The sequence below is a fragment of the Mizuhopecten yessoensis genome, unplaced genomic scaffold, assembly GCF_002113885.1.
Source record: "Mizuhopecten yessoensis strain PY_sf001 unplaced genomic scaffold, ASM211388v2 scaffold11065_2, whole genome shotgun sequence".
NCBI classification, from domain to species: domain Eukaryota; kingdom Metazoa; phylum Mollusca; class Bivalvia; order Pectinida; family Pectinidae; genus Mizuhopecten; species Mizuhopecten yessoensis.
Genome location: NW_018408862.1, coordinates 16,193 through 88,281, shown reverse-complemented (window position 1 = coordinate 88,281; position 72,089 = coordinate 16,193). Strand labels below are relative to the sequence as shown.

The 72,089-nt window shown below is 35.3% G+C and overlaps 4 protein-coding genes across 8 annotated transcripts in view; 2 read left to right on the top strand and 2 right to left on the bottom strand.

The window, feature by feature from the left end:
• Positions 1-7,778, bottom strand: part of LOC110465236 (multidrug resistance-associated protein 4-like) — a 131,730-nt gene extending 123,952 nt beyond the window's left edge. For all 5 annotated transcript variants that reach the window (XM_021520936.1, XM_021520935.1, XM_021520932.1 and 2 more), the window contains exons 1-2: positions 7,628-7,778; positions 5,926-6,036 (exon numbers count right to left, since the gene is read on the bottom strand). In XM_021520936.1, the coding sequence (XP_021376611.1) occupies positions 5,926-6,036; positions 7,628-7,701 (185 nt within the window). In that variant the 5' untranslated portion in view covers positions 7,702-7,778. The remainder of the gene's footprint in view (positions 1-5,925; positions 6,037-7,627) is intronic.
• Positions 7,779-11,798: 4,020 nt separating this feature from the next.
• On the top strand, positions 11,799-18,349 carry LOC110465235 (mitochondrial fission 1 protein-like). Its single transcript, XM_021520931.1, has 5 exons — positions 11,799-11,891; positions 14,110-14,242; positions 16,718-16,797; positions 17,290-17,395; positions 17,832-18,349. Exons 1-5 carry the CDS (start codon positions 11,844-11,846, stop codon positions 17,918-17,920), a joined length of 456 nt encoding a protein of 151 aa, XP_021376606.1. The 5' UTR covers positions 11,799-11,843; the 3' UTR covers positions 17,921-18,349.
• Positions 18,350-23,803: 5,454 nt separating this feature from the next.
• LOC110465233 (dnaJ homolog subfamily C member 3-like) lies at positions 23,804-42,476 on the top strand. Its single transcript, XM_021520927.1, has 11 exons — positions 23,804-23,970; positions 27,491-27,598; positions 29,144-29,268; positions 29,643-29,717; positions 31,647-31,790; positions 32,530-32,711; positions 33,873-34,098; positions 34,558-34,678; positions 35,499-35,631; positions 36,080-36,225; positions 37,608-42,476. The coding sequence occupies exons 1-11, from the start codon at positions 23,886-23,888 to the stop codon at positions 37,754-37,756; spliced, it is 1,494 nt and encodes a 497-aa protein (XP_021376602.1). The 5' UTR covers positions 23,804-23,885; the 3' UTR covers positions 37,757-42,476.
• Positions 42,477-46,154: 3,678 nt separating this feature from the next.
• LOC110465234 (piRNA biogenesis protein EXD1-like) lies at positions 46,155-55,707 on the bottom strand. The gene is made up of 3 exons (XM_021520928.1): positions 55,513-55,707; positions 50,834-53,922; positions 46,155-47,627 (listed from the first exon to the last, which is right to left on the bottom strand). The coding sequence occupies exon 2, from the start codon at positions 53,913-53,915 to the stop codon at positions 52,845-52,847; it is 1,071 nt and encodes a 356-aa protein (XP_021376603.1). The 5' UTR covers positions 53,916-53,922; positions 55,513-55,707; the 3' UTR covers positions 46,155-47,627; positions 50,834-52,844.
• Positions 55,708-72,089: the final 16,382 nt, after the last annotated feature.

The window sequence follows — 72,089 nt, the reverse complement described above, 5'->3', positions numbered from 1 at the left end:
ATACATATGCTTGTATATATATAATGTTCTCATAAAAAGCTGGTTGTCGACAAATTAGCCTGCCATTCATCAACTTTGAACTGGCCATTTTTTCAGAATACATATAGGTCAACTGCAGCCAACTTCCACTAATGTACATTGTAGCAGACTCATTACAGTTTTTGTTGAAGTATTTTGAACATTTTAACTTCCTGACATGAAAAAGTCTACTTACTTGATTTGAGATGGAGATGGATGATATTTCAAAACAGATTACACTGTGTCATTATATATAAGTGGCAAATTTACCGCAGATAAAAGAGGATTACACAAGTAGATGAAATGTGTTAATAGCTATTACACAGGCAATGCTATTATAAAACCTTGTCAGCTTAACAAAAACTTTATGCAAAACTTTTATCTATTGATACTGAATAGTCTGAAATATTGAATACCATCATTTAAACTGAATGTAGATCGGAAATGGTTCTATGAGACAAAAGAGAAACTCATGAACTTAGAATCATTTTCACAACTTAATGATAAAAACTAGCACTCCAAACTTTTGTCTGCATGAGTTGAAAAGCTAATTACCAAACTTTTGTCTGCATGAGTTGAAAAGCTAATTACCAGACTTTTGAACCGTCAGTGTGAAACAACTTATGTATTCACTGGTAACACCAGATTTCTTGACCTTGGAAAATATATTAGTTACAGTCTCCAGTCAGGAACGTAGTGAAATCAGATATGTTAATTATACCGATAATTACTACATATATCAGGCCTTGGCAAAAATACTCGTCCACTCATTCTGACGAGTGAAAATAACATGGTACCGAGACATCACTGATTCAACCTACACTATTTGTCCATATAAGGAAAGGAAGGGTTCAGCAACACTGTTTATGTTAAAAACGCAATATCCTGATAAATTTATCTTTGCTAGCCAAGGGTTATGATATGTTATTCCTACTCTACACGAAGAGTAGGTAGATCGTACCGGATCGTAACCCTTGGCTTGCGAAGAAGCTATGCTGTGTTGACCTTTTTTATAACAATCATCTGTAAAATTCTCTTTTCCAATCTTCCAATAATTTTTGAAGTTTAAGTAACAATATAGGTGATTTGAAGTCCCTTTATATGCGTCTGTAGTTTTATTTAAAATTTTGAATTTTCTGAAATTATACAGGATGACAAATTTATGCTACAGACTGTACTTTGTTTAGCTAACAAAAACTTTAAACAAATGGGTCCATACATATAATGATTATATACCTAAAAGAAAGCTAACCAGACTGAACAAATGGGTCCATACATATAATGATTATATACCTAAAAGAAAGTTAACCAGACTTTGAAGAAACAGGTCCATACATTTAATGATTATACCTAAAAGAAAGCTAACCAGACTTTGAATATACCTAAAAGAAAGCTAACCAGACTTTGAACAAACAGGTCCATACATAATTATGATTAAATATATAAAAGAAAGCTAACCAATCTTTGAACAAATGGGTTCTTACATATAATGATGAAGAAGAACTGTAAAAGTCAAGATTATTCTCCTGGTTGTTTTTTTTAAATATATTTGATTTTCTACTTTCCCTAATTTTTCTCAGAATTGTAACAGGAAACAATCAATGTGTCATATAATGACCAAAAACAAACCCTTTAAGTTCAATCTTATTAGGAAAATGCTTCAAAGGACTTTCACAAGTTTGTAATGAAGATGTTGGACTTTACATTTGTATGTGCATGACTGTAATAAATATGTACTTGTGTATGACCCGAGACTGGCGAGAGTAACTTACTATTACACGTGGTCCTGAAAAAATCTCCACAATACAATTATGTTCATTTTATTCATGTATATACATGACCTAATTAGGTATCTTTCACAGGAAGGTCGGCAGATAACGGATATCACTCAATACAGTATGATACCTTATAAAGCAATTCTTAAGTAGTTGAAATTGCCTGGGAAAGCTGTTTGGCTCCATGCAGTGATCACGAGAAGCTTGTTTTTGTATCAAGAGAACATAAAAACTACAAGGTGGTCAACCAATTTTTCTTCAGGTGTTTTTAAATTACCATGTTCCTTCGTACATGCACATTGTTCACTTGAGGGGACTGCAATTTGGAAAACAAAAATTATTAAACCTTAATATTATTACCTTTGAAATATGTATTTATGTATTTAGATAAAAGACTGATTCATGTCCAGAGAGGTTGAATAGGGGGGACTCCATCCTAAGGGGTTTTCAAATTGGGTGAAATCTGATGCTTGCTGAACAGAAGGTTTTGCACAAATTTGAAAATCTTCATGGTGAAATCTTATGTGCATTCCAATCACCAGAATTAGCCCAGAAACCATAAAAAGGTGTTGATTCTTGAAGTTTGTATATATATATATACGTATCATGGTATGGAATGGTTCCAATTTCATGAATCCCTTTAAAGTCCCGTTGTGATATCACACATGTGTGATGTGTGATGGGGTGTAAGAAATTTCTTATGGCCCTTTCGTACCCAGAACAGTTCTGTCGTACTCGTATACAAAGTAAGGAATGAGATAGATATGGACTATTAAAAGGTCTCTAGTATCATATAGTGTAAACTGACTTTACTGACACTAGATTTTCAAGACATCTTAGAAGATCTGTTGTAAGGAAACACTTTGTTAAAATGACATTTACCCCCACATAAGTGACAAGAGTGAAGAGTATCACAATAATTCCATTCCTCTTGTGATGTTGGTCCATCAAGACAGATTTTCTTACACACCGTCTTATCTGACCCTCTTGACAAGTTTATGATTTATTATCTTCATTTTCTAAATCAAACCATATTTTACCTGTGATATACAAGCAGGCTTTGAAAATAAAGGATCTGAAATGATTGTCTATTTCATTGGAGATAGTGAAACAATTCTAGAAGTTTCATTGGCACAATCCTCTGTCAAATTAAACGTTTCGGATCAGTGAGGTTCATAAATCTAAGTCAGTACCTGGACATGTGCTGATGACAGTGTTTACTTATCTATTTTCTTTGTCTACAGAAACTTAGGGTTATTGACACATATAATGTACTACACATAAGTCATCTGGTACAAATCTTGATTCCTTAGATGATAATCCAAGAGTAAATACATCACTTGATACCTCTACATTATCTCCAGTACAGTGTAGACCTACACTATACACTGTACATAGCTTTCACTGTAGCAGTTAATTTTATTGTAAGCTTAACCTTTGGTTTTGTTTGTGTCTTACATCCTATTAACACATTCACCCCTGAAAACACAGTTAAACTCTAAACAGCTATGGTCATCTAAGGACGTGCCAGGTGATTGGTGGTTCAGGAAAGATTTGAGTTTCCAGAGAAGAAACACCGACTCATATTATGGCCAGTACCTGGCAACTGCCCCACGTAGGCCTTGAACCTGCGACCCAGTGGTGGAGGGCTAGTGGTAGCTTACTTAACCCCCATATATCAGTGCTTTCAGTTGACCTCTGCCATTTAGCAACTACAGAAGTCGAATTTATTTTATCGCTTCCCCTAAATTTTGGAGGGTCAAATTAATACACATGCCAAATAGACAAGACCTTTCAAACCAAAGAGTTGAGGCTTGTTTTGGAAAGTCAAAAAGATACTATCAAGTATATATATGTACTGTATCATGTGCCGATTCATCAATGCACTGATGTATTCAAATTTGATAACACGTTAAAATGTTTGTTCTCTAAAATAAGGTCTCTTACAGTATTGTGATCAGGATTCTTGAGTGTTGATGTATGTTTATGACTACCAAAAATGAGATTTGACTCTTGTTTATATACGAGAGAACACGACTATTTGACAGTAACTACGAACGTTTTTTTCAAGGAAAATGTTATATAACTACTGAAACTGACTGAAATCCTGTACCATACACGATATATAAAACAGAATATAATATAGCTCTTTCATTATATATATATGGGTTAAGTTTAGGATAGAGAATTCCCACCTGACTGATCTGAAAAGGGTTTATAGACATATTCCCTTTCCTATACAGTGAAACCTTGTATAAAATTATTTTTTCACCAAACAAGCTTAGCTAGACTCAGGTAATACAGTTTTAAAGAAGATGTTCAAGGATTATGCACTATCAATTACATCATTATAAACTCACAAGAACTTGGTGAACTCTAAACAACATTAAATGATTTATGCACCGAAAAATCTATCTATTAAGTCTTAGGTCAAAGAAGTAATACAGACGGTAAAATCCCATATAACACTGGATCCTAATGGAGGTATGTCCGTAAGATACGAATTACTTAAAATAGTATATGGGGCAAAAAAGTGATTCCAACAGTGTGGACAAGTTTAGGTTGTCAAATTTTCGGAGCGATCCGCTCCTTTATCAAGACACAGCTGTGAAACAGAACAGTTACATGTACATATACATCATATTACAAGAAGATAGAACTGATATACTTTAATTGAAAATATAGCTATTATATTAAAAAAACAATAGTCCCCTCGACTAAAGACAGCTGAAGGCAGCAATTAAGCTGAGAACATCGAGGACAAGGAACGCTGATGTAGAGGACCTATTCTTGCGCAAGATGCACTATCATATAAAGTGAGTCAACGAGAGATAAGCACCAGAAAGAAGGGACGAGATATCAAAAACGTGGAACATGTGCATGTTGGAATCTGACCCGGTTATATATATATACCTTACACTACATCTGGACGGAGTAGAATTATGTGAGATGTAAGAAGGATTTATCATAATACTTGAGATGGAAGTAGGATTATGTGAGATGGAAGTAGGATGTGAGATGACAGGAGGATTATGTGAGATGGAAGTAGGATGTGAGATGGAAGGAGGATTATGTGAGAGGGAAGTAGGATTATGCGAGATGTAAAGAGGATTATGCGAGATGTAAAGAGGATTATGTGAGACGAAAGTAGGATTATGTGACATGTAAAGATTATGTGAGATGGAAGGAGGATTATGTGAGACGGAGGTAGGACTATATGGGAAGGAGGGAGGATTATGTGAAATGAAAGGAGGATTATGTGAAATGGAAGTAGGATTATGTGAGATGAAAGGAGGATTATGTGAGACAGAAGGAGGATTATGTGAGATGGAAGGAGGATTATGTGAGACGGAAGGAGGATTATGTGAGACGGGGGTAGGATTAGAATTTTGTTTTTGTGAACAAAAACATATGTCTCCCCTTATTTATTAGTCAATAGACAAACTTCAGCATAAAAAATTAACAAAGGGCCATATATCTTTATATAGTGGGGCATGAGACCCGAATTTAGAATGTGACACTCCTACTTCCCAAGATACATTAAAACTATACCAAGTTTGGTCAACGTAGGTGATATAACATGGAAGTTATGCTGTGGACAAACTTTGATATTAAGAATAAACAAAGGGCCATAACTCTGTATATAGTGGGGCACAAAACCTGATTTTAGTGTGAAAGATTCCACCTTCCCAAGATACATAAATATGGTAGGTAAAATAACATGGAACTTAGGCTCCGGACAAACTTCAGTATTAAAACTCAACAAAGGGCTATAACTCTGTATAAAGTGGGGCACGAGACCTAGTTCCAGTACACTGCACACTTTCTGTGGGTAATACAGGTATACTTCAAGTTTGATTAAGATATCTTTAATGGTTTAGAAGTTATGCCGTGGACAAAATCTGTATAAAAAATAAACAAAGGGCCATACCTCTGTATATATAGTGAAGCAAAAGACCAAATTTCAGTGTAGAGACAAAAGGAGAATTGTGTAAGATGCAAGGAGGATTAAGTGAGATGGAAGTAGGATTATGTGAGATGGAAGGAGGATTGTGAGATGGAAGGAAGATTATGTGAAATGGATAGAGGAATAAGTGAGATGGAAGAAGGATTATCTGAGGTGGAGCCTTACTTTTCTAGTCTGTTTCCAAGCTCTTCTGATGAGTCACACTTTACAACATTAAACAAATCGTCTACTTCCAATCTCCTCTTATATCCTGTTGAGAAAGTTGGGTTAAGCCACCTGAAATAATAAAGCATTGATGTTATTGATTATGATTTCCTGAAGAGTTTAAACATAATTCGAAATCTTTAAACATACTTGATCAACATTTGGTAATTACACATCTACATTTAAACACTTTTTGTTTAATAATTATAAGCATGTTGGTAACCATAACATATTCTGGGGTATTAGGTCCAAAAGGTTGGTTACTATTGGCTGTGAATTTTGAGATGGGTGTCACAGGTATGCATGTCACTTGCTCTGTGATGTTGCTCCAACGTTATTTCTGATGTGACGCCTCTTGTATGTCATCTTTATATAGAACTAAATTATAAATGACCCCAGGTTTGGGTATCAACTCGCCAAACAATCACCCAGTGCTTGAAACAAGAGTAAATGGCAAGCTTTATGAAAGTATCGTACTTTCTTAAATACATTTGAAACAGTGATTTCCTTATACAAATAATTTGTATAATATACATTACAACAGCATTCGAACAAGAAAGAGTCAGATATTTTCAACTATAAAACATGCCTAAAATTTAAGTTGTTTTGATATCCCAATTTATCATCAACTACCCTCCAAATATTATTGAGTGTAATAAGATGAATTTCATCACTAGCCAAATGTCTGGTATCTAAATGTAGAGGTTAAATTTGCCTAGAAGTATTTTTTAAAAACTGTCTGAAAATTGTCACTACAGTAGCATCCAGTGACAGCTAAAAAGAAAATTGAGAAAGAAAAAAAGGAATCTATGACCAAGTGAGTTCTGCATGCGAATGTTACAATGGGTCATAAACAATGAATGATAATTACAAATGTATATTAAATTCAACTGACAAAAATGCAGCAAGTCAGATAAAATATACCGACCTGTCAACAGGTCCAGTACACTCTGCCGATTGAGCTATATAGCTGTAAAGACCTATAATAGCTCTATTGACCTATCTGATTAGGTCTTTTGAGCTATTTTCAAGTGATTTTCTTTTTTACGGAAAACGAAACAAAGTCGCTTTTAAAAGAAGATTGTATCATTAGGTTGATAACAAAAGACATTAAATTTAAGGATTCTTTTTATAAAATAATGATGTAAAAAAATCGGAAATTTTACATTTATGAACAATGAAAATAAACATCTAACCACGGACTTAGATAACATCTAATCTAATTCCGTGATCTAACTATGCTTTTTGTAGTCAACATTACCATAAACCTTATTGTTTTATGCGACTTTGCTTTAATTAAATGAAAATTGAAATCCGAGAAAATATAGCTCAATACAGCTATAATGTATAGGTGTATATAGCTATATTAGTATATATAGGTCTTTATATCTATATAGCTCAATCGGCAGAGTGTACTGGACCTGGTCAACTGGGTGATAAATTCATCATTAGCTAATTAGTCCGTCGAAAGTTACGCATAACAATGGTTCTAATAATGAATTCTAAGTAAAAACTGAAGTCGCCTGAGCAGTGACAAAGTGATTGTGACAAAGTACTTACTTATTTCTGTTTTGACAAAAACGTTTGCCCTCTACAGTATACACTGTTGCACGTGTTAGTTATGCAAAAAAATGATGAAAGAAATAAGGAAATTTCAACTTACCAAAAGAAAACCTTAGATATTGGATTTGCCGTGAGCAAAGGGTTAGGATTATGGTGTCGAATAGTTTCATCCATGTTTGGTGTTACATACAAAATCCTAGAATAAACATTGCTGTCCTCTACATCACCCGCCGCTCGCGATCGCTGACTGAAAAATCGCTTTGGTAACACTGTAGTAATAAGATAAGGAAAGCGGATGTGAAAATCCGGAATTCCAAAGTGCGTTCAGTTAAAAAAACGTTTCACAACGTTGTGCAACATCAATAGATAAAAGTGCGGAACGTGCTTACAGTAATGTAAGTCAGTATCTTAACATCGTAAAGTGTCAATCAAATTTATTCAGGCAAATTTAAAAACCACACCATAGCATGAAACCTCTACAGTATACACTGTTGCACGTGTTAGTTATGCAAAAAAATGATGAAAGAAATAAGGAAATTTCAACTTACCAAAAGAAAACCTTAGATATTGGGTTTGCCGTGAGCAAAGGGTTAGGATTATGGTGTCGAATAGTTTCATCCATGTTTGGTGTTACATACAAAATCCTAGAATAAACATTGCTGTCCTCTCTACATCACCCGCCACTCGCGATCGCTGAATGAAAAATCGCATTGGTAACACTGTAGTAGTAAGATAAGGAAAGCGGATGTGAAAATCCGGAATTCCAAAGTGCGTTCAGTTAAAAAAACGTTTCACAACGTTGTGCAACATCAATAGATAAAAGTGCGGAACGTGCTTACAGTAATGTAAGTCAGTATCTTAACATCGTAAAGTGTCAATCAAATTTATTCAGGCAAATTTAAAAACCACACCATAGCATGAAACGTTTCATAGCATGAAACGTTTCAAAACGTTTTCCTTCATGAGCACACCCCTATTTATAGCAGAATGTTCTATCTAATTTTGTTTCTGGGTTTTCCAGAAAATTGGAAACAACTTTTTTGATGTACGCTTACTTCTGTAACAAGTTTTATTAAATAAATAAATGTTATAATCTCTATGATTTGACTACAAAATCCTTAAAAGTAAAGTACCTTTTTTATTACTAAATCACACGAAACCGAATTAATATGTAGCATTCCTGCATCATGATTTAAGTATGCACCGATCTCCGGGATATTTCAGTTATTTAGTTTAATCCTAATACGTATGTCCTTTACTGCATTGAAGCCAAACAGAAGCGCGCTGTCAGGCAGAACGTTGTGTGTAACGTTTGTGGTTTGCGGTTAAAACATTTTTGGTTTATGGTTGAAAACAATTTTTGTGTATATTTCTTTTTAAATCTAAGATAAAAGAGCTGCATTGTTTACAGCTTGTGAGTACGACGTCTGGGTTTGAATGTTGTGAGATCAGGAACGAGTGCTATACATGTTTTCTTTCTGGTTTATTTTTGTTGGTTTTTTTTGGGGGGGGGGGTATAGAGGCGGCGGATAGCTTGTGTGAAGAAGGAATGTGGTGGTTAAATGGGGGAAATCATGTTTTATTCAGCAAATTGTTATTACAATATACATAGTCCATGCATGCACTGTGTTGACGTACTCTGTAACGCTATCTTCGTAATCATTCTTTTTTTATGTGGAGTTTTTATCAACTTTTGTCTGTAAGCCTTTTGACACTGACTCCAGATATAGTCCGAAATAACTGACTTAATAGTTTATCTCTGCCACATCAAAAAAGTAAAGGAGATATAGTTATTTCGGACTATTCAAGTTGTGCAGCGGGCATGCACACTATATGTTTGTTGTTTCCAAGTTGTTTTGTTTTCCCGTATTAGCGTACAAATCTCAGAGAGATTTTCTGCTTGGTGCCTAACTATATACTTAGTGGTCTTGGGTGTTTTAGCCTTTGTTTGTGTGATTTCGTAGTGCGCCACAGTTAGAATTTCTGAACTTATTAAACCATCAACCGCAAGAAATGTTTTTTTTGATATCTGAGAGTCAGATTCTGATGTGATGGTCAATTAATTAAATGATTGTGACGCAACAGAAGTGACAACCCAGACATTTTACTCGGGTGTATTACATACGTCATTCAATGAACATTAAAAATAAGTACGGGTCCAGCACAGAACCTTGAGGTATAACAGATAACACTAAAACATAAATAAGTGACAAAGTATCTGATTAACCCAGCTTAAATCGTAAGTCAAGATTGTCCGTCAATACATGCACCGCGCTTATAATTTGTGGGGGGAAAAAACATGCCAAAAAAATAACGACAAATTATCGGTATGCCCTCGGTCAGAAAAGTGGCGAGTGAAAGTTCTTACAGTTTTTTATAGTGAGAATGGTGGCAGGCCAAATAACGTAAAAAGTTTCGGGAAGGACTGGAGGAGCCGTCGGAAACATGATAGACAGAATAATAATTGTAAAAAAATGTACATGGAGGACATAGAAGGGGACCAAATCGATATCCTTCTCCCATTGCAACACTTGGAATCTTTTTCTTTTTCCTGTCTACTTTCTTTACTATCTGTAACAGGAGCGGGACAATGCACGGCCAGACCGGGGTTCGAACCTGGGACCTTCCTAACTTTAGACGGATGCTCTACCAGATGAGCTATCTGGTCGCCGACGATTGAGCCAATCCAGTTCGCTACACTATCGCTTTCTTTCCTATCTACGTTCTTTTCCTATATATCTATCTACTTTCTCTTTCCGGCGGTGACTCCTCAGGCACCTTCGCTATGTGACACTGGCTGTTGCGATGACGCTAAACCCGAACAAACAAATGTTTTTTCATGTTGAAAGTAAATATTTAACATACGCAACTTCGCTATAAATGTATAGCAATGCTAACTAACAGTTCGACTCAAAGGGACCTAATAATTTGTTACAGCTATATTTCATTTTACCGAAAGTCGATCTAAACCCCTAAAACATGTAAAAAAACAACACCAACTCTGAACACCTTAGTTTAGGTCCAAATATATCTGTAACAAATTCTCAGGTTACTGTGTACATGGGCGGATTGGTCGAGTGGTTAACACTCCGGTCTTCCACGCAGGCGGCCGGGGTTCGATCCCCAAAGTCGTCGTACGCATGGAATATTCAGAGAAAGTGTTTTTTCTCCTGCCCACACAACTCCAACAACCCAGGTGGAGTATTATTTGGTCTGGGGTGGATGTTGCGTTATCTGTGCTGTAGCATTTAAGTGCGGTGGCACTATAATTGATATCGTTGGAAACACGGTCCCGCTACAAACAGAACACAATACATCTCCAGCACACACGCAGGCACACATTCCAAACATAGGAAGGTATTAGTCAGGTGGCCTATAACTAGTAGTTAGCGCCTGATAAGGCAGCTCCTGCGAATTCCTCAAAATTGTATTGATTAATGTATCTATGTACTGTAAAGCACTTTGGAGTGACCAGATAGCTAGATAGGGCGCTTTATAAAATGTTGTATATCATTATTATTATTACATCAATGTGAGAATTCTTATCACAACTTCCTGGAGTGTCACCATTATCTTTAAAATTGTACATGAGGTCCAATAGAATGTTCTACTTATGATTAATTCTGCTGCCTATGTCATTAATTGATGTGATTTTATAATCGAGGATGACTCGCCCATTACATTTAGTTGAACATAACCATTTACACAAAAATTTGGACAATAAACATATGTTTAATATTTTCAAATAACTTTTTCTAAATACAAAATGTCCCAAGATCTGCAGCTTATAGTAAGTAAAGAAATTGTGGGACCGCGAATCGGAATGACCTTGCTAAATGGTAGCGATATTATGTAAAAGAAGTGATACTCCCCCAGGGATCATTTTTAATGTGGAATGTAATAAAAAAATCCAACAAAGAGTATTGTTATTAAGTTTTTCAGAGGCGTATACTATATACGTCTCTAAGTTTTTAGATAAAAATTGACCTTAATTTGAATTTCACAGTAAATGCGAAAAAATATTCTTGAGCGATACTAGACCTTTTGGGGCTTTTATGTAAAGCTGGAGTAATAATACAGGACAGGATTTTATGTCAAAGGGGTGCACGCCACCTTTTGAATTAGTTTTGTTAGCAAAATATATTCATGAAGATTTTCAACGAAAAGCAGCTTCCCTATATATCCGCATGGTTCCTTTTCCGTAAACCGTCTTATAGTTATAAACCGATCATACTGGATCTTTTAAACGCTTAACGGGACGAGTTCTTAAAGCTTAGCGTTAATTTGACATAGGCACCGGTTAGCCAACAAAACACATGATGGACCAAATGATGAATGATGTTGTCGACTCGTACGATTTAAAGGTAAAACTGGACGACCGATATCATAACTACGTGAGCATTTGTCAGTTTGAGATTACCTTTACAGTTGATGTCCTTCCGTGGTCTAGTATTAAATCAAAACATAGGTTCGGGAGCTACTTTGTCTTCCGGATGACCTTAGTTTTATTCGTCATCCATATATGCGCATTGCTGCAAATGCCAAAAGCGTATATGTCAAGTCATTTATCGCCGATTGTGATGTGCCAACAGGGGTTATAATAAATACTCCTGACTAGAGTTACTGTACTTGTCATTATTTTGCTCTGTGAAATTTTTGTTAGAAAAAATGGTAACAGATCGATGAAAACATAGCCTACAAAAGTTACATTTGATAATATTATATTACTCTGATATCTAACACGACAGCCTTACATATATTTCATAGGTGAAGTCATAATTTGAACATCAATACATTTATTTTGATTAATCCAACATTGAAAGACATCTATTACAGGAAAGAAAGTAGTGTATGCTTCCACCGGGGGTTGAACCTGCGATCCCCATATATATATATGTTTCTAGATGGACGCTCTATCGCTGAGCTAAACTTAAGGGAAATTCCCTCTATCATGAAGCTAGAAGGTGACTGTTATCCTATGTACAGTTAAAATCTGCTACACTATATATTCCACCCTTTTTAAATGTGTTTGCCCTCGAACACCATAATCCTGGTCACGGCACCATTTGTAACAGGAAAGAAAGTAGTGTGCTTCCACTGGATAGAACCTGCAACACCTAGGTTCCGAATCGGACGCTCTACTGTTAAGCTAAAGGGAAATTTCCTGAAGCTAGAAGGTTGCATGATCCTGATCCTGTATAGCTAATTATAACTATGTACAATTAAATCTGCTACACATCAAATATGATCACCCTAGCCTGAGTTTCCTCTGGCTCTGACACCAGACTAGCTTTAAGACATTTTGACAGATAGATGTCTGGTGTGGGCATCTCTATCAAAATGTCTAAAAGTCTGGTGTCAGGGCCAGAGGAAACTAGGGCTATATATATGATCACCCCATTACAGGAGCTTGTTACCCTGTATCAGCCGTCACGTTCACTGCAGTCGGAGTCAGAATCTTTGTTGTGTGTCCCAAAATCTCGTACTGTGACCTACGGAAACAGATGCTTTGAGAGGGTTTCGGCTATGTTGTGGAATAGCTTACCATCTGCAATTAGAAAGTCCAATACCCTGGCCAAGTTCAAGAGGGACATCAAAACTCACCTCTTCACGTATTCATTTTAGAATCCTTACAAAGACGTTTGTCACGTTATGTAAATACCACCCTTTTATTTGTTCAATTATGTGCACATTGCTTGCTTTAATGTATAAAAGTGATTGTAAGCCTTTGTTGTTTGTTTTCACAATTATAACCATTACTATTATCCATATGTTGTAAAGCGCTTTAGAGTAATTTTACAAATTATATAGGGCGCTATTTAAATGTTGTATATTATTATTATTATTATTATTATTGAAAGGTTTTGATATTGTTTTAATTTTCTTTTCTTTTATTTACAATATTAAGTACAATATGCATGAAAATTGAAAAGCAAATTTCTATTAATCAGACCTTTTGATATACATGTACATATTTACATATAAATCTGTTGCCCCCATTAAAATTGCAAAGCTATGGATCTTTTTCGTTTCCTACAGTATCTTTTCTGTGTTAACGTTAACTCTCTCTTTTTTGAAGGTTTCTCTCAAGACACCCTTTCCCTTTGGCTGTTATTAGGACGTAAAACCCCTATAAAATAATTTATATATAACTGTTTTTTTAATACATATATAGAGTATACTGTACCTGATCACAGGGCATAGGGCACTTACCATGTACATGACATGATCAGTGCGAGAGAAAAAATGTCTCCTCTAGATCTGCTAAAGAAACAGTAGATCTAGAGGTGACCATTTTTTCCCAAATAAAGCCATAGATCTATACCTCTGTACACATGTTGAATATTAATGTCTCTAAAGCTGGATTTCATTATCAAGTCTCAGAGTAGAACTCAGACAGTTTAGAAATATTACCCATTACAAGCACAATCGAATTAAAATTATATCTTCACATCGCTCCTGTTTACTGATAGTCGCTTACACGCAACATATCAGTAAACGGGAGAGATGTGAAGATATAATTTTAATTACATTGTTACAATCAGTTCTTGACGCTGAACTCTAGCTCTGTTATGGTTTCAGAAGTTTGAGATGATGTACAATGATCAGTCGAGGAGAGGCCAGGTGAGTGAGAAAGCCCAGTTTGAGTATGCCTGGTGTCTGGTCCGCAGTAAATACCTCGACGACATGAAGAAAGGAGTAGCACTTATGGAAGGTAAGTGTCAAACCTTTCCAAAAACATCATCAGATGGGGTGAACATTTCACTTAATAATAAATATTTTCTGTATAACTGTGTCTTGAGTTTCAATTGATATTACAGTAGTTATTTTTATATGCCCGTCAAATTTGATAGGAGTATTATGGTATGGCTCCATCCCTCTGTCTGGCATAAACTTTTGTTTGTCCCGCAATTCAATCTCCTCCTACAGTTTTCGACCTATCTCTTAGAAACTTAGTAGGCTAAATAATCATGATATGTTGTTGTTTCCTTGAAAAAAAAATTGATTCAACAATTAAAGTTATTGCCCTTTGTTTCTTTCAGTATTTGATTTTTGTCTGGCAATCTCCTCCTACATTTTTCGACCTATCTCTTAGAAACTTAGTAGGCTAAATAATCATGATATGTTGTTGTTTCCTTGAAAAAAGAATTGATTCAACAATCAAAGTCAGAGGCCTCATATGTTTAAATCTTTTAATAGGTTCTTATGAAATCTTAAGCTTACAAGTGTTAGATTAATAACAGCTGAGCGATGCAGGCCCATTGGGCCTCTTGTTTATAGCATGTCAGCAAACCACTCTTAGAATGATGCAGATATTAATTCAATGAAAGAAAGTATATAACACTATATGCCATTCGACGGGCATATATTGTTCCGCCCCGCGGTACTCTTGTTATGAATTTTCATTACCCATTCATGATTGATCATTTACTATTATTGTAAACACACCATTTTAAGGATTCCATATTAGCTATATGCTCTGTAGTTCAATATCCATCATATAAAACACTGATAATGATCTGGCATACCTATAGGTCCATGTTATCAGTCAGATCATCCTTGAAATTCCAGGGGGTTATAAATTTTCTCTCTTAAGTTTTCTGCACCACTAGAATATGTCATGACAAAATTGAAGGCTTTGTTTAATTTGTGCCACCTAGTGAATGGGACAAGCAGACTAGTTTGATCCTTTGATGTACATCAAAAAATTCTTAAAGTGCGCATGCAGCAGCATAAAGGTAAAATTGACTGTTTCAAATTTTAATTGAGGTCTCTGACTATGACTTAACATGGGGTTGAAATAAAGGAAAAGTATAGCATCATTAAGGGGGCTTGTTGAACCTTAAACAGAAATGGCAAACATGCTTTCACTTTTGGTGATGGTGTGGCAATAGATTTGTATTGCCGATACCAGGTACGAAACAAAATTATGCACTTAATATATTAAGTAGGAAAATATTTCTATTTCAGTCAAGTTATGAGATGATAACTGGTGTTTGAGTATCAGTAAATTCACCATCTATAATGAATTTACTTATGCTCAACTCGCCTCATTTACGTAACCTGACCGAAATAGAAAACTATTCCCTATATTTACAGCTCAAGTTTGCGAGGAAAAAAGTGTCATTGAATGAATGTCGGCGTAGAATGTTAATGTGATATTTTTTCCTCACTCATGATAGGTACTTATGGTTTGACGACAGCCCTTTGTTTAGTTTACACATGATCTGTGGTTCTTTTTACCGTAATCTTTACCATCCAAGTAACCTTTTTACAGGGGTAATGGTTAAGTGTCAGTATTAGTGATGTGTTGATGATCGATTATGATAAAAAAAGGCAATCAGTTTGCCGTTTCCAATTCCTATTGTTGATTACAAATTCCATAATCAATATAATTAGGTCATAATTGAAATCAAAGTTTAAAATGTATACAATGTATGTATATTAAAACTAATTTCAGGGTTTTTGCCAAGTGTCAGGGTCCGGTACGGGGATCATTCCCAATTGAAAAATGATCCTGTATGTTCCCTATTTCAGTCTTTATTTTCCCAATTAGATAAAAAAAAAAAGCATGTTTATACAAGTTTCCAGTCGTTATATGTGCAACGTTTAAAGTATTACCATCTATGAAAGAGCATTTAAAATACATAAGTAACGAAAAATTTGAAATTGAATTAACAAAAACACTAAAAACAGCTAGAGGAAATGTTTTGCAAATCACATTGTAGGTTTTATTTCTCAAAACTTTGGATATTTTACGGAACCTGTGCATGTGGGAACACTGATGATATTTCCCAATATTTGCCAAATGCCGATGTTATTTTCCCAATTCCTGCTCAGGGGGCCTTTCCCAAAATAGCTGGGAAAAACCCTGAATTTGTTTTATGACTTTTACTATATAACTGACAAAACTGTGTAGAAGTTGCTTGAAATCCACCGTTATAGAAGATCGAAGCCTAATGTATTGTTAGCAACTCTGTCTATTGAATAGTATTGTTCTAACTTTATTTGGGTATTCAATCCCCAAAAATTATAAACTGAATATGCAGTTTATCTTCAACCAGTTTACTGTTTCCAGTTACCCTGTTCGATTATGATTTTGAACCGATTGCCAATCACTAGTCAGTATTTCATTAGGATGTTCTTCTGTATTCCTCTAAAAAAAAATCAAAATATTTTGATATTTCAGATTTATTTAAAAATGCCACGGATGATACAGCTAGGAGAGACTATCTGTTTTACATGTCGATCGGATACACACGTATTAAGGTAAGGTTCTCCAGGAGTCGATGCATGAAATGATGTATGGGGGTCGTTTCCATCTGTTAGTGATCCTGATAGGCCAATCATTGAAAATTAGTCAAAAAATAAATTGAATTTGTCAAAGTCAAAACTGAAAAGAGGATTAATTGGTAAAGTTCAGAAATAACACTGCATGGCATATTTGTCACTCAAAAATACTTGGAACTGGTATAATTCTTAAAATAAACTGGTTTCTTTTAGAGGTCATTTATTATTCACACATGTGTTTTGAAAGAGTTGTATTACCCCAAGTGTAAGGAATTTGTATAAGAATTATTGCGAAAGTCGGTGGAAAAGTTTGTATACAATCTCAACATTTTGGAAAACAACCGAAGTGGAATTGACTGGAGAGAAAAGTCATGAACAACTTAGATTTTACATTTCTATTGTTCTATGTTAAGCTTTGGCACTTAGATTTTGATTTTCTATTATATTATGGTTCCTGTACTGTTGTGTTAGGAGTACCCACAAGCCTTGACTTACGTGAAGGCTTTACTGCGGATAGAACCAGGTAACCACCAGGCACTACAGCTACAGGAATATATCAACAAGAAAATGAAGAAAGGTAAGGATTGTGGACATTAAATCTGTGTCTAGATCTGCTGTTAATTATCTGAAATATAAATATCTCAAGTTATTTCAAGGGATTAACTTCAAGCTTCATGGGAAGGTTGATTACCATGAAAGCTCAGAGGAGTTTCATAACGAGTGTTATCCAAAAGTAATTTACAGAGTTATGCCCCTTTATTGAATTTGTGTCCACCCCCCCCTTTTTTTTTTTACAAAAAGCATTTGTTGTTTCTCATGAAATCAGGAAGAACATAAATGGTTGAGATTTCTATGTTATCTAAAATTAAATTATATTAAATTTCATTCAGAAATGAAAAGGCTATTTTCAAAATCTTGATGATAATTATATATATAAAATTTGAAGATGAGGGTTCCTTTCACTTTGTTATGAAATAATGTTTACATATTAAGAGTGATTTGTTTATTTTCAGAGGGACTGATGGGTATAGCGATTGTAGGTGGAGCTGCTTTGGCTTTAGGTAGTCTGGTCGGCTTAGGAGTGGCTCTCGCGAAAAAGTGAAGATATTTGACCATATAAGGACCTAATTTATTACCTTTCGTTGATATAACCATATATGGACATGATGGAGGACAGTGCTACCAAATATGGATGTAATCAGCTGATAAGGACATGCTCACTGTAAACTTGTGTGGATAATGTTAATTATATGGATAACAAAACCATAGATAGACATGATGGGAGAAATTAATGTTACCATAACAGTGTGAGGACATTGTTAATTTCATTGTGCATGGATGATAACATTTATAGACATGAAGGAAATTGATATGACCTTGTATAGATCTATATAATGTCCATATAAGGAAACTGGTTATTTGTAACAGTGTAAGGACATTGTTAATTTAATTGTTTTTTGATGATAACCGTATATGGACAATGGCTATTATCTAATATTGATAACCTACATGACATTCTTTTACATTAACTAAATAAAACTGGTTATTTGTAACAGTGTAAGGACATAAGTACATCATGGTGTTGGCAATTAACCAAATAAGGACATCATGATGTTGGCAATAACTACACAAGTATATTAACTATTAATAGATACAATCAGTTTCAGTCAGTGAAAGTGTACACAATAACCATTAAGGATGCCAGAAATTGATAGAATACTCACAGAGTTATGGCCCTTTGTTTGGGCTGCTAATTTCTACCCTGGAATATCCTTGACAGATACTAACAAGTTGACTAGTGTTTTGATATATGTAAGACATGTATTTATATAAGAAGGGTTGCCATAGAGAACCAACAATGCTGTGTTATCGTGAAGCTAAGAGTGTACTCTGTATGTGTATATACCTGCACTATATATCTGTACCTATGTAAGTCCCTGTAAGTGCCAAATGAGACCAATACACAATAGGTTTGCACTTTGTCTGTTCATCAGCCTGCCTAAATATGCCCAGAGTTATGGCCCTTTGATCTCTGTGTATTATTTTGTCTGGGGCATATCTCATTTTTCTCAGTCAACTACAATTGCCCGGTTTTGTATACAAGGAAATCTTGGAATTAAGGAGTGTTGCATGTTAAAAAAAATATTTGCTTTTTATTTTTTATCCATACCTATTTACTTTGTCAAGATTTGGAGGACTCTGGATTGGTAGTAATAATTATGTAACATGTAGTTTGACAAACCACACATACAACTGGTTCTCATATCACAGACAGAAAACTAACAAAATAGGTAAAATAAAATGACCTTTTGATTCAAAATCTATTCCCATATTAGGCATTGTGATCACAATATGGTAAAGGTCTTATATGTTTTGCGATTCAATATTGGTTATGGAATGTGTTACCAACATGTATGTAAACCTCAGATTTATTAATTTATGGATAATATGTACGCCAAGCTTCTCTGAACAACTTGAGACAAAGTGGTTTACATGTGCCAAACTTTGGTATATTTTCGTTTACTTATATCATAAAAAATTTAAGTGTTAGAGTTACATCAATGTGTCTGATTTTTCTTAATTTTTTGGGGGGGATGATAAGATTTCATTTCACAAGGAATTGTTTTTTTTTAGTTTTCATCATTTGATTTCAATTAAATCCCTTTTTTTTTTTAAATTGTTGATAATAAGGTTTAAAAGTTTCATTGCATATAGAATTGGAGATTTTTGTTTGTTTTCAAAATGGAATTTTGTTAAAATTCAATTAACTCTTTATTATTTTTGTAGACATATTAACAGGCTTCCTTCTGTTTTGTTCTTGGATTGTCTAATTAGTGTTCCCCAATTATTATTTTTTTCTGTTTGTTTGGGATGACAGTTTTGCTCTGTAGTTATAATAACAAAAATAAGATTTCCATGGTCATAGTCGTTAAAATTTTACTTCAAGAACAAAAGTTTACACATTCAGGGTGGCAGCAAAACTCAGTCGTAGCAGGGGGTCACAAAAGTTGCTACAAAAATCAGATGTACCTGCTGGCTGAAAATGTCACATGGAGCAGAGGGTAGTAAAAGTTACACATGGGTCATCCATAAAACTCACAGATGGTCGCAAATGTCAAACATTCCAGCCACATGCAAAAAAAACCTGTTTGTCTTTTTTTCAAAATGATTTTAATGTAAAACCGATAGTACCCATAAATGCATAAGATTATACTGTACAACAGCAAAACAGGTTATTGATAACCTCTTCTATCTCCTTCTGAGTTACAATCAACTGCTAATGTGTTTGGTATAATCACACATGATAATGTGTAATGTTCCCTTCCTGCTCAAGCTCCTTGATGTCCTGTGTTCTTCTTGGGATTTTTGAGAAAGACTGAAGAGTTCATTACGCTTTATCAATAGAAAATAGCATATTTAATAAAAAATAAAGGAGCCTGTATGGAATGTACAGACCGTATGTTATTTTGAGGGATTTTTAATACAGTAGCATCATTCCAAACTCTCAGTGCTTGGTAACAGTTTCATATGTGTTTTCTATGACTACGTCATTCATGGGAAAATGAATATTATCCCTCAAGTTGGAAACACAATAGAAAGGTCCTCTGAAGTTAAAAGAGCTAATGTGTAAGTAAAAATGTCATGTTGTTGATGGAGGAGTAAATCATAGCATGGTACTTTTATTAATCAATAAATGAGCAATGTGTGGTTAAGGATGCATGCTACCTTAACTAAATATGACAGAATCTCCTTTCCAAAAGATTTCCGCACTGAAATAGACTGTAAAATATCTACAAATGAGATATAAATGACAAATTTGAAACAAACCAAGGAATATCTGTATATTATTTGTAAACATGAATATGATTATGGTTCCCTTTCAGCTTTGCCCTAGAGGGAACATCCATTTAGCATGAAGCTAGAAAGTGATCGACCCTGACAGATTCTGCTACATGTCAGCAACAAAATGTTTAAGATATATTCTCAAGGGATATAATCCTTGCATAAATTACAAACATTTGTAAGGTAGCATATAACCTTAAATCTATTTAGAAAGAAGTGTCATGTGATGCTCATTTCTAATGTTTGTCTGAACTCTCTGACTTAGCGACTAGAGAAATGACATCCACTGTTTTGGAGTACTCATTACTGGAGTAATGTGTGTCAGTCCCTTTGACTTAGCGACTAGAGAAATGACATCCACTGTTTTGGAGTACTCATTACTGGAGTAATGTGTGTCAGCCTCTATGACTTATAGGGACTGTAAAGACAGGACACTAAATGTGTGGAGGGACTGTAGAGACAGGACACTAAATGTGTGGAGGGACTGTAGAGACAGGACACTAAATGTGTGGAGGGACTGTAGAGACAGGACACTAAATGTGTGGACGACCACAAATATGTTATGTAAATTTTGATTCATCATTATCTACTTTAGTATTTGTTGCTGTGAAGACTTTGAAATGAGATGCCTGTAAAAGAATGGGTTTATATACTTTGTCTTTCTGTTACTTTTTTGTTATCAATAAAATGTGTAGACACATGATTAATTACTGTGTTATGTACTTTTTATAAAGAATTACACTTATTTTCCAGATTGGGGTCTACTAGCTCCAATCAGTTTTCATTTATACAAAACTGAAATCCCTTGGCCAAGGGATGTTAAATGAAAACTTATTTCATCATCTTGCATACATGTATGTTAGGAGTTGAAAACTCAGCCCCATCTCCCCTATAGGGCTAAGCATCAGCTAAAAACAGACCAAGATTGTAACCACTAATGCAACGTCTCGGCCCATAACTTTCGATGGTGATCTTTGTGAAGAAGTAGAGGACTTTACTACATACCTTCGGAGTGTTTTAAGTAAAGATAATGGGGCAGCCAAAGACATCAAGACCAGGCTTTCAAAAGCATGTGCAGCATTTGCCAAACTTCAGCCCATCTGGAAGTCATATCAGTACATTTTGAGGACAAAGATATAACTGTATAATAAGCATGTAAAGTCGGTTCTGTGAACTTTTGAAACGCTTTGAGATGACCTACGAACTAAGTTGTGATAAAGCTGTATATAAGAACCTCAAATTATTATAATTCTATTATTATTATCATAGTTCTCCTGTATTGGTCAGAGTGCTGGTGTTTAATTGAAAGTGACATAAAAAAAAGGGTTGTAGTCTTCCGCAACAGCTGATCTATAAGATTTATTGAATTTTCTGACCAAATAGAAAAAGTATAAAAGCAAAGGCATATATTGCTGTTGCGAGATTAAACAATGACGTATGATGTGGCTTGGGCATGTTCTGAGAATGACACCAAACAGAACTCCCAGAGTTGCTTTACAATGGACACTGGCAAGAGAAAAAGAGGCAGACGGAGGATAATAACGTCAGAATTCAAAGAAATGGGATATTCTATAGGCCAAGCTCGATTCATTGCTAAAGACAGGGGTAGATGGCTGCAAATCGTTGATGACTTATGTCCCACCACGGACGAAAGTAAGTAAGGTACCCATAAAATATATTGATAAAACCTTTATATCGAGGTACTCTTGATAAAATCTTTACATGGAGGTACCCTTATAAGGAAGTACCCATAAATTATATTGATAAATCTTTACATGGAGGTACCCTTATAAGGAAGTGTCCTTAAATTATATTGATAAAACCTTTATATGGAGGTAACCTTATAAGGAAGTGTCCATAAATTATATTGATAAAACCTTTATATGGAGGTGGGCTTATAAGGAAGTGTCCATAAATTATTTTGATAAAACCTTTATATGGAGGTAACCTTATAAGGAAGTGTCCATAAATTACATTGATAAAACCTTTATATGGAGGTGGGCTTATAAGGAAGTGTCCATAAATTACATTGATAAAACCTTTATATGGAGGTGGGCTTATAAGGAAGTGTCCATAAATTACATTGATAAAACCTTTATATGGAGGTAACCTTATAAGGAAGTGTCCATAAATTATTTTGATAAAACCTTTATATGGAGGTACCCTTAAGAGTGTTTGCAAATGTAGATAGAGGTAATTTGTATATGACAAAATGTACATTATTTAACACAGCCTGTCAAGCTTATTTATATGTTGATATAAAAAGCAATATTTGATCACAGGATATTTGTACAAATGCACAGCCTTGAATGTTAAAAATAATAAAATTATGTATACCTTTGTTCATGTATTATCTGCAATAATTAGTAGGAGTTGGAACCTTAAATGCCAACAATATATATAAACTCACAGCATGAAAAGTTACATTAAATTTTTAAACACTGACATAAATGTCACACTGATGGGCCTTCGATCAGTGACAATTTTTCCTAGTTTTACAGCAGAATGTACAGCAAAGAGGGTGTTTTTTTTATATAGTTTTTCACAAAATAAAGAAAAAGTAGCAGAAATGGAGTTGGTCAATCGTCGACGACCAGGTACAATGTAGCTCAAATGGTGGAGAATCCGTCTAGAGTGTGGAGGGTCCCAGGTTGAAATACCAGTCTGTACGTTGCATTTCTCTTTCTTCTATCTTTCTTCCCTTACAAAAAAATGGAATATTTGTCCACTTTCACATAGATATAATCCTATATTTTCCTAATTCATGTAGGAACAAGCTGTTGTTAACAATATTGAGTAGAACATACATTGGCCTTCAACACGCATTACTTAAGTCAAACGAGAGGTCAGTGGACAAACCGAAACTGAAAGTAGACTTTCTTCACTCTAGGCCTATGGGTGGTGAGGGGGTAATGCTACTTGCTTTCTTTTCACATTTTTTTGTAATCATTAGACATTTAGTTTGCATCTTTCCATAACAAATAATTAAAATTAATTGATATTGTTTTCCAAATTGTCGAAATACCTCGTTATTTACTCTTGCCAGCGAGGAAATGGCAAGTCTCTCTTGTCTCGCGAGAATTAACAATATGCGAGAATTGTTCTTTGACCCGGAAGTAGATGGTTTGGCCAATCGAGGTAACCCACGAGTACACAGAGAATCGACTGCAAACTGATGCTCATAGGCGAAGGACACGTTTCTTTAGTAGGAACTTGTTTCCAACATGTCTGTGATAACAGTACGTGGAGTGATATGTCTAACGAAATCCATTATAATGTTTATATTATCCTTGGACGTCTATCTTGAAGGTAAGTTGACCTTTGTTTAGCTAATGTAACTCTGCTGTCAGTCGAATTTCATATGTAAACTTTACTTACCGGTACATTGTCGTTGGCAATTATTATAATATTCATCAACAAATATAAACTGCTTTCTTTATTTCAAATCATTGTAATCACATTACAAAGTTCGAATGTGATAAGTATATGAGATTTGATACACAAATCATATTTGGCTTATTAAATTTCTTGTGTAAAATTGATATAAAATGGGAGGTGTAGAGTAAACACTATTTATAAACAGCACACTGATTCAAAATATTTAATTCAATGCTGTTATTTAATTGACTGTTGGCATGGATTGAGAGTTTGCAACTATCTTGCTCTCTCAAATCGAATGAAAATATAGTCTAAGCCAGCCGATATTCAAATGCATGGTAACAGGTTATTTCGCCCTAAATCCTGTTCGCTCTAAGGGTTGTTTCGCCCTAAATGCCGTTCGCCCTAAATGCCGTTCGCCCAAGGTTGTTTCGCCCTAAATAAAAAATAAAAAATGTATACGCTTATATGCTAATTAATATTTAACTATATCAACTGAACTTATTGATCAATAACTTTTTATATTGGTGTTAGGTATATTTCATGTAGAAAAATATGCAACTGTGAAAGTGTGGAGTCAGCTTTTCACAGCAGCCGTTTGTCACACTCCCTTAAAAACAACACGAACAACTTTTTTTTTTATAAAATTGATTTTAATGATATGGAAGACTAAGAAGACTTAATTTGTGACTTAAAACTACTAAAATTGAAAGAAAATACCAAACAATATTTCGCCCTAAATTTTTTGTTAGCGCGAAACAACCTACGGTGAACAGGATTTTGGGCAAAACAACCCGGAACCATTCAAACCAGGGGCCTCTGAACTCTAGATGAATTAACAGTCTATTGTTACAAATTAAGTAACCTGGTATCAACCCAGTAAATTTATGTTAGTTTTGTCCCCACCTTTTACTAAGTCTTTGCCAGGTGAAGACAACACTATTTACTACAGGATTTGGTATTCCCAAACAGCCTACACCCAGTAACCGAAGGATTATGGGTTGATCACAGGCACCGCTGTCACAGCTAGGAGAGGAAAAATGCATGGTCAGACCAGGATTCAAACCTTGACCTCTGAACCCTAGACAGATGCTCAAACCAATTGAGATCTCCATTACAGATCACCATCAATTGACCAAGTCGGAGTCCGAGAGTTCCTCTATATCGATATTGGGACACTGGCATTTGAAACATCCACTCATGTTTGCCCGTGGGACTCACCGACTTTTTCAAACCCACTGCATGTATACGTACCTTTGGGTGACTAATGAGTCCAGGTGCTCCTCAACATTTTAGAAATTATGTTTAGGACTCCTCTAAAATGATCCTACAAAATAATCACTGCAGATATGACATGCAGGTTACACATAAGGCCAAACAAAAAATAATGGCGTTTCCGGTAACCCTACCTATCCTTGCTTTTTGTGCCTACCCTAAGGTTTTTAAGGCATGCAATTTCTAAAGAAGCTCTATTAAATTCAAGACCACTCTCCTATAATATTATTTTCAAATGTTACCTACCTACCCTAAATTTTTCAACATGTTACAGGAAACAAGTATGTGTTTTTGCCTGGCCTAATTTTTTTTATTTTTTTTTTTTACCTCAGTTGCTGGATACTTCTATCCTAATAAGTATCCTTGCTGATGTTCTGAAAACACAATCAATAATAAGAATTGCCTGTCCTAGTGAATAGATTGTAGAAAGTAAGTCTCTCGATTCCCATCAACCCCTTTGATATCTAGGACCTGATAAGAGGTCTAACACAAGTTTGGCCTGAAGCTGGAAGTTAAATGTGTGATTTGCATTTGGCACTCAAACTCATTTGGAATGTAAATGGGATAATAATAACAAAACAAAATACACCATGCATGATTGATTAGTTCATACTGAGACATGTAGAAATAGACAACTGATACTGAAAATTGATTCTCCGAAGCATCAGACATGTACATGAAACATCAACAATAATGCAAGCATAATTTTTGCCATACTATCTTAAAAACTTACTCCATTACATATATAAGACTTGTGTAAGGTTAGAGTACAGTAAGTTTTATCCTTGGAGGTAGCGTTACAGCATTAGGTATGAAACAGGAAAGAGAATAGTCTGCTTCCACCGGGAATTGAACCCTTGATCTCCAGGTTCCTAGTCGGACGCTCAACCACTGAGCTATTTAGGGAAATTTCCTCTAGCTCAAAGCTAGAACGTGACCGTATTCCAATGTACAATTGAAAGCTGCCACACATATTTATTATGCAGTTATATATAACTTCGTGTTGTGATGGTTCTTGGCAGAACAAATTTGTTGGTAGAGATTGCATTTAGGTTTATGTATCCTGTTGTTTTTCTACCTCATATGGACCAGTTTACTTAAGGTTGTAGGAAGACATCATTATTGCCATTAGATTGCTTTGATTTTATACAATATGAATTTGGCTTTTGCCCTAGCCACTAAGAGCAAAAATCATCTTTATCATTTTCTGTCATTATTATTTTTAATTCCAAGACACATATGTACCCTGAAGTTACTAAAACATTGTTGATACATAATCAATGTTTGATTTTATAGCTTTATTTTTTCAATAAATGTGTAGCCGGTTCCAATGTTAGGGCAATTAATACACCTCTCAGCAATGTCTCCAGGGCTCTTTTGTTTATTAAGAAGCAAATTCCCTGACAAAAGAAATCTACAAATAACGAATACAAACCATCAATTTATACACATTCGCACGTACATGCACATGCAAATATATAACATTCAATCAATTCAATATCCAATAAGTTTAATAATAGCAGTTAGTATTGAATTGCTATAAGAGAAAATAAGAAAAGGAATAGCTACTTATTATTTAGCAGTTACTTAGACAGGAATATATATGTTTTCTGGACATGGTGAAACTAGCGACTAATATTGAGTCTCCAAAACCACATGCTATATAAAGTTATTAATTTATGAAACAATTGTATTAATTATAAATTGTACATGATGTAGCATATTTAAAACCTACATATAAACAATACTTCCTCACTTAAAACACTTACCGCCGTGTAACAGCAAAATGCCACATAATGTCCTACAGCTAATATCAGAGGGCTCGATCATTAGCAGGTACAGCATATACAATGTAAAAGTCCTACTCTGTCAATGTATTTGGTCAGAGAGACCCAAATACGGTACTCGACCCCAACTCTCTAGCACATGAATAAGACATCATGTGACAAACACAACGGGTACACAGGTAACGCACTGGCACATGAACAGGTAAAACGCATTACTCACACAAGGGGTGTCGACACGGACGTATGAAAAGTAAATGAATAGCATAAACAAAAAGAAGAATGTGAAAGATATACAGAAGAGGAATATACTTACTTGAAATATAATTTGCTAAAGCACTAAATAGGTGCCTGCCACAAATGTATGATATTTGATGAATTGATTCTTCCAGGTGTAGATGGATCTCCTGCAGAAGTACAACAGCACCTGGAAATGGGGAAGAAACTTCTAGCAGCAGGTCAGCTGGCCGACGCTCTGTCACACTACCATGCTGCAGTGGGTAGGTACACATTTAATTGACTGGTTGACACTCTGTCACACTACCATGCTACACTGGGTAGGTACACATTTAATTGACTGGCTGACCTCTGTCACACTACCATGCTACAGTGGGTAGGTACACATTTAAGTGACTGGCTGACACTCTGTCACACTACCATGCTACAGTGGGTAGGTACACATTTAAGTGACTGGCTGACACTCTGTCACACTACCATGCTACAGTGGGTAGGTACACATTTAAGTGACTGGCTGACACTCTGTCACACTACCATGCTACAGTGGGTAGGTACACATTTAAGTGACTGGCTGACACTCTGTCACACTACCATGCTGCAGTGGGTAGGTACACATTTAAGTGACTGGCTGACACTCTGTCACACTACCATGCTGACAGTGGGTAGGTACACATTTAATTGACTGGCTGACATTCTGTCACACTACCATGCTGCAGTGGGTAGGTACACATTTAATTGACTGGCTGACACTCTGTCACACTACCATGCTGCAGTGGGTAGGGACACATTTAATTGACTGGCTGACCTCTGTCACACTACCATGCTGCAGTTGGTAGGTACACATTTAACTGACTGGTTGACACTCTGTCAAACTACCATGCTACAGTGGGTAGGTACACTTTTAATTGACAGGCTGACACTCTGTCACACTACCATGCTACAGTGGGTGGGTACACATTTAATTGATTGGCTGACCTCTGTCACACTACCATGCTGCAGTGGGTAGGTACACATTTAATTGACTGGCTGACACTCTGTGACATTACCATGCTGCAGTGGGTAGGTACACATTTAATTGACTGGCTGACCTCTGTCACACTACCATGCTGCAGTGGGTAGGTACACATTTAATTGACAGGCAGACACTCTGTCACATTACCATGCTACAGTCGTTAGGTACACCTTTAATTGACTGGCTGACCTCTGTCACACTACCATGCTGCAGTGGGTAGGTACTCATTAAATTGACAGGCTGACACTCTGTCACACTACCATGCTACAGTGGGTAGGCACACATTTAATTGACTGGCAGACACTCTGTCACATTACCATGCTACAGTCGTTAGGTACCCCTTTAATTGACTGGCTGACCTCTGTCACACTATCATGCTACAGTGGGTAGGTACACATTTATTTGACTGGCTGACGGCTCGACAGTGAATAAGTTCATTATTGTCAAGTTCATGATTATTAAAAGATTCTGGTTGTCCCCAGTGCTTATCCAGCAGGGCTTCAAATGTTTTTATTGTTGGTGATGTGACAACGTGATTTGGCCGGGAATTCCAATGGTTGGCCACTCTTTCTTTAAAGGAATACTTTCTGAAGTTCAATTTAGATATTCCTTTTCAAGTCGGAGACTATGACCTTTTGTTTGTTTGTTTTTCGTTTATATTTAAAAAGCCTTCTGTTCAATATACAAATAGATTAGAATGAAAAATTGATACAGACACTTTAGTATACATATGAAATCTCTTTTAGTGAACCCCCCCCACAAATACTACTATCCATGGCTTATTTTTACATTTCAGATGGAGATCCAAATAATTACATGACATATTTCCGCCGTGCCACAGTGTTTTTGGCTCTTGGGAAATCCAAGTCTGCCCTTCCAGACCTTGACAAAGTTATACAGTTAAAACCAGACTTCACTGCTGTAAGTTTACGTTATACAGGGTCTTGGTGACTAGCATGATTGAAAATTACCAAAGTTTGTTGTTCATATTCGTTACAAAACAGAAAGTTTTCTTGTAAATGTACATATAATTCTTTTATAATGGAACATTTAATTTCAGTAATTTGGGGAGACATATATATGAAGTTGTACATCAGCACCTTTCTCAACCAAACAATTTTGACATCAAAATTATCAGAAAAGCCAAGTAAAATCTGTTTATAGGGAAGTTTTTCTGTAAAGTATCTGCTAACCTATGTATACACAAAAGTTGTTTTTCTATGAATGTCCTTATGCTGTCTAGTATCAAAATGTTTTTTTTGACTGATACTCTTATAGATATGTTGTATTTTCAGGCCAGATCTCAGAGAGGAAATGTATTACTAAAGCAGGGAAATCTAGATATGGCCAAGGCGGACTTTGCTATAGTGGTAAGTGTTATCATTGAATGACAGCAATTACAACTTATCACAGTCGTAAAAGATACATTTGTGTTGTGATGGAAATATAAAAAAATATGTATTGCTTGAAAATCCCACTTAGATTTGGCACTTCTTTTCTCCCTATTGGATTTAAGTTGATGAAACAGAGCAAAAGCTATTAGTATTAACATAAATTTCAATGGTAAGAAAATTTTAGTACACCAAGTTGATGATTTATTTTCAATATTACAATTATAATTGCCCCACACACTTAAAAATATGGTTTAGGGGCTACATAGTAGAATTTTTAACTTTATCTGCACAAAAAGCATGTCCGTGTTTATGATTATGTGATATCTGTCAGTCTTTCATTCAGCCTCTATCATGCATCTTTAAATGACTTCTTCTGCAGCACCATGAATACTAGTCATAATATTTTCCCTGGAAAATAGACAGATAAAAGAACACGTATGACGACAAGGTAGCTCAATCGATTAGAGCGATAGTATAACAATGTGGAGTCCAGGGTTCTAATTCTGGTCTGGCCCCACTGAAGTTTTACACTCAAAAAACACTATTGTTGATTACATTTTGTTTATTTCATCTTTATTTTTTTCATTATAGTCCTGCAAGGTATACTTTATTTATCAAAACTATAGTCATGCCCTAAGAAACAGTTTCCAACACTTAAAGTTTCTGGCAGTGGTACAAGAATCCTTAACTGTCTGTGGCAGTGGTACAAAAATCCTTAACTGTCTGTGGCAGTGGTACAGGGATCCTTAACTGTCTGTGGCAGTGGTCCAAGGATCCTTAACTGTCTTTGGTAGTGGTACAGGGATCCTTAACTGACTTTGGCAGTGGTACAGGGATCCTTAACTGTCTTTGGCAGTGGTACAGGGATCCTTAGCTGACTTTGGCAGTGGTACAGGGATCCTTAATTGACTTTGGCAGTGGTACATGGATCCTTAACTGTCTTTGGCAGTGGTACAGGGATCCTTAACTGACTTTGGCAGTGGTACAGGGATCCTTAACTGTCTGCGGCAGTGGTACAGGGATCCTTAACAACTGACTTTGGCAGTGTTACAAGGATCCTTAACTGACTTTGGCAGTGGTACAGGGATCCTTAACTGTCTTTGGCAGTGGTACAAGGATCCTTAACTGTCTGTAGCAGTGGTACAAGGATCCTTAACTGTCTGTGGCAGTGTTACAAGGATCCTTAACTGTCTTTGGCAGTGGTACAGGGATACTTAACTGTCTGTGGCAGTGGTACAAGGATCCTTAACTGTCTGTGGCAGTGGTACATGGATCCTTAACAACTGACTTTGGCAGGGTACAGGGATCCTTAACTGTCTTTGGCAGTGGTACAGGGATCCTTAACTGTCTGTGGCAGTGGTACAAGGATCCTTAACTGTTTTTGACAGTGGTACAGGGATCCTTAACTGTCTTTGGCAGTGGTACAGGGATCCTTAATTGACTTTGGCAGTGGTACATGGCTCCTTAACTGTCTTTGGCAGTGGTACAGGGATCCTTAATTGACTTTGGCAGTGGTACATGGCTCCTTAACTGTCTTTGGCAGTGGTACAGGGATCCTTAATTGACTTTGGCAGTGGTACATGGCTCCTTAACTGTCTTTGGCAGTGGTACAGGGATCCTTAATTGACTTTGGCAGTGGTACATGGCTCCTTAACTGTCTTTGGCAGTGGTACAGGGATCCTTAACTGACTTTGGCAGTGGTACAGGGATCCTTAATTGACTTTGGCAGTGGTACATGGCTCCTTAACTGTCTTTGGCAGTGGTACAGGGATCGTTAACTGACTTTGGCAGTGGTACAGGGATCCTTAACTGTCTTTGGCAGTGGTACAGGGATCCTTAACTGTCATGAAAAATACCTAGTGTAAATTTTTGATTTTGTTTAATTTCTTCCAATTTTCTTTACAGTTATCCAGAGATCCAACCAATGAAGAGGCAAACCTTAATATACAACAGATACACCCATTACAAAGTAGTATAGAAGAGGCAAAACGCTTTTTTCATATGAGGGAGTTTCAGGCTTCTATAGACCTGCTGACACAGGCAATCGAGGTAAGTCACATGATAGCTGGTACTCTTATATACACATAGTTATATTACCAGTTTACACTATAGTCCATGATCTCAACCATCCTCCATATCCAGGGTTAATCTCACTTTCGCTATCTGCACCCGTGGAATATGTCAAAGCAAAATTGAAGGCACAAAGATAGCTGTTTGATTGGTCTCAGGTAAAAAAAACTGACCAATCGCTAGGCTGATACCTGTCCTTTGAAGATTACAAAGGAGAGACGCCCGACTTCAAAGCCTGTCAATTTTTACCGTTACGCAACCGCGAGATTCTTTTGATGTGTATCAAAGGATCAAACTAGTCACCTCGTCTCGTCCTCAAGGTACTGCACATTGAGACTTCAATTTTGCTATGACATATTCCAGGGGTGTAGAGAGCGAAAGTGAGCGTATAACCCCTGGATATCGAGGATGGGTCTTAACAGACCTGCTGACAATATGTAAGGCTTAAGGGGGGTCAAATTCCACAAGCCAGACCCCAGAAGTTTGTAGATTTTACATCAGGACTAGCATGGATGTAGCCTGCAGAGGAGTAATCATAATTCAGTGTAATATTGAAAGTACAGAAAGTGCTAAAACTAGAATACTATTAAATAATTTCTTTTACTGTAATATTGTTTCATAAAAATCCACCATTGCTGCATACTTATTACTGCACTGTGATACAGCCAGCATGACCTTAATCTTTCTACAAGGTGTCTTCAAATCGGGTGTATTACAGGTATGTCCCTGGGATGTGGAGCTCCGGGAGATCAGGTCAGAGTGTTACATGGCCCAGGGTGATTACTTTAAGGCCGTCGGAGATATTCGGTCCACAACCAAGCTCCGCAATGACAACACACCAGCCTTCCTCAAACTCAGCCTCCTCTACTATGACATGGGAGACGCAGAGAATTCTCTTCTGTAGGTCTTTGTTACAGGGTTAACTTGAATTGTTGATAAATTCAGAATAGGTCTTTCACAGAAGGTTACAAGTGTCAAAACTTAGCTTTGAGAAAAAATATGTTTATGTCTGAAAATGTTAATTATCACCAAAAATCCAAGATCTAGGTCTTAATTTTGGATTAAAAGACTGACTTTTGGTGAAATTAGTTTCATTGACAGAAAAAAAATATGTCAGAAGTTCAGTTTTATATCTGGACAGTATGGTTGTACTTTTATAGGAGATAACTTTTTAAGGATCCCTGTCCCATTGAACTGTGGTTTTTCGTTCAGTATATATTGTATACATGTACAAAAACCTCCCAGGGATCAATCTAGACTTGATTCACTACCGTTTATGGGTAGTTTCCCCTACAGAAGAAAATTCCCCTGTTCTTTGAAATTCCCCCTGTGTGCTTCAAAATTCTCCCATTTCAACAAGAAAATAGACGTTTTTTTCTTTAAAATATTTCCTCTATATATGTTTTCTTTAAAGTTGAACAGTTAAAATACATAATACTGCATATAAACCTTTTTCTCCACATAATTTCATGAGCTAGAGCCTTGTATCAAGATTCTAATTTCCCCCCAAATGTGAAAAAGGGTAATTTCACCTTAAACCTAGATTGTTCCCTGCCTCCCCTTAACTTTGTTTAAGATACTACTGTAGCACAGTTGGGCCAGGACATTTTGTTGACCAGGTAGCTCAATCAATAAGAACGAAGGTGTAACAACAAGAGGTTTAGGGTTGGAATCCTAATTAGCCGTGCTGTCTTTTTAAACTCAGAACACTCTTGTTGATTATTTTTTGTTTAATTTCAGCTCTGTTATGTTTTTTCATAAATGTCTCACAAGGTATTTTTTTCACAAGTGAACTTTCAAAGTTAAAGTTGTGTCAGAAAAATGAGTTTTGAATGCATAGTTTCAGATTTTGTCAGTGGTAAAGGGATCCTTAATGACAATTTATATATTGTTACACTGTTTGACAATGACAGTAGTACAGGGATCCTAAGTTACACGATTTGGCAATGGTACAGGGATCCTTAATAAATATATTACAAGTGTGTAAGGTATCAGGTAGAAAAATACTCTTACTGATATGTGATGCAGTCTGGTATTGATAACAGATTTTTTTCTTTGTAGAAATATACGAGAATGTTTAAAACTTGACCCTGATCATAAAGCATGTCATCCTCATTATAAGAAAGTAAAGAAGCTAGTCAAACAGATACAGTCGGCCCAGGACTTCAGAAATGAGAAACGGTATGAAGAATGTATATCCAAAGCTCAACAGATGCTTACTACAGAGCCGACTGTCACACTGTACATCATGAAGGCCAAGTCTTTCTTATGTCACTGTCGTTCCAGGGTAAGAAATCAAGTTTACTAGATCAAAATCCAGTGATACATAAATTATATAGAAATCACAACAAATTTCAGATAAGCTGGAAAAAAAATCAATTTCTAAAAAACAGTTGACTTACTTTTCCTTCAAGCAAAACTGTAATTAATGTTGGGGAAAATCAGTTTTATTGTAGAGCTATTTCCCCTTCCAGTCGTCAACTTAAACTTTTTCACTCTTTCGTATTCTTTAGTGAAATTGGTTCCATAAAAAAAATCATAAAAATCTTATTTTAATACAGCAGTTTGGAACTTGTTTTTATTGGGTATATAGAATCTGAACAGATCCTGAACACACAACCACACTATGATGTCTCCTAAACTATTTGTATTCAGTAAGTTAAATAGATTATTATCCAAATTTCTCTGTCTTGATGAGATTCATCACCTTGATATGAATTTTTACCGGAAAACTTCATACCTGCAGGCGGGACATATAGAGGAGGCGTTTGATATCTGTAACGAGATTCTAAATTTGGAGCCAGAAAACATAGAGGCTCTTATGGATCGGGCCGAAACCTATATATTTAATGAACAGTTTGATCAAGGTAAGTTATTTGATTTACTATTGACTTAGTGCCAGTTTAACCATAGATTCATGTATTGATCATTGGATGATTTCAAAGCAGGAAAAAATTGTTGTTGTTTTTTTTGATATCAGAATGTTAAAAAAATAAAAAAAATGATTCTGTTTCAAAATATTGTACATTTAATCTTTTGTTGTTTTTAAACAGAATTGATGATGTTTATTTGGAGGTGTACAATTTCATATTTATTTTACAAGTCCTCATGTTGATTTTTGAGAAGAAAAAAATCTTTTAGACTGACCAGTGTTTTTCATGGTAAATATTAAAATGTTCACTCAGCTCGACATAAAATCTACTTGCCCTTGGCATAGGGATGGTAGAATTGTACACACTTTGTCATCTTAGGTCTGTCATCAATACATTTCCCTTGTCAGAGTTTTCAATTATATTGATAGCAAGTTATTTACAGGGTTTTTATTTATGACTTGTATTCATAGAAGATGAATGTGAGTGTAAAATAGCATACAGCCTTAAGGATCAATGTCTCGCTGTAAGTGAAACACAAAAGAATTCCACTAGAGCTTTTTATACATGCAGTTACTTCCCCTTGTTATGTTTTGGATGTAACTGAAGTGTTACTAAGATAGGTTATTGATTATTGATATTGGTTAACTTGATAATATAATGATCTGAGGTCCCGTGTTCAAATTCTGGCCTTATCTTTTTGTCTTTTTACACTCTGAACACTGTTGTTGGTATATTTTTGTTAATTTCATATCTTTCTCATCTATTACTTGTTCTGACTATTGACAATTACTATCGCCTGATTTTTATCTTCTAGCTGTGAACGACTTCCAGTTTGCTGTAAACATAGACGGTGATAACCGACAAGCAAAAGAAGGCTTAGATAAAGCTCAAAAATTACTTAAACAGTCACAAAAAAGAGACTATTACAAAATTCTAGGTATAAAAAGGTGAGTAATCGATACATTAATGAACTAACAAGGATAGTGTGATACCCAATTTCTTGTTGAAAGGAACTAATGTTCTCCTTGTTCACTGTACGGTTAGTTATTTGTGAAAAGTTTATTAAAGTGACATAGGGGTGAAAGGGTTAAATGGATTCAAAAGTTCTGTCATGATATTTGTTTCTGAATTACAATTTGCAAAATTCATTTGATATGATTTTTATGCCCCTACCATAATCTAGTGTTGTATTGTTTGGTCAAACGTCCCGTTTCGTCCTGTCCGGTCCCCTCCCGTCCTGTCCTGTCCCGTCCCGTCCTGTCCCGTGATCAAAGTGGTTGTAACTATTTATAGAATATCAAACATTGATACTGAAATATTTCACAGACGGAGGCATTCATGTCTTACAGACATTTTCTTGTTTCTTTTTTGCTTCATCTGTATTTTTCATTCCAGAACTGCAAGAAAAAAAGAAATAATGAAAGCATATAAAAAAATGGCGAAGAAATGGCATCCCGATAGATATAAAGGAGATGACAAGAAAAAGGCGGAGAAAATGTTTGTAGACATCGCAGCGGCTAAGGAAGTCCTCACCGATCCAGGTAAGGGACAGAGCTAGCTAAAGAAGTCCTCACCAATCCAGGTAATGGACAGAGCTAGCTAAAGAATTCCTCACCAATTCAGGTAATGGACAGAGCTAGCTAAAGAAGTCCTCACCAATCCAGGTAAGGGACAGAGCTAGCTAAATAAGTCCTTACCAATCCAGGTAATGGATAGAGCTAGCTAAAGAAGTCCTCACCAATCCAGGTAAGGGACAGAGCTAGCTAAAGAAGTCCTCCCCAATCCAGGTAAGGGACAGAGCAAGCTAAAGAGGTCCTCACCAATCCAGGTAAGGGACAGAGCTAGCTTTCAATAGACAATTTAGAAAATTCCAGGCATGGATTCCGTGCTCAAACTAACTTTCTTGAAAGTCGCTTAAATCATGTCAAACGATCAAAAAGTCAAATGTATATATTGAAAACATTTTTATGCTCTTCAATGCGTTTCCAAATCATGGACAAAATAAGATTTTTTTTTTAATTTATCAATGGAACAAGAAATTAGGCTTGAGCACAAATTCCATGCTTGAGCATGAGAACGATTTCGTGAATACGGGCCCAGGTGTCTACCCTAAAAAAGTGGTCTCTTTCAAAAGTAGTGTGCTATTCTCAGATTCATCATTTTGTATTTAAAGTGGATGCTAGGGCTGCTTTTGTTTATTTTGTTCCAAACAGGTAAACTGGTTGTTTTCAGGCGAGAATTTGGAAAGACATTCAAGGCCTGCATTAACATTGACAGGGTCGTCAGGTTTTACCACTGAAATATTACATTTAAAAAATCCAAACTGTTTGGTTGGCATCGACAAACAGGACCCACACTTTGGTTCAGTTCAGTACTCATCAGCTAGAGTTTGGTGTTATTTCTATACTGAAGGGGAATATTATCTTATGTAGCATGCTAGATTTTGAAACTGCTTGTCAAGGAAATGAAAACTTTGAGGCATTGTACCCCTTCACCACTGTAGACCATAATGAACTCATCCATATAAATGTATGGTAGAGTCTATTAAAGTTACCTAGGGTCGAAAGGGTTGATAGGCAGGTTCCAAGAACAAAGCTTGAGCTTGGGGGAAATTCTGTTGTTGATCAAAAGTTGGTTCAAAATCTACATCCTGTGTTCAAATGATTTCCTAGTTACTGCAGGGTGTGTGTAATTGTCCTAACAGGTGTGTCTGAATCCAATGAATGTTTTCTGGAGTTATTTTGATACATAAAAAGGGAAAGATGAATTGAGCAAAGCAGTTTCAGTCCCGTTTCACACACTTTCTCCCTCATTGGTAATGTGGAATGAGGGAGATCTCCCTCATTGGAGGTTTCAGACGCTGACACCTATGAGTCTATTGATGAATATGAAGAAAATATTTCAGTGATGTCTTTTCTTTCAGAAAAAAGGCAGCAGTTTGATAATGGTGAGGATCCGTTAGACCCCGAGCAGCAACAGCATGGTGGTGGCCATCCCTGGAACCAGGGCTTCAATCCGTTCGGATCAGGCGGCGGGGGCGGTGGCTACAACTTCAAATTCCACTTCAATTGATGATGGCACATATTAAGTAGAAATTATTTTCTTAAAACCGTATTGAATTGGTTTTTATACTGTTATTGATGCTTGTATTGAAAGGATATTTTCCAATTCTTCATTCCAATGCAAAATTTTCTGAATTATTTTTTGGTCAATAGTTGCCTTATCATCATATATAAACAACACAAAACTGTATGTTAGAGGTTTTGTATTAATAGGGATTATATCTGCTCAGATATTTTGTAAAGATATCTCAATTTTTTAGTGGGGTTCCCTTTTTGAACACTTTTTGATGGGTGATGTACTTCCATAACATTTTCTACTCTCAAGGAGTAACCGCTAAAAACCAGTGAAATACAGTGTACAGCTCAGTAAAATCTTGTCTCATCCAGACCCTGTGTAATCTGATAACCTGTATAAACCAGACCATCAGCTTGGTCACACTCTATATGTTTCTAGTCTGAAAACTTTTCTGTCCCGGGGAAAATTTTGGTTAAATTGTTATTTTTGAAAGTAAAAAGTTAACATGAAAGAAATCTGAAAAATGTTTCCATACACTTGTACCAATCCGTCCTCGTGATCTGGATCATTCTTACGTTTGGCTTGGACAGATTTTACTATGTGAATTTTTAGGAATAACTAACTAAAGACTTTAGTACATGGTGTTTTTCATTCTGAGATACTCGCTAAAAACTCTTCAACATTGTTGTTCAACCTACTATTTTTTTTCTCCATTTTTTTGTGTGTGACCAAACTAAACCAATTTTATAACCAAAGTGATTGTTCCATTTTGTACACCAATTTGGGTTTTGTTTCTGTGTTTTAAGTCTTTCCTGTTGGTTTGCCAGATTGTAGAGTTGCCAGGTTTCCAAAGCTCCCTAACTCATTCACCCCTGAAATTTGATAATGAACTATTCCAATCTTTGAATTAGAAGGGTTCAAATGTGTCTTCAGGGGTGAACGAGTTAAATCAAGTCATATTTGAAGCAAAATGAAAATCTCTAAATTTGAGGTTTGTTTTCCCATCACAAACACTGTTTCAACAGATATTTTATGAACTGAGAATTTGAAATTGAAACCCTATCTACGAATATGAGTCAAGCCTTGTTACAGAGAACATATATCTGTAATAATTTATTGTTTATGAGTGAATTCATTGTGAAAATGACGACATATGTTTTGAAAGTTATAGTTTTTAGTATATGTATGTATGTTTGTGCTTTGGTGAATTTGAATGGATGGAAATGATTAAACAATGTGTCCAGTATAATTCTCAGATTGAGATGAAGATCATCCTGTTTTAAGGTACAGCAACACGATATTACACTGAAATCAATGTAGAACCTGGGATGTTAGGTTTATTCAGGAATACCAGATTTTAGAACTGTTTTTCTTGAATTCCATTCCAGCTTTTTTGTCTGCTCTAGACTGATATTTTATCTAACCAAGCAGTTTTGAACTATAATATCAAGTAGTAATATCTATATATTTTTTAATAGACGGCTTATTTCTGTTTTTGTTACAAAACAACCCCTAGGTATCTTTTCTGTGTGGTTGTGTCTTTGCTGCTTTTTGTTTGAAGGATCAGACAGCAGATTCATTAAATTAACCTGAGCCCCATGTTGGAGTAATACATATAGACTGTATACTGTTTGTGTTCCATGCTAATAAATCTGTAAACTATGTTTTATGAATGGTCATTTGGATAGGGTAATTAAGTAATTTAGGACATATTACAAAGTATACCAGAATATATCTGCATTTTTTTTAAGTTAAGGGAGATAACTCTTATCAGAATTTGTAATGTGAAATATAGCATACAAAGTAACTATAAAGTCAAATATCTGGAGCTTTGTGTAAAAATAAAGTGGATTTTTTTTTGGGGGGGGGGGGGTGTAAAATTATATAGAAGAGGAATACATCCAAGTTAAAGAAAATTAAGAAATTAAAAAACACTAAATTCATCCAAAAAAAAAATAGCCTTGATCACATCATGTAAGTTAACTTAAGACATAGATTATTATGGTCACCTAGAAAGTCAAATAAATGAAATGATATAGAAATAAAATGTCATCATTTTAATGAATTTGGATGGTATTGGTCGTTGTTTACCTGAAACATTTTTTGCCATTGGTCCAGAAGGTGAATTATACAGGAAAAAAACCCCAAACTGTTAGCTACTTAACTCATCAACCCCTGGAGACATATTTGAACTCTTCCAATTCAAAGGTTGGAATAGTTCATTATGAAACTTCAGGGGTGAATGAGTTAAAGTGATTAAAATTTCCATCAGGAGGGTCAATCAGCATTCAATGAGAAATATTTTGAAAAATGCAAGGACGGAAATTTGGATGTGAAATATTACAGTCCAACGTATGTACACAAGTACTAGCTATAGCCTCGTCTGTCAATACACCTATAATATAATGATTATATTATAGGTGTATTGACAGACGAGGCCAGTACCTGTGGTATGTGTATGCTGAGCTATTAAAGGTCAGTAATGTACTAAAGTGAAATCCATGTTTTCAGTGCTGTAGATTTTTGTGCATGTTCAGTACTGTTGAGAGTGTTCTCAAAAATTGTATCGAATGCTTTATACCGTCTTTTCGTATTGCAGAGTTATCTGCTCTTGTGAGTAGGTATTGATTGTTACGTCATTAGTTTGTGTGAGAAAATTACATCGTTTTCTCAAAAATTTTTGACGTTACTCTCACAAACAAATGATGTAACAATCAATAACTGCTCACAAGAGCAGATAAATCTGCAATACGAAAAGACAGAATAGTTTTATCGGGAGCTAGCATTGTCTCTGGCAGTAGTACAGAAAAAATGTCTTCTTTCTGCAATTTTTTATCATTATCAGCTTAATTAAATTGTATGTGTCTGTTTCCTATTGGTTCACTAAAATAAAGATATTTTTTTAATAAAAGCAGTTTTAATTTTGATTATTAAAAAGAAAATTTTGTAAATGATATTAAAATTCATGGCTTCGATTATTTATTGATTGATTGCTTTTATGAAAATAATAATTTAAGTCTTTGGCCTGCATAATTATTGAAAACTTGCATCTGGCTGTCTTTATGTACCGAATATCTTAAATCCAATTATTGCATCGGAAACATCATTGTTATTAGACATTATGTATCTCAGGTTAGCAAAATAGAAGGAATTTTATTAAATGCTTATTGTTGCATTATATGCTGTCATTCATGTGACGATCTCAATTTGCAACCAATCATATTCTTTGAATCATCCTGTAAACGAAATGTAACAATAATTTTCCCTGCAGTATAATTGCTTGTTATTAGTATGAGCAGAGTTAGACAGCCAATATCACAAGATCTAAAGAATCGATTAACTTATAGACACCAAGTTTTTCAAGAAATGCTGTTAAATAGCATTAATTGATATACAGAAAAAACTCTTCATTCCACCGCTATTTGTCCAGATAAACGTTGGCTGTATAAAGAGGTTTGGCAATAAATTGAGGGAATTGTTTAAAGGAATTCTTTTAAAAAGAGAAAAATTGACATTGCAATATGGTGGCAGTACTGAGCAAAGGCAAAGGGAAGAGGGGCATTATATCAAGATTTTACTTCACTGTAAAAATATGTATCTGTGTATAGTCGCAAGCTCTATGTTAGGGCAATAAATCTTTAAAAAATCAAGGAATTACATAATAATTGTGAACCAAAGACATCTCCCTTGCGGAGAAATAAAAATCCCTAGAACTGCCTTTTGGTTTGTTGGTACATATATGGAATAAACTAAATTTGATAATGTATTTGTGTTATGTCAGTAATGCTCCAGAAAAGATATTCTGATGTTTACTTCTTTGCTTGATATTATTTAAGTTTTTCATGTTGTAAAATCCTAATTATCAAGATTCAAATCGTCCAATATATTTACTTTTTCGAATACTTATAATTAAGAACTTAATGCAGGGAAAATTTAAATACCTTTCACTTTTCCTCAGGATCTTCGTGAATTATTTAGGATCTTAGTAACGACATGCTATTCTTTCCAAATAACATTTGTTTAGGATCTTTAGTGGTGTTCAGTGTCCAATCACAAATTTTTAGGATTTCAGTGACCTATTTCTGCTGAAAGGCCATTAGCGCATAATAGTGCACATAAAATCATCCGAATCGTTTTAAAGAATAAGACCTGGTTGTTTCTGACAATGTAATTGAAATGTCCATATTGATAAAATTTACTACATAATTTTAAACATACAGAAATATTTGTTTTTTTGTTTTTCTCTAATTGGTCAACTTCATAATGTTATAGGTCATCATGGAGTGTTTTGATAGAGTAATGAGTTTAGAAGCTTTTTGAAAGACTTTACTGCAAGTTTAGTTTCTAAGTCTGGTGTGTCTGTGATCTTATCTAAGTGTCCAGCTGAAACTAATAGGGGAAAAAATGGCTGACATTGACAAGTCAAATTAAAATATATTATTTATTTTGCAAAAGATGCACTTGTAGATTTTGCATAAAAACCAAATGATGGTAAATTTTGGAAATCATATACAGTGAAAAATAACTAGGACTGGAGTAAATGAAGAGGTGAGTGATGATTGGTCAACCGAGTCGTTTCAATGGAGACAGGTTCATCTATGCAGAATGTTTGAGAAGTAACTGTGTGTGTTTCCAAGTGAGTGACAAGAGGTTTAAATGTTTTCATCACAGATTTTATGGTCAACTACTATATGTAAATAAAATCTTTATATAACTTATGAGTTTGTTTGTTTATTGGACTGGTAGCTCCTCATTGTTATATATGTATTGTCAGGTTAGGATCAATTATATTCTCATAAGAAAGCAAATCATAAGTAGAGTATTTTAAAGTGTTGGTGTTAGAATGTTACTTAGTACAGAAGTTTTAGTAAACGAGTGGGGATCTCAACCCTTTATCTGTTATGACATAATGACCAAGTTTCCGAGGGCGGGGCAGATCAAGGGAGAAATCCTGGTAGGATGTGTCTATTCATCTCATCACGCCAAGTAATTTTATGTATGGTTCTAGAGATTTCATCCAAACCACTTCCAAGTTATAACCCCTATTTGGCCCTGCCCTTCAGCTCCAGGGGTCAACCCCTTCATTCCCTACAATTTTAAATCCCCATCATCAGACGTTGCTTGTTTTCGCTAGTATTAAGAAGTAGACCTTCCTCAAATTTCATATGTAGTTTCATCATGTTAATTTTGAGACTGATAGGTAGCTCAGGAATCGGGAAGGTCCTCTGAGATTTTGACAGTTAAAGATTGTTGTCGCTATTTTTCAGGAAGAACATGTCAGATCTTTAATACAGGGTTATGTACATTCGATATACAATGTGCTATTTTTGAGATACCTCATGTATCTCTTGTCGAGGTATCGGGCTCCGCTCACCGTGCTAGGTCTATTTCAGAATAGGAAATGTCTGGTTCAACGCCTCAGCTACAGTATGTTGAGATGGCCTTGATGAGGCCCAGACCGGACGTAAAAGGGTATTGATCAAATGTCTGATGATTACGTGGGGTTTTCTCCAGGTACGCCGGTATCCTCCCAAAAAGTACGTTGCATGTTTCTATAGAAGTTAACAGGGTGATTTATATGACTTTTATAATTTAAAGAACTGTTGTAAGGAATAAAACTTTAGGTTTTAAATGTTGCTTACAACAAAATTGTTCTCCGTTTAATCAGCAACATCATTGGCAATCTGCTCAGTTCACTGAACCAATGCCATCATTACTCTGTGTGGACTAAATAAAATACTACAGATACCTGAATAGATGTGTCCTGGAAGTGCAGGTCCATTTTTGTGTGAAATACAACCTTCTTAACTTTGACCTTATTGTAATATCTAACCATATTTCCTTATTATACCACACACACACACACACACACATACACTTATTGAGGGGGTATTATATATCCGTGTGTTATTCTGTTTTATCACATTATGCTTTATGATAATACAATTTATGACATTATTTACTGTTGTTTACAGTATAATAAATCACTTTGTCAGCGGATCCGTCCATGCGTCTGTCCGTCCGTTATAAAAATCGTGTAAACGAGATATTCCATGAACCTCTGATCGTATTTCGTTGGTAGGTGCACCATGATTATGGTGATTTAGAGTTCTACATCTGAAAACATGTGTGGTAGTCATTTGTCAAGGCTAAAGGTTCGAAGGTCACGGGCAAAGCCGGGGGAGGTATATTTATATTCCATCCTAGTCATGATATGTTCTGTATGCCTCCTATATATCGTCCTGGTATGTTGAGTTGATCTCGCAATAGCCTAGCTGTCTTAGGCTCGAGTAGGCACGTGCCTAGACATTATTTTCTCAAGATTTTATTTTTAGTCAGCGTAAATTTATAAAATTAAAAAAAATTGAATATGTGTTTTCACTAAAATAAAAAATTATATTATATCCAGGATGTTTTGTATATGTTTAGTACAAAATATGGAAAATCTTATTTTTTCCACATTCAAAAATACCTTGTAACACAGAAGTGCAACTTTTAAGCTGACATTACACAACCATATAACCCCAACCAACAAGTTTACGGTAACAATTCGAAACAACCAAATTTTTGAGACCCAATCAGAGGATCCCCCTCGCAGTGAAACTGTTTCGTCTTCCGAGGCTAATCAAAATAAGCTGAAGGCGTCATTCATAAACAACAGCTATATTTGGACATAGTCTAAGGTGTTTAGAGTAATTTTACATGTTTTGGGGGTTTAGATCAAATTTCGGTAAAAATGCCACCGCACGACTCGTATAATTTATATCATCAATAAAGTGGCATTTCTACCGAAATGTAGCTGTGACAATTTTTCAGGTCCCTGCGAGTTGGAGGAAGGCTAGCACTAAGCATGCTTGCATAGCCAATGTAACCCGAGCTATTCACTTTCCAATTGTTCGAAAGTCGAAATACTAGCTAATCATGCTTCTCTATTACAATCTTTCCAAATACCCATTAATGATAAGGATACGGACCTCTGCCTCGTTTGTGTAAGATTCCGAAATTTCACCAGAATCCTTATAAACAACGTTTTATCGTCGATTCATCTTGTTACTCAACCAAGAAATAACGCATAGTACCGTATAATCAAGGTTACAATCGTATTGTGACTCTATATACTTGGTAAGTTGAATAATTGCATTGTGGAATTTAAAGATTTCAAAAAAACATTCGATCATTTTTGAACATCCTCTTCTTAAGAATGTTTCTTATATCAAGCTTTCTTACTTTTCGACCCATTACACAACAATTCCTCGTGATAAATAGAAAGAACGCCCTCGTTTTCTTATCAAGAGGTTTCTTTTCCAAAAAAAGCATGTTTTGTGAAAAGCACTACAAAGGCTAAAATAACTAAACAGATGTTAAAATTGGGAGAATATTAAGTCCGGTGGCGAGACTTTCCATCAGTAAGCTGACTGTAGATATTCCTATTGGAAGAAGCGGTGCCCCTCTTCTTTTTTGGTTTTCATATGAAGCGAAATTTATGGATAAGCAATCAGGACAAAAACAAATACCTTAGCCAATTACAAGTCCTTCAATTTTAACATCCAAGTACCTCGACGCTATGCTGTCTTTAAATAACAAGAATTTCATTGACCGCGTCAAATTTATATTCCCCCCCCCCCACACCCACCCACACCCACCCACTCCAAGCTTGACATCAAGTACACTACATTTTCCTCTACCACAGTCATTTTCCTTAATCTTTACACAGCATAATCGAAAGAGACCTCTTAAAACTCCGCTTCAATAAGTGTGACTATTTGATTTTCCGAATGTGATCTTTCCCTTTCTTGAGAGTAACATCATGGCTTTTCTACCGTTGCTGTTGATTCAGTAGGTATTCAAGAGTTTGTTGCAAATAGCATAACTTCAAAACTTCATGACTTCGTCATGATATCATAGATGTAGACTGCTGACGGACAGAGTTATAACACAGGTTGTTCACAGATGGAGCTTAATGAAGACTATTGACAAGTTTTACTGGTCGTCATATGATCTAATTGGGAAATATGCAGTTTTTGTGTGATATGAAGGTCGATGTTGTTCACTATGCTCCTTAGTGTGTTTTTTTTTTTTTTTTGTCATTACCAATTTCTCGCTTTGTGGACGTAACATATTTGACCTATATGCAATACAGAAGACACCTTGTCTCATTTATATTGTATTTTTCAAGGGTTTTCATGCCTATTTTTTTTCGAACAATTTTCTTTTTACGAATAAATATATATTTTTCGAACAAATATATTTTTTTTATTGAACATATTTATTTTTATTTAATATTTTTATTTAACATACATATTTTTTTATTTCAATTTTTTTTATTGAACATGTATTTTTGCACATATATTTACAATTATTGAACACAAGTATAAAATATTGCGCACATTTTTGCAAATATTGAATACAAATATAAAATTTTGCACATATATTTACAATTATTGAATACAAATATAAATTTATTTAAGACAACTTCGTCAGAACTGCAGATTATCTTTCGAAAATTGAATGGTACAATTCCATTGTGAATGAGTTAGCAGTGACAATGTCTGAAGTTTATTGCAAGATTTTCGACCCAGCAAAATACTAAGGACTTTTCTCATTTCTTGTCATAACATCATGACGTCATTTAGAACTATTTCTTACATCACAAAACAGCAAAATGAAGCAGGTTTAATCAATTATGGTTGATTAAATGTTAAAGTAAAAGATTATAAGATAAGTTACACACACGTTTGAGGTGGGGAAAGGGTTATCATGTAGCACCTGATTAGTAATATGGTAAAATATAAAGGTGTAACAATGCTAATATATATATTCACAATCTATAACATTAATCTTCCTCTGTCACTAACTTAACAGTCCACGTATCCGCCATAGTTATGCCGTCAACTGTTTTTTTCCTGATGTTATTTAAAGTTTCTTGACATATTTCTATCACTTTGATACCTGCTGTGATGTAGCAGCTCGAAGCTTCGCCTTCTCACATACTCTACAGTATCTGTTTTTATTACGAAGTTGCGTCTTACAGAATTCGTCGACTGGGAACAGACGAAGGCAGCCGATACATTTGGTGGAAGCATCGGGAAATTCAAAGGAATCATCCTCTGGAACGATATCTAGTGGCAGGAATGCATTCATCTCAAATATTCCATATGCTCTCGTTGGCAAGCAACGAAAAATATCAGCGTAACGACGTGACGCAACGCGAAGACGAGGCATATGTCTTCCGTCGCCTTTCAGCTTCTTATACAAGATGAACAACCCTGATGTGTCAACACAGCAGTAATTCTTCAAGTTTTGGGAAAATGGTCTTGTTTTCCACACATGACTGTCACCTACCACCTGTCTGAGACATCTTTTTTTAGCTTCAATCATTGCTTGGTCTTTTACGTATACTTCGATGCATCGAAGGACTCCGTTCATCAATTGCACCTCGTCAGTCCTTGAGGACCGTCTGGACCCTTCTTCCCGTTCTGGTGTTCTTCGGTTCCTATGCATGACTTCCAGCAGTTGAAGATCCAGCACGCCAGATAGTTCAACATTTAACTGATGACGGAGATTATCAGCATCACGTCGGCAATCAAACATGAGTTTGTCCTTTGCTTTGTCTTCAAGTATAGCGCGAAGACCATCGTCAAAAACTTGTTTGCCCAATTTAAGAACGTCGAAAATGAAAGCTTTGGTTGAAGTAGCAACAGTGATGACGGTCAATTCACCCGATCTTCCTCCCCCTAACTTGAATCCCTTGCAATCGACCGCCAATAACTCATGCCTCCTTATTTCTGTTAGTGCGCTGGCTACATCTGTCAGGTCCTCAACAACAACGTAGTTGTAATCTTGTGGTTTGCGAGCCATTTGTGAGCTAAAAACAAATGAAAAGGTTTGAAAATTATATGTTTTCTCCTCAGCTTCTTCAGTAATGAGGCGCCATACCATTGTGGCTGCCCTTATTTCATTAATGAACAATCCTGATCCAATTGGTCAAACGTTTCATTGTTATGAAAAGTGTAAATTGCGAAGAATGCCTGTTTTAATTCACTCAGTCACGGTATTTATAACTAGGGCTTTCTAAATTTGGATTGTGTTTACAATTAAAATTATTTCTGTGACTCGATGTGTCATAAATCATTGGCACTGTAAATATTGCAGCAGAGGAAGGACAAGCTAGAGACAATAATGATTTCTTCAAATTTGTCGCTTTATATTACTGCGCAATTTAACATTATCTCACCTATTTAATTCTGTAATTTTTGTTGGACTGATAAAATACAATTCATCTTTACTTCTTGCTTTAGTAAACAACACTTGTCGGAATAAAATATCTCTGGCAACTGCTTTACTAAAGCAGTTGTTTTGTCACGCATTCCCATGGCCCATATCAGCCATTTCGGCAAACGCCTGTTGTATGGAGGTAGATAACGGTCGGTAAGTCCCTCTCAGATATTTAAATCTAGAGGATATAAACTGGCTGAGACAACGGCTACTTAGACTGATGATGATGTGTGTACACGTTTGCATGTACTATCTTTTTATATTGTTTTGTTAACATGGCTAGTCAATGTAAGCGCATCTTTAGCTCACCATGATGATCACTGGAGCTATCATGTTGTACTCATGTCATTCGGAATCACGGTAGTTTAGTGGTTGGACGCCGGACTCGTGACCGAAGGGTTGCGGGTACGAGTCACGGCACGGCACTGTATTGTATCTCTGAGTAATCTAATTTACTTTGCCTGTTCAAGTCTATTCAGCTGTATGTACATGAGGTGAAAAACTATGGATCCTCATCCAATTAGATTAACAGATTTTTAAGAACAAATTGTATAGATGCTCAACATATATACAACGAGTACCGTATAATTTAATGGTAAATATTTCATTTAACTTAAAATAGAAACATTTCTTGCTATTGCAAGTTTGCACATTATGATACACATGTTTAAAGTAAGTTTATAGTAATGTTGTTGAGGAGTAGAAATTATATTTTATGGAAGGTTTATTGGTGAGATACTAATTTGATAATTTAGTGTATATTAATGTGTATAAACTGTAGCTTAGATATACATCCCAGATTGTTTGTTTGTTTGTTTGTTTGTTTAGACTGCACTGTTTGTTTAATATACGCCATCAACTCATTTATCAACAATGTTCATTGCAAAGTGTCAAGGACGCGAGCACTGAACAAATTTATCACTGAAGAAGACTAGCACAATAACCCTTTACCGGATACATTTCGCAGTGAAGAAAACTTAGTACTATCTGATCGGGATTTCCCGTAAAAATCAATGTGGATTAAAATAAGGCGTTCAATGACACGAGCCAATGTTTGATTCGATGGTCTGTCAATGTTAAATTAGTATCGTTTGTGCCAAACCCTTACATGTTTACTCTATGTTCTGAATACGGATGCTTTTTCGCCGGCATGACAGTTTAAAATCGTTTAGGAACCTATCGAATGCATCTCAAAATAGACGCTGTTTTATACGCATCACTTGTTTTACAACAAAACAGCAAATCAACATTATCTTGTATATGCCATCATTCATGATGGATATCTCACCTCAAGCTATAAAATGTATTACGCATTTGATATTGGAAACAACACACGCGTGAAATTATATCTAATAAACTTGAATTACTTCCCACTGAAAGGTAAACTTTGTTACTAAACGTTTGTTTCCAGATTGGTAAGTACAGATTCGTATAGCACAACCATTGATTGTTTATGTATGGCGTTCCGATGACTAGTACGATGTGTCATCCATACCAGACGAATGACCGGTAAAGCGTGAATACACAATAGGTGTAAAATATTTGCAATATAATCGCTGTCGATTCGGATACGCTATATAAGCGTGTGCACACTTCTTTGTTATACTTGCACAACATGACGATCGATTCGACTACCGTTTGTTAAATATATATTATCGAAGTTGTGCGAGAGTCCATGAGCCCCTCATCTCGTTTCAGATATTGATCTTATAGCCTAATACCTTCACAGTTCCGTCATTTTTCTCCTTATTTATTCCTCACATGTGAATTTGATGTTATTCGTGGACTCAATGGTATTGATATCGGTGCATAAAACCTTCTGTGACCCTTGACCTTTGACGGTTCGGTATTATGCATCGTCAACGATATGAAATCGGGAAAAACGCGAGATGAACCGACAGAATACAGATTCCACATTATCATAAAAGATGCATAAATATTTGCTTTTCTTGACATTCGCCGCTGATTTGAAACGTCGTTGCCAAAAAAAAAACTGAGTCATAAGTACACGTATATACAATGTACGATTTCACCTTCCGGTTTTTTTTTCCAAAGTGTATGATATTTTTTTTTATGATAGTTTTCCTAACTTTCGTTTTCAATCCATTTTGATGAAATTCGACACAAAATATCTAAATAACATGTAGACAAACATACTTATAAAAACATAACTAATAATGGTTCTGAGTAGGTCTCAAACTGTTTGCAAAAATATATAAAACAGTAGCAAAAAATTGAAATCAGGAAAACTTTTTGAAAAGGAGTTTAAAGGAATCTATAGTGGTAAAATGACTTACTGTAAAAGAATTTTGGCAGTTTACTGCAGTGCCAACATGGTGCAATAATTTAATCTTGCTTATAACAAGCATTTTCATTGGCTTAAAAATTATGTTATCAACCCATAACGTCGCCGTTTGTAACGTAGCTTTTGATTGGCTGATACATCAGCGCAATAATTTCGAAGAGAAAAGAGTCCATCAATAAAAATGGATTGCCACTGGGATTGTGTAAAGTAGATTAAATTATAAGGATTAACTTGAATATATTTTTCATGTTATGGAGCTATAACACAAAAAACTGGAGTGTACTCTCATCATAAACCGCTTCCCGGTTTATTTAGAGTACACTCCGTTTTCGTGTGCTATCTCCATAACGTGAAAAATATATTCAAGTTAACCCTTCAATAGCGATATTTATGGTTTACAGAGGGGGGAAAAACACACTGTACTTTAAATCCAACCGATGAAGCTTTGAGAGAACGCATTGATTTACTAGGAGTATTCTAAATTAACATACCTGTTCGTCGGTTGTTATACTCTGCCAGCTCTAGATAGTAAATGCGACTACTGTAAATTATGCAGTGACAATTGTTCTCTGACGTCAGCAATCTACATTGTACCTCAGCTTTCAGGAATTCCTCATATCTTAAAATAGACGATTCGCTTTACACCAAAGCTTACTTTCACTTTCAGTTGTAGATACCTGATCTACTAAGAGTTGTGTCCCTTTTCACTTATGAAGAAACTTGGTGAAACGTAAACCCTTTTCAGTCCTTTATTTTCTATAGACACCGTGTACGTGTTTCTATAATCACGGATTTGACATTTTTTTTGAACCAATATAAAAATTAGCTAAAGAATATAAAATCACCCTTGAATTAATGATATTTTTGCTTTAATTTTTGTAGATTCTGTTTTCTTGATAAGACTTAATTAAAAATAATGCTGAGATTATTTCATATGATGATAAAAAGCCAAAATAGACAGTAAAGTACGAAATGGACTAAAATCATTTTCTTTACACAAGTATCTTAATACCAACATTCCGTATTTATAAACATCTACCAAAATAAACATTTGGTAATTTTAAAAACGTTGAAATTGGCATTTAATTAAACAAGGAAGTTTTAGATGTAGATATATATAATTAAAAAGATTAAATGTCAATGGGAAGTAGGTAAGTATAGAAATAATAAGATATAACGATCGACTTGAAAATTAGCAGGTTCATCCTTTACGAGGTTTTGCATGTTATATTTAAAAGGAAAACGTCATGACGTCACCATCACATGTCATCAAACTACAATATCAACGAGACATCACAATGTACAAAAAAATACTGGAGCACCTAGCGCAAACTTTTCTTCTGCCCTGTTGGAACTAAGTTTTAATATCTGATGAATTATCCTCTTTCCATTCTCTTAAAAGGGAGTCGGTTGAATGAAATCGATATTAAAAATGCATTAAATCGATCACCGGCACATTCATGAATATGTTTACTTACATGTAAATTTCGTAATGATTAAGTTTTAGTTTGTTGTCTATCAACAAAATTATTGCATACATTACGTTTTTATTTAAAATCAAATAAGCAATCAAAGTAAATTTTAAACCATTCTTGAATATGCCAGAATTACATTCGATAATCATAGGACATATATCACACATTAGTGTCCTACGCTTGGATACTTCTGGTGTTATACAGGAATTATTAAAATAAAACTTAGATAATTATGTGCCTTTGTAGCCTTAAAATACAGATCAATTGTAATCGTATTACTAATCGTTGATCTAAAACATCTGAGAAAGGTAAAGACGTCTCACTACACGCCATCCCGCTATAACAAACAAATTGAAAGGTGTAAAGATTTCAATAAGATTTAAAACTAATTTCAATCCTATCAAGAGGCCATATAAAAAAACAAACATAAAGGAATGTGACAGTCACATCAATATTAGCATAGATAAATAATTTATAAAACATAATACATGGCTTAAATTATGATAGAATAGAGAAAGTAAATACTACTCAGATAATATATTTCTACAAAATAACGATTGTATATGTGTCTTAAAGGTATGATACTTATTTAAAACTGCAACGCACCCATATTTAAAACCTACACATACATGTATCGTAAAAAGCTTAATATTGAACAATATCATTTCATAATTTACTACACATAATTGTAACTTTATCACAGTAGATGCGTGGGAAGGCAACCACAATCGTTTTAATAGAATATCTAGGTATCGTTTTGTTAGCAAAGTCATAATCAATTAACAACTTTATTAAAGTACCAGTTGCTAAGTGACTTTATATGATTTACTCATAATTTAAAACAGTTCATTATATGCATAGACGACGATTCGCAACTATGTACTTGATTGCTGTGGTGAAGTTGTCAACTACTTTGTACCATTGTATCTTTGTATCGGTCTTTTTTAGGATCATATGATATATTTTAAAATATTTCCCAACAGAACAATCTGGACAGTTCACTGTATGTAAGTCGCCTACATCGTCACTACCAATCATCATCACCGTAGTCGTCACCAAAATTGTCACTATAGTTATCACTATACTGAAGACCATAGTAGCCATTGGTCTGCCATTCTTCGTCAGATGAGTAGTAGAGTGGGGGTGAATGGTTGAACTCGTCTCGTGCCCAGTTATCTTCCCTATTTTTCTGTACGTCGGCTTGTAGCTTCACCTTCTTACACACTCGACACTTTTGTTGTCCCTTGCGAAGTTGTGTCTTGCTGAATTCGTGTCTCGGAAACAGCCGATTACAGCCAACGCATTTGGTCGAAGCAAATGGAAAACTCATAGATCCTTCATCTGGAATAATATATAATGGAAGGAGAGCATGATTCTCGAACATTCCGTTTGTTCTTACAGGCATGGAACGGAAGTAATCAGCGTATCGCTCTGACGCGACTCGAAGACGCGGTAAGGCATCATCATTATCACCTTTCAGTTTCTCAAACAGACTAAACAACCCGGATGTATCAACATTGCAGTAACTCTTCAACGAGTCAGATAAAGGTCTGGTCTGCCATACATTCTCGTCATCTTGTAATAATCTTACGCCTCTCTTCTTTTCATCAATCATTTTCTTATCATCAATATAGAGCTCTACGCACCGCAGGAATCCATAAACACTTTCTACCTCATCGGTTTGTGTGCTTCCAAGAGACCCGGATGTAGCAGACGCTGAGGCAGATGGTGACTTCGTCCTGTGCATCACTTCTAGAAGTTGCAGATCCAACACCCCAGACAGACGAACTTTAAACTGATGCTGTAGACTATCGGCATCACCTCGACAGTCGAACATGAGCTTCTTCTTGGTTTTATCTTCAAGAATATCACGAAGGCCATCATCAAAAACCTGCTTTCCCAATTTCAGAATGTCAAAGATGTAAGACTTGATTGGGGTAGCTACTGTAAGAACAGTCAAGTCTCCAGCCCTGCCTAGATTTATCCCCTCGCAGTCTATTGCCAATAAAGCGTGGCTCCTTATTTCAGTAAGCGCATCAGCAACATCTGCCAGCTCTTCCACAACTGTGTATTCGTCATCTGGTGTCTTGCACGCCATTTTTTAACTGTAATATATAAAATCAATCACAAATATAGCATTATGTTTGTAATAAAGTTAGAACAGTTATGCCTAAACTTCACCAATGAGACCGTGCTAGTGATTAAGAAGGCTTACAACACATTATAAATCTGATAATGTAGAGTTTATATCTATCGTAAATCATTAGTGCGAGCCTTGTATAATTCAGCATGAAAAAAATAAAAATGTTGTGTCTATTTTGTTAATTCAGCTCAAAGACCTATAAGGTTTCATGCTTTCATTTCCCCCTATTTAGTGAAGGGAAGGAGGGGGTATATAGCAATGACTTTGTCAGTTAGTTCGTCCGTGTGCGCGACCGTCAATAGTAAAAAGCTCGTGTACAAAATATTCATGAATCTTTAAACCAATTTAGCTCATATTTACATCATACTATGGTCATCAATCGAGTATCGGTCATAGGCAAAAGATCAGAGGTCACGGACAAAGGTCTCACTTTACCATTTTTTAAGTAAAAAGCTTATCACGAGATATCTAAACAACCCATTCAACCAATTTAGTTTATATCTACACTACAGTATGGTAACATCTAGTTCTATACCTGATTAGATTTTGGTGGCCATCGGTAAAGGGTAAAAGGTCAAAGGCAAAGTGTCTGTCCATGGTAGAAAGATTTTGTAGAAGATGTCTAATGAGCCCCAAAACACATTCAGCTTATGTTTACACCATAGCATGGACGTTTCGAGTTCTACACATGGTTAGATTTTAGTTGTCATCGGTCAAATGTGAGCGATTAAAGGTCAAGCGCAAAGGTCATACTTGGCCACCTTTTAAGTTAAAAGGCTGGTGTACACAAACGAATCCACTCATTACAAACCATGTCTCGTTCTGATGTACACTACACTATGCAACGATACAATCAAGTAAAAAGAACTACGTGTATCTTCATAAAACTCTTGATATCTTTTTAATGTGGGGTAGAATCTTTTAACAGCTGTAAACTCTAAAATACGAACATCTTACAGATTTTTAATGTCAATTGCTAGCTCAGAAATGCTCTGTAGCACTATGATATCTTTGTGTTGAATTATTCACATTCTGACTATTTTTTTCTGATTTATTCTTTTAATATATTGTACTCAAATATAAGAATAAACATTATGTATATTTTACCTGAATGCCTATGCTCTGTTTCTAGTACTTCTGCGAACTGCACACTACTTTCGGTTTCGAAATGTGAATTTTCATAAATAGAAGTAGGTTTACCGGTTATGACGTAATTGTGTAATCATTCTTCATGGAACACGGCCTGCTTTCGGTTTTTGTTTAAAAAGCGGTTTAAGAGGCACAATTACATCACATGATAAAACATGAAGTTTTGTAAGTTGAGGTACATAATAATGTTCTATTTCAGGAGAATTATTACAGTTTTTTTTGTGTCAGTTGTCCTGAGATGTGGTTGAACTAAATATCGTGCACATACCCATGTCCAAGTACTGACATGTTTAAAGTGTTAACTCATAAACAAACAGAAACCACATTCAAATGAGAGCGCTAATATGAAATGTGGGGCGTTTCCTAGTCTTAACACAGCTTCAATTATTTATCTTTTACCTACCTTGTCAGTCCGCGTGTCCGCCTCAAAGTCACAAATATCACAAGAGGTCTTTGTCGCGAGCATGCGCTCTACTTCAGCCCAACTTCCTGATGTGTGTTTTCATTTACATACACAGGGTCGCAAAGGTAGTTTAAATATCGATCGGTGAAACGGTAGCTATCATGTATTTCGTTATCTCTCCCCTGATTATGTATACGTGTATGCTATGATTTACTTGTATTATTGTTGCGCCTATGAGTCGTATGGCTCTTGGCTAATAAAGAATCTAAAGAATGTATGTTAACTACTAGAAATTAGGGTTGGACTGCCGTTCTGACTTAGCTGGACCACGTCAGTTTCAATAAATGCGGTTAAGACGGTTAAGTAAGGAAAGTGCGATCTATCAAAGGGCTTATATATTGTCCGGTATTGGATCTGTTATTTTTCCACTGCATGTGAACAATTGCGTCTTCTAAAACAAAAGATTGGAGATATTCGATCACAAATATATAAATAAATGGAAAATAACGGAGATATTTGGGCCGTTGTCGTTTAAACGGTTCAACAGGTTGGACCACAGTTGTTCGTTCATCAAATGGCACAGTGGCCTGTTAGCTAATTACGTGAATCTGTTATTTACTCATGCCTGTGTGCTAACGACAAAATATACATTATCGCAGCCATGATAGAAGTATATATTTCGTGCAATGATATCTGTAAAATGTGATTATATTGAAGAGAAGGTGAAGAAAGGGGCATTGAGCATAATTTTGCCTTCATCAACATATAAATGCAATAGAATGAGTATTTATGTTTCAGATCAGATGGCTGTCAGATGCTTTTAGTTCTTTTTCTTTTCGTCTTAGACCTTGGACCGTATTCAAAAATATTCTCATGCTCAAAACTCTTTGAGTTTGTGTTTCAGCCCGGTTTTTTTATTCCTATGATTAAGTTATGATTATAAACATTGTATCAGTGATTTTGAAGACATTTTGACAGACTTTTAGCCGAGTACCTTTTCAATGTTTAGACTTGGCTTTTTGACCGTGTCACGTGATATAGACTTCTATGTACATGTAGGTTTTAAGAAAGTTGGCTAGAGCACAGAGTCCAAGCTTTTAAACACGATAATGGTTTCGTGGATACCAAACCGGGTAAAACAAAACCTTGAGACGAAATGGCGACACGGACAGGAGTATTATCCCCAAGAATTGGTTTTCATACGACAGAAGAAACATGCAAGTATCAAGCAGATTCATAACTGCATTCTGTGAAGAAGTAAAGCTCTATGATTCTGACAAGCTTGCAGGCAACTTAGCATCAAACGGCATTTTGTTAAGAGTTTTTAAATCCATACTTCTGTAACGGCTAAGGTATATGAGGGGAAGATACTGACTTAGCGGTATAACCCGGGGACCCATGGCCACTCACTTCAGTTCAGCAACGTCGAGCGTGGTCAGTAGTTGGATGGTTGAACGCCCACATGTTACACTTCTGAACAGGACTATAGAAAAAATAATATCGCCTGTCAGTTTTTTTGGTTCGGTTTTATATAGGTAAATCGTACACGCGTACCGCTACCTGGGAGCGCGTAATACATACTATTTGTCTGCAGACCTGGTCGGTCGGGGCTAGAACCTATCCCGCTGAGCCAGATTCCCGCGAAATTTATTATTGGAACTCTTCTGTATATATACGTAGTTGACGCGGTAAATTTTGAGTCGGAGAAAGGGATCCATAACAACAGGTCTGGCAGTTCCGTGCATCATGTTCAACTCTCTGATTCAGCTGAATAATGCAATTATATGTATTAAATTAATTAATTTAATTTAATTACAATTATATGTATTAAATTAATTTAATAATTTATTATTGGAACTCTTCTGTATATACGTAGTTGACACGGTAAATTTTGAGTCCATAGCAACAGGTCTGGCAATCATGTTCAACTCTCTGATTCAGCTGAATAATGCAATCAGAGAGTTTGAATTAAATTACAATTTCAAGTTTGTTGTTTTGAAGAAGGAAAAGGGATTTGCCGACGACGAAAATACTTCGATAAGTAAGTAAATATACATTATTTTATAATACTTATTCTTAGTACTGTAGGCTTACAAATAAAGTATTCTATTCTAATTCCGTGGTATGATACTGGAAGATTAACAATGATCAGGCTGCGAATCTACCAATAAACTATACACTGACCAACGTTATAAATTACTGCTCAAAAAATTGTTGAAGTTTGATAGGACGGGATGTGTTTTTGTTTGTTTTTATTTACCATTATTTTTATATAGATCTGTATCCTATGTGTATATGAAACGAACGCCAATAGTTTACCCAGACTCGAATGTAAGCAGCTGCCACCTTACTTAATCTGTTAATGTAGTAAAAGTATTAAAGGCCTAGATCTAATGTGCAGCTACTTGTGAATCCTTAATTAATCTAGTTTGTTTATAATTATTTATTTCAGTAAACAGTATAGACGTATCAACACGTAATTTCTTAAGCGGCCTCAAAACGGGTGGTAGGTAAATCTTGTACGCCGCTCCCGCTCCCGTCCCAAAACCCCGTACAAGGCATATAGAGATATTTTAATGTCCCATTAACGCGATCGCTTATATCTTTTTTTTTATAAAATTATACAATAGTTTCAAACATTATTTTCTAAATGTGAGTTACAAAAATGTCTATTTATCATCTCATAATTTAGAAATCGACGATAATGGGTATTTTCACATATTATTAGATATTGAGTCAAAATTAACATGTTATTTTCAGATATATGAAACAAAATACCTTACTGTTTATAATTATGTATGTTTCATTGAAATAAGCGAACTATTTCGCATAAAATTCTGACTATGTTGTGATCGCGGGTGTTTTGTTTACTCCCGTACCCGTGCTAATTAGGGGACATCACTTCTTCAATCTATGTCGTTATCGAGAATTCATGAACATCATGATGATTGGTAATTATTAGAAAAAATGGTAATTTTTATAATAACTTTAAAAAATGGTTTTATGATTTAAATAATTGTGTTCTTTTTTCAAAAGGAATTTTAATTTACTCACTAAACATTTTAACTTTTCATAGGATACACATACAAATACATTAAAAAATACCAAAAATACTTCTGACTTTTATGGCTGTTTTATGAACACTTACCACACTTCCAAATAAAATTATCCCTAGAAAAATGTAAATCTGACAGATCACTTACACATCTATTATGAAACAATCTGTCACAGCCAGCATCACAAGTAACCATATCATCAAATACATTTGAGATGTTACACCCATCTGCTTCGCAATCCATAACAAGAGGCCCAATGGGCCTGAATTGCTCACCTGTTATTAATCTCACACTTGTAATCTTAAAAGTGGACTAAAATACAGCTACAGGCAGAATATCAGTGTTTGATTCATAAGAACCAATAAAAAGATTTAAATAAACATATGACGCGTGTGAGCTTAAATGTCGAACAAGGACATAAGGTTGAACAGAGTTTAAAGTCTTCCAACCCAGCATGATTTTGGCAAAATATCATAACCCTGGACCTATTGGTTAAACAGAACAAGTCATTTAAAGATTAAAACATATATTGACCACTGTGACCTTGAATATGGTCGAAGGTCATTCATTTTCAAAATTGATAGCCCTTCATTCCAGCCTGTTAATGACCAAATATCACCACCCTTGGCCTTTGGCTAATTTAGAAGAAGTCGTTTAAAGGTTTTAAACATATAAGACCCCTGTGACCTTGAATATATGTAAAGGTCATTCATTTGAACAAACTTGATAGCCCTTTATCCCAGCATATTACTGACCAAATATCATTAGCCTAGGCCTCTTGGTTATTCAGAAGAATTTGTATAAAAGTTTTAAACATTTTTGACCCCAGTGACCTTGAATATAAGTAAAGATCATTCATTTGAATAAACTTGGTTGCCCTTTATCCAAGCATGCTACTGGCCAAATATCATCATCCTAGGACTTTCGGTTATTGAGAAGAAGTTGTTTAAAGGTTTTAAACATATTTGACCCCTGTGACCTTGAAAATAAGTAAAGGTCATTCATTTGAACAAACTTGGTAGCCCTTCATCCTGGCATGTTACTGGCCAAATATCATTATCATAAGCTTCTTAGTTATTCAGAAGAAGTTGTTTAAAGATTTGTTAAGACAATTGACCCCTGTGACCTTGAAAATGGACAAAGGTCATTCATTTGAAAAAACTTGGAAGCCCTTAATCACAGCATGCTACTGGCCAAATATCGTAACCCTATGTCTCTTAGTTATTCAAAAGAAGTTGGTTAAAGGTTTTTAACATATTTGACCCCTGTGACCTTGGATATAAGTCAAGGTCATTCAGTTGAACAAACTAAGTAGCCATTCATCCCAGCATGCTACTGGCCAAATACCTAAACCCTAGACCTCTGAGTTATTCAGAAGAAGTTGTTTAAAGGGTTTTAACATATTTGACCCCTGTGACCTTGAAAATAAGTCAAGGTCATTCATTCGAACAAACTTGGTAGCCCTTTATGACAGCATGCTACTGGCCAAATAGCATCCTCCTAGGCCTTTTGGGTATTGAGAAGAGGTTGTTTAAAGATTTTTTTTTACATATTTGTCCCCTGTGTCCTTGAATATAAGTCAAGGTCATTCATTTGAACAAACTTGGTAGCCCTTCATTCTAGCATGTTACTGGCCAAATATCATTAGCCTAGGCCTCTTAGTTATTCAGAAGAAGTTGTATTAAGATTTTTTAAGACAATTGACCCATGTGACCTTGAAAATGGACGAAGGTCATTCATTTGAAAAAACTGGGTAGCCCTTTATTCCAGCATGCTACTAGCCAAAAATCATCACTCTGGGCATTTTGGCTCTTCAGAAGAAGTTGGTTAAAGTTTTTAACATATTTGACCCCTGTGACCTTGAAAATAGGTGAAGGTCATTTATTTGAACAAACTTGGTAGCCCTTTATCCTAGTTTGCTTCTGGCCAAATATCATCACCCTAGGCCTTTTGGTTATTAAGAAGTTGTTAAAAGTAAAATATTGACGACGGACGCCGGACGACGGACGGACGACAGACGCTGCACCATGGCATATCTTTTGCCTATGCCTACTCTTTTTTTCCTAGGAAATTTAGTAAATATTCCATTGGAAATACATTCCACAAGATGTTGTCTCATGCAAGTGGTGTCAAACTCTAACTCTTCACTCCCGTTAAACCCACTATCTCCTGTACTGAGACTACCCAATGATCCTCGCCTGTATGATGAATTTGTGCTGATGCAGCGCTAGTTAGTTTCATTCTGAGTGCATAGTCCCACTTATTGTTTTTCAAAATTTAGGCATAACCTGTATCTTGCATTCCGCCTATATTAGGAAACTGGTTCTTTAAATTATCTTGTACGTAACACATGATATTACCACATAGTTTGTTATCAATAAATAAATCATTTTTATCCTTAAAACTTAGCGTACTTTTACCGTTATCCATCCAGATACGTCTTGTTTCTGCAGGCTTATTAACGACGGTCTGTCATCCGAAAGATCCATTAAAATATCACTTACATTCGGTTTGTTCTTTTTTGGTAATGAAAGTCTTCTTTGTTTTACCTTAGGACTGGTACTTACAACTGGTTCAGATATACTTACACTATCACTACATTTTATGTCTGCTACTGACTCAGCTTTGTATCTTCTTTTCATTCTATTATATTTGACAATCTCTTACGGGTTAAAGAAAGTCTGGACCTAGGTTTTGGTTTTCTTGGAGTACCATTATCAGAAATATCGTGGAGAGGAACTGACTCTAATGTCACCGGAGAGGCCAATTTACATGTAGCACTTGGAGTTGAACACGTTATTTTGTATTCACCTAACTAAGTTAACTTACTGTCTGGTGCTGGGACTATATCATTCTCCTCTCTATAACATGGTCTCGATCGTTTCCTACCTGCTTTCCTGTCTGGTCGCTTTCTTGCATTACGCCTAAGTTGAGCCATATGGAGTTTTTCTCTTACCTGTTGTGTCGTCTATGCCTATACTTAACTTTGCAGCAATAATATGATAGCATGTACCAATCGATGGACACTGACATTGCTCTTAATTAGGATGTACTGAACTGCGTACTTATCTCCCTGTGACCCAACTATAAATGTCCTGGCAGATGGAACATGGGTTACCTTGGTATCCCTAAGAGCGGCAACTGCTAAAGACCTTTGTGAAGTTTGTTTACTTACTTGTTGAATCTCGGACGCTATACCATATACTAAATTAGCTACATCTTCATCGCTTACCTGTTCGTTTAGACTTATATGTTCCCCGGAAGTTACTGTGTCTTTGTCATTGATCTAAATCTAAAACATCATCAGGATGACAAACACCATTTGAAAACTGTACATCATCAGGGTCTAGCTGAGCACTTTTATGAATAGCCTTAAATCTATAAGTTCCTGTTCCAATTAACCCTCTCTTAATCTCATTGCCATAATATATCTGGAGATAATAAAATGAAAGAACTGTAATATCTAATAAAACTTCTTTCCAGGTGTAGCGTCAACAACATTAATTATAATACCTGTATACTTGTTCCCCACACCAAGACCAGACAGTAGCCACCAACCAGCATATTTCATAATGTCACCCTTGATATGGGAATTGAAATAATCTACAAAAGGTTCACTCCATTTCTCAGATACTGTATCTAACATTGCTAAAACCTCATCCTCACGCATCTTAATAGCTGTATAACATCTTCCATGTAAATTGAAATATCACTACTACCCTTATGCTGGTTCAACCAAAATTTAATATATCTACGAATATGATTCCAACAAAAAAGTACTTTGACATTTGGAAAAACCTCCTCTAGAATGTTTTTTATCGCTGATTCCCTATCCAAAACTATTATTTGATTACCTTTTGATAAATTTGGAATTAGAGACTCGCCTATTTAGCACGAGTCTTGCACGGGTACGGGAGTAAACAAAACTCTCGAGATCCTCGCCCGCGATCACAACAAAGTCAGAATTTCATGTGAAATATGTCGTTTATTGCGACGAAACCTGCATAATTATAAACAATGAGGTATTTTGTTCTATATACCTGAAAATAACATGTTATTTTTCTCTATATATCTAATAATATGATTTACACGGTTGATTGCGACGTACAAGTTTTCCCCCCTTGAAATACACATTATCGTCAATTTCTAAATTATTAGATAATAAAAAAAAATCTGCATTTAGAAAATAATGTTTGAAATTATTGTATAATTTTATAAAAAAAAATAAACGATCGCGTTAATGAGATATATCTCTATATGCCTGGTACGGGGTTTTGGGACGGGAGCGGGAGCGGCGTACAAGATTTACATACCACCCTCAAAGTGTTATGTCAAAGGTCATGGGGGAAAACCGCTTATGGGCTTGCAAATACTTGCATGGCGGCTAATTAGGAGTCCTTGGATACGATTACGATTTCTTTATTTAAACGATATATCCACACTGAAAAATCATACGAACATCGAGTACGAAATCATGTACATCTATTCTTTTGTGAAAATCTTCAATGCTTGGCACTTACATCCTAATAAATCAGCGATCGTGCAATTTGTTGGAGAGTCGCAGATGGGTGTGTCAGTTCTCCCCAGTAACTGGTGGATCGGGGTATCAAGTCAATCATATTTATTATTTTTCCTTTCTCCGATACAACATCTTTAAACCTGTTTCTGGTATACTTAACTTTGATGTTTTCCCATCAATATAGGAAAATTTTCAAAGCATCCTTTGCCATCATGAAAATTAACATAAAAACGACGATGTTGTCGTTTTTAGCTCACCTGTCCGAAGGGCAGCTGAGCTTATGCCATGGCGCGGCGTCCGTCGTCCGTCCGGCCGGCCGTCCGTCCGTCGTCCGGCCGGCCGTCCGTCCGTCGTCCGTCGTCCGTCGTCTGTCGTCCGGCGTCTGTCCGGCGTCCATCAACTTTCCTTTAAACCTCTTTTGAAGAACCAGAAGGCATATAGTCATGATATTTGGCTGGTAGCTTTCTTATATGGTGCCCGACAAAGTTTGCGAAAAAAACAGAATTTGAACTTCTTTCAAGATCACAGGGGTCAAATAAGTAAAAACCTTCAAACAACTTCTTCTGAAATACCAAAAGGTTTAGAGACATGCCAATTGGTAGGTAGCTTCCATGGAATAAGCCGAAAAAAGTTTGCGAATAAAAATTGCCTTGACCCACTTTCAAGGTCACAGGGCTCAAATGTGTTAAACATTTCAAACGGCTTCTTCTGAAGAACTGAAAGGTATAGAATCTTAATATTTGGCAGGTGGCTTCCTGGGATAGAGCCCGACAAAGTTTGAAAACGAAAATGACCTTGACTCACTTTCAAGGTCACAGGAGTCAGATATGTCTAATTCTTAAAACGACTTCTTCTGAAGAACTGAAAGTTATAGAACCTAAATATTTGGCTGGTGACTTCCTGGGAAAGAGCCCAACAAAGTTTGAGAATGAAAATGACCTTGACCTACTTTTAAGGTTAAATGAGGCAGATATGTCAAACACTTCAAACGACTTCTCCTGAAGAACTGGAAGATATAGAACCTTCATATTTGGCTTGTAGCTTTCTGGGAAAGAGCCCAACAAAGTATGAGAATGAAAAAGACCTTGACCTACTTTCAAGGTCACAGGAGTCAGATATGTATAACGCTTATTACAACTTCTTCTGAAGAACTGAAAGGTATTGAATCTTAATATTTGGCTGATGGCTTCCTGGGAGAGAGCCCGAAAAAGTTTGAAAACGAAAAAGACCTTTACTTACTTTCAAGGTCACAGGAGTCAGATATGTCTAATGCTTAAAACGATTTCATAATGAACAACTGAAAGTTATAAAACCTAAATATTTGGCTGGTGACTTCCTGGGAAAGAGCCCAATAAAGTTTGAGCATGAAAATGACCTTGACCTACTTTTAAGGTCACATGAGGCAGATATGTCAAACACTTCAAACGACATCTTCTGAAGAACTGGAAGGTATAGAACCTTAATATTTGGCTGATTATTTCCAGGGAAAGAGTCAAACAAAGTTTGCGAATGAAAATTACCTTGACCTACTTTCAAAGTCACAGCGTTCAAATATGTCAAAAAGTTCAAACTACTTTTCTGATGAAGAATTAAAAGGCATAAATTTATCTTAGGATAGAGCGCACCAAAGTTTGCGAATGAAAATAACCTCAACCTACTTTAGAGGTCACAGAGGTCAACAACATTTTAAAGGATTTGCTCTTAAGAACTAAAAGAAATGGATTCATTAGATTTGGCTGGTAGCTTTTGGAAAAGAGCTAACCAATTTGAGAAGGAAAATGACATTGACCTACTTACAAGGTCACAGGAAAATATATGTCAAGCAACTTCTGAAGAAGAATCAAATCGCATAGAATCTTATAATAATATTTTGCTGGTAGTTTCAACAGATGGAGCCAACAAAGTTTGAGAGGGAAATATTTTTAGTGCAATATAATATTTGATGAGAATATTTTGCCAAGACTGCTTAAATATTCAGTTGAGCGATACAGGCCCTCTTGGGCCTCTTGTTCCACTTTCCGTTGGCAAATATTAACGTTAATATGTAACCTCATCGTTTCTTAACGACAACTGAAAAATCGTTTATACGCCATTGTCAAACTTGTGCTAATGTAATGGCATGTAAAAAAGTCTTTCTTGTCTCAGATTGTGTCATAAATAAATATAAATTTTCATTGGGGCCTGTCTAGGGGTATTATTGGACAAGCAATGAATGTTGGAGGTACAGCACTCTTTGGAAAGTCGTTTTTGCACTGGTTATAACTTAGAAAACCACATGTGTGCATTTTACTGATAGCTGATACATTACAAATAAAATAAAAAATTAAATATAAATGTGTATTTTCTGTAGATTAATCAGGGATAGACACTAGCTATTTTTGCTTGGTAGTCTATAGGACTAGTTGAATATATTATTTACAAGTATGTTGTCAATGTAACTAGTCCCAAGATTTCCTGATAAGGATAAGGAACATCTACAGCACGAAACATCAAAAGAGGACTTAATATAACTACTGCCATAAAAATATGGTTAAGTTTTAGGAAAATTTTGACATTTATCATGCAATATATTTTATTTTAAGCAGTTTTTCTAAATTTTAGATTAGGGTTTCTTGACATAATTAAAAGATATGATTCGGTCATGGCAGATTGGGGGTTTATATTCGAGAAGAGTTGGCACTATTCGGGGCAGAACTGTTTATTCATCCAGGGCGTAGGAGAGCTTCTCAAATGCCAAGAGTTGAAGTGAATCTTACAAAGGCCATTGCAAATCAGAGAATTGACATTGAACATGCAATCAGATGAATGAAAACCTACAGGATCCTCAAATATGAGGTACCCCTTACTCTTGTGCACCACTTGGATGATATTGTAAAAGTGGTTGCTGGAATTTGTAATATGCATCCATCTCTACCAAAGTATAAGTAAATAGTAATTTCATCAGCAGCACCAGAACCTGTTCCTCAATATATCCCACTATTGCTTTTTCGTGATCCTCCAAACTTTCAATGTTTACAAATTAATGTTGTGTTTATATATCAGTCACTAGTTCACCTGCCCTAGCACAGTGTTGCCAAATACAATCCAGTTTTCATAAGATCCACAAAACTTCAACACTTCTTTAACAAAAGTACCACGTATGTTTAGGGCTGTTATAATATATTGATATGTGCATCTTTGTATCAGTATCACAATATTTGGTTTAAAGAACATGTATCCAGTGATACATATGTGTATTCATATTTAATAATTTGTAATCAAAAGTGCAAAATTTGGAACATGAACAATGATATAGTGACATTCTCAGGGTCTAAATGCACACTTGACACTGCTGGGATCAAATTACAATTTACTGCCAATATTCATAAGGATCCCCAATAGTTAAATATAATGTGATACACTTTTCAGTCATACAACTGTGCGTGGTGTCTGGTTAATCGTGTCAATAGTTCGGTTGATTTGATAATAGTAGAATATGACCAGCACAGAGACCTGGATCTTCGGATGATTGATCAGGCAAATGGGAACTGAACAGGTTTTTATTAATATTTTAGCCAAAAAAAGAAAATATTTACAATTATCTTAATACCTACTGTATCCATCTCTCCCAATACTCTAGCTGAACCTTATTGAGTTATTGGTAATACTTGGACATGAAATTGTGCAAATATGGCTGAAATATAGAGCACATTCTATCAGAGTTTTAATTGAATATAAATTAAGCAAGAATATAATAATAGATATTATATATACATGCAATATAATGTGTAAGTCAAACCAACTGTACATTTTCCAATGTATACACTTGCATACAAAATCTAGCCTCATATATTTTAGGCCAAAAACAAGGCTACTATATTTTGCCTAACCTGCAAAGTCTGTACTTTAAACTTTCAAACTCTGCCAATAACACTGCACTTTTATTAATCTTTGATGATGCAAGCTTGTTCATCTGTACACATGCAAAATGATACCAAAGATGACAATAATCACATCCATTACTTTGATTCCCGTATTTCTGTATGCTGTGTACTTCCTCGATTACATGCTTATAATAACATACAGGGCAGACATGTGTTGTAGCAGGGTCATGATCAATGTCCATTGCCTCTGACATGACAGGAAGATCTGTGTTTTTCCTTTTGATTTTTCAACGGCCTTGAAAAAAGTTCAGGCACTACAAACTTTACATAAAACTATTTCAAGCTGTCAAGTATTTGCAAATAGTAGGAGCTGTCAAATAAAATCCTTTCTGTGTGCTTGCCATTACATGTGTATACAATTTGTACATATAAAAGTCACAACAATTTCTCCCTGTGATGGCAAGCTGCCCTTGTATTCGACAATAATATGGATGTTTCTTTTTCAAATGGTGTTTTGTAAATAGACCGGAAGCTTACAAGAGCAGAGCCTTGAACACTTAGCACATTTTGTAACAAGGAGACATTTTATTTCTACACAACCATCCCCACAGCACTCACAGTCACAAGTGACCAACAGGTCTGGACTTGCTCCTAAATAAGAGTGATTCTGGTCAAGGAATATGCCACATTCAGAAATGGACACTTTACTATGAAAAGACTTAGGCATTTCTATCCTGTAGGATTGTTTGACCTCTGGTTCCAGTTCCCTGCCATGTTTAATAAATTTTATATTTGAGTTATTTTTTTCTATACTCCAACAAATTGTACAATAAAGGTTCCATATTTGTTTCCTTTGACATGTGAGAAACCATCTTAGTGTGTACAAAATAAAAGGTATATGTTAATCTGTCCTGACGAATGTTATGCCAAAGCGGATTCTCACCCTGTCCATTTGTTGCCTATGAAATTGCCTGACATTCCTCTTCACAAGATAACTTATAAGAGCATGTACAATATACTAAGACTGAGGCTAAGTTCAAGTTTGACTGAAACCTGCTTTTGTTTATTGCGTCATCATATTCTTATCTAATGCCCTAGTCTAAGGGAGTTAATTGATATATTTTTAAACCATAAAACTGTTTCCTTGATATTTGAAAGTGCCAAGTCTGTTACACATTCTTGACAAGAGTGTTATGTACAGGACAATATTTATAAGCAGTGCTTTATATTATTGCCAACATTAATTAAAATAGTTCTCATAGCTAACTAATATAATTTTAGACAATTTATATATTTTTATTGTCCATATTAGGGTTTATATATACTCGCTATTTAGCATTTAGTTTGCATTCAAAAAGATAAATAGAATTTTAACAAATGCTTTAATTTAAACGTTACACAATCACCTACAGGTATCAACAGTTGTCTTGGTTCATGGCCGATTTTACTGCTCCATTTTCCTTGCAATAACAAACCCATTTTTGTCTGTTTACAAGGAAATTAATGAAACAGATCCCTGTTTCTCCTCGACCCACCCAGTGTGTACTAACAATGAGTCCGATATGTCCATCGTCTACATGTAACAAATTAAAGTAATCTTCCTGATTTTGTTTTTAAAATACAGGCACCAGTTCGGACAAGAGGTAGTTTTATCGTCAATGCAGCGAAACATAATGCTGACAGCCATTTCTTGCTTCCGTCTTTTGACAAACCGCACTTGGTAAAAAAAATCCGTTAATCGGGAAGTTTCCATGTTATAAAATCATCTAAAGTTAGATTCTGATCATCAGGAGCCATTAAGTCTATAAAGTATATATAACGTTCAATACAAAAAATAAATGTAAATCGAAATCGAAATCATGTCTCATGCGAGGCCCGTCTCATGTCGAACTGTCAAAGAGGTATGGCGGAAAACTGCCCGTATTTCCCTAAGTCGGCATTTATGAAAACGGGAAAACAAATTAAGGAATAAAACATTTCGTGTATCAAAAATGCATACAAAAGATATAGAACCAATTGAATATGATATTTTAAACTGCTGAGAAATTAGGTATTGCTAATATGATAATGCAAATATAGCCATATACACTATATCTATGAAAGTGATGGGGTTTCCCGGACTTAAAAAAATACTTTCAACACTTTCCGATCTGAGGACCAACTTTTGAATAAACTTTTTGTGACGGTGATGTAATATGCAAAAACAAATCGTATTACAGAAAAGTGGTCCTCCTTTGGGAAAGTGCTCATATAATGAAAAACAGGGTTGATCAAGTTTCTCTAAACTGCGACAGGTGTTTCTCGGGTTAAATCAGTTTGTAATTGCCAATGTGTAACGCAGTTTAATTGTGACTAAAAAATAAACGTTGCAGGTTCGAATCTTCCCTCAGGTTTTTTTTTTTTTTTTTTTTTTTTTTTTTAAATATTTAGGCATGTGATCTTTTTCCTAAATTAAGCAATATTTTGTTTTTCAAATCGATGGAAAATGATTTATCAGTTTTGTTAGTAATAATTTCGTTACTATTTAGTGCGACATGCGGATTATCGCCCGAGACCGGATACTTTCTCAGAACTCATTCTGAATGCTACCGATTTACCGAACGCAGGTAGTAGTGATGAAAATTAAATCCGTTCAAAACTGTTTCGTATAGATTGCACGATCTTGTATTACATATAAGCGTATACTTTGTTATAAATCAATATAAAAAACGTGAAATAAGCATTGTGTTGAGCCTTTATCGTTATCGCATGTATTAATACCCATGGCCTTAAATTCGTCTGTTTACAATATTCTATTCTTAGACACAGGATTCCGATATAGCTACGTATACCTGTATAAAAATACCTGAGGACGCGTCATAACATAACTTTGGGGAAATAGGCATAGCAACCCGCCATACCTCTTTGTTTACATTGGCGCGAGGTTTTTTCCCTCTGACCTCTGACCCCTGTCGCCTTCTTGTATGGGTTGATACGTCTATACATGCCGAAATCAAATTCATGTATGTTAAATATGTTGTGCACTTAGAAATGGTGTTTGCTATTTTGATTTAAACATATAAGTTATTTTAAAACTAATTCACAATAATAGGAAATTCAATTTTGTTCTGAACGTACAGTGTACATCATATGCAGGATACATTTTATAAATTAACTAATTTTAAAGTTTTAACTTTTTTATTTGATTTTGATCTGATGGCTGAAACTTTGAATAATTGTTCGAACAGTTATGCTTTATATTTTGTAATTTGAGGATCCATGTACTAAAGGCTGATCAAATTGGGCACACATGTGCTGGTATCCTGGTCCACAGGTGGTCAGTGTACTAGAGGTTATTAGTATATTGACCAGCCAGATGGAGAGGAAGCAACACATGCTGTGACCAGTATGTCACTTTCTGTAGCACCTTAGTCCTAAGTGTATCAATCAAGTTTATTGTCTTTACAACTTAGCCTTAAGTAATTTAAAACCATATTCATGTTACTGCAGACATATGTTTATTTTTATATAGATATGCTTAGTCCTTGAAATAGGCCCTGGGGAATCCACTAATTAATATCATGTGCTGCTCCCCTCTTACCCCCATCCTGCATCATTGATGTTTATATAACACTTAAACACTACAGGTACTATTTTGTTTAAGAATCTAAGATGTCAGACTGGTAAGTGATAAGTATAGCTAAAGTTACATACGTGTTCTAATGATGTGACTCATTTCAAGTTTACATTTGAATGGGACTTCTATAATATAATATGAATAAGTTTAATTCAAATTTTAAAAGCAATAGGCAATATACTTTTCAAAGGAACTTGCCTTCAAATTGATTAAAACAACTGAAGGTTACTGAAATACTGTAATTCTTTTATACATGGTCTATCATGAAAAATCAGCTATTTGAAATATTATTTTTAAAGTTCCAAATATTCCTTTTAAAAATAAAAATAAAAATAAAAATTGTAAATTAGGAGATTTGAAGACTTCAAAAATTACTATTCATGATTTTAATGTTTTATGTTTTTTCCATATAGATTCCAAGTCTCGGATCCGATATGAGGATTCTTAAAGCGACATTCTTCCCCACATTGAATATAATGGAGTTCCATTTATCATTGTGGGAAGAAAAGTCCTTGCATGCCATCAAACAAAAGGACCAGGAAAAAGGAAGAAAAGAAAAGAGACAGAAAGAAATCCAAAAAAAAGGAAATGTAGGTTTTATGTGTTTTATTTTTTGCTGATATATACTAAAGGGTCAATAGTGTTATAAATCATCTACCGATGGTCATCATAAAATCCTATATGACAGTATATTCATGAATGCCAGTCTTTATAGACATATATGTAATATTACTTTAAATTGTTCAACCATCATCATTTTAAAATCCACAAAGAAATTATGATCAAACAAATGACACCAGAAATGATAGTTAATTGACAAGGTATGGTATATACAGATTAAAGGTTAGATAATTAAAAGTGGTACAGGTGGTCAGATAGTACAGTGATAGTGTACTCTGCGATTCTCTCAAAAACAAGACCTGGGTGTGAGAAGGTAATTCGATCAGTCACTAGATGACCCACAAATGTACCAAGATATATGACAATTTATTATCTTGTTTGAATAGTTAATCTCTATGTAAAGTAAAAAATAAAGTCTATGTTATATATGATATATTTTTTTCTTAAGTAACTATACACTATGACACTTGTGCAAATTTTGCTAAATATTTTCTTTACAATATTTTTACAGAAAGACCACAACTTTGTCAAAAAAAAATCCTTGATTCATTCAGCCAACCAAAAAGAAAAATTGCCCAGCAAAAAATCAGGATCAGGCATGTTATCAGACTTCAAGGTAATGTTTCAGACTATATACCGCATGTTATGTTTTGTGTATTATTTCTTGGTTATCTCAAATGCATCATGCTTGTTAGGTTGAATAACCATTAATGTTCATTTTTTTTCCTTTTAATTTAAATTCAAGTTATTTCTGAAATAATTCAGCGAGTATCTGTTCCATCAAATGTTGTACGGGGTTGTGAATTATACTACATTTGTTCTACTTGTGTCTTATATATATATGATCTATATTAAGATTATTTGTCTTCAATTTTTTTTATAGCAGAAACATCATTTTCTTA

Coding starts and splice junctions, on each gene's coding strand:
- LOC110465235 (XM_021520931.1), top strand. CDS start 11,844: ATGATGGACCAAATGATGAATGATGTTGTCGACTCGTACGATTTAAAG. Junction 16,798..17,289: donor TCGGATACACACGTATTAAG/GTAAGGTTCTCC, acceptor CTGTTGTGTTAG/GAGTACCCACAAGCCTTGAC. Junction 17,396..17,831: donor CAACAAGAAAATGAAGAAAG/GTAAGGATTGTG, acceptor GTTTATTTTCAG/AGGGACTGATGGGTATAGCG.
- LOC110465233 (XM_021520927.1), top strand. CDS start 23,886: ATGTCTGTGATAACAGTACGTGGAGTGATATGTCTAACGAAATCCATT. Junction 29,718..31,646: donor AGGCGGACTTTGCTATAGTG/GTAAGTGTTATC, acceptor TTTTCTTTACAG/TTATCCAGAGATCCAACCAA. Junction 32,712..33,872: donor GACGCAGAGAATTCTCTTCT/GTAGGTCTTTGT, acceptor TTTTCTTTGTAG/AAATATACGAGAATGTTTAA.
- LOC110465234 (XM_021520928.1), bottom strand. CDS start 53,915: ATGGCGTGCAAGACACCAGATGACGAATACACAGTTGTGGAAGAGCTG.